General features: G+C 47.2%; 2 protein-coding genes across 3 annotated transcripts; one reads left to right on the top strand and one right to left on the bottom strand.

Annotated features, from left to right (window-relative positions):
- The first annotated feature begins 24,751 nt into the window (after positions 1–24,751).
- On the top strand, positions 24,752–28,136 carry LOC125540569 (cytochrome P450 85A1). Of its 2 annotated transcripts, XM_048704180.2 has the most exons (8): positions 24,755–25,095; positions 25,790–26,114; positions 26,566–26,967; positions 27,062–27,148; positions 27,224–27,302; positions 27,397–27,503; positions 27,582–27,706; positions 27,811–28,136. In XM_048704180.2, the coding sequence occupies exons 1-8, from the start codon at positions 24,893–24,895 to the stop codon at positions 27,896–27,898; spliced, it is 1,416 nt and encodes a 471-aa protein (XP_048560137.2). In that variant the 5' UTR covers positions 24,755–24,892; the 3' UTR covers positions 27,899–28,136. The 2 variants fall into 2 exon arrangements, with proteins under 2 accessions (XP_087398814.1, XP_048560137.2); XM_087542688.1 differs by having other exon boundaries at positions 24,752–25,095; positions 27,397–27,706.
- Positions 28,137–33,144: 5,008 nt separating this feature from the next.
- On the bottom strand, positions 33,145–34,866 carry LOC147982777 (uncharacterized). The gene is made up of 3 exons (XM_087539343.1): positions 34,783–34,866; positions 34,498–34,644; positions 33,145–33,825 (listed from the first exon to the last, which is right to left on the bottom strand). Exons 1-3 carry the CDS (start codon positions 34,864–34,866, stop codon positions 33,145–33,147), a joined length of 912 nt encoding a protein of 303 aa, XP_087395469.1.
- Positions 34,867–72,089: the final 37,223 nt, after the last annotated feature.

Genomic DNA, 72,089 nt, shown 5'->3' with positions numbered 1-72,089 from the left:
TTTAGAGACTGTCGCATTCACTTTAAATAGGGCTCCGTCGAAATCCGTTGAGACGACACCGTATGAATTATGGTTTGGGAAGAAACCTAAGCTGTCGTTTCTAAAATTTTGGGGATGCGATGCTTATGTCAAGAAACTTCAACCTGAAAAGCTCGAACCCAAGTCGGAAAAATGCGTCTTCATAGGATATCCTAAAGAAACTATTGGGTATACCTTCTACCTCAGATCCGAAGGCAAGATCTTTGTTGCCAAGAATGGATCCTTTCTAGAGAAAGAGTTTCTCTCGAAAGAAGTAAGTGGGAGGAAAGTAGAACTTGATGAAGTATTACCTCTTGAACCGGAAAATGGCGCAACTCAAGAAAATGTTCCTGAGGTGCCTGCACCGACTAGAGAGAAAGTTAATGATGATGATCATGAAACTTCAGATCAAGTTGCTACTAAACTTCGTAGGTCCACAAGGACACGTTCCGCACCAGAGTGGTACGACAACCCTGTCTTGGAAATCATGTTGTTAGACAACGGTGAACCTTCGAACTATGAAGAAGCAATGGCGGGCCTGGATTCCGACAAATGGCTGGAAGCCATGAAATCCGAGATAGGATCCATGTATGAAAACAAAGTATGGACTTTGACTGACTTGCCCGATGATCGGCGAGCCATAGAAAATAAATGGATCTTTAAGAAGAAGACATACGCGGATGGTAATGTGACCATCTATAAAGGTAGGCTTGTCGCTAAGGGTTATCGACAAGTTCAAGGGGTTGACTACGATGAGACTTCCTCACCCGTAGCGAAGCTGAAGTCCGTCCGAATCATGTTAGCAATTGCCGCATTCTATGATTATGAGATATGGCAAATGGACGTCAAAACGGCATTCCTTAATGGTTTCCTTAAGGAAGAATTGTATATGATGCAGCCGGAAGGTTTTGTCGATCCTAAGAATGCTGACAAGGTGTGCAAGCTCCAACGCTCGATTTATGGGCTGGTGCAAGCATCTCGGAGTTGGAACATTCGCTTTGATGAGATGATCAAAGCGTTTGGGTTTACGCAGACTTATGGAGAAGTCTGCGTTTACAAGAAAGTGAGTGGGAGCTCTGTAGCATTTCTCATATTATATGTAGATGACATACTTTTGATGGCAAATGATATAGAACTCTTGGACAGCATTAAGGCCTACTTGAATAAGAGTTTTTCAATGAAGGACCTTGGAGAAGCTGCTTATATATTAGGCATCAAGATCTATAGAGATAGATCAAGACGCCTCATAGGTCTTTCACAAAGCACATACCTTGATAAGATATTGAAGAAGTTCAATATGGATCAGTCTAAGAAGGGGTTCTTGCCTGTGTTGCAAGGTGTGAAATTGAGCTCAGCTCAATGTCCGACCACGGCAGAAGATATAGAAGAGATGAGTGTCATCCCCTATGCCTTAGCCATAGGGTCTATTATGTATGCCATGCTGTGTACTAGACCTGATGTAAACCTTGCCGTAAGTTTGGTAGGAAGGTACCAAAGTAATCCCGGCAAGGAACACTGGACAGCGGTCAAGAATATCCTGAAGTACCTGAAAAGGACTAAGGACACGTTTCTCGTTTATGGAGGTGACGAAGAGCTCGTCGTAAAGGATTACGTTGACGCTAGCTTCGACACAGATCTGGATGACTCTAAGTCACAAACTGGATGCGTGTATATTTTGAATGGTGGGGCAGTAAGCTGGTGCAGTTGCAAGCAGAGCGTCGTGGCGGGATCTACATGTGAAGCGGAGTACATGGCAGCCTCGGAGGCAGCACATGAAGCAATTTGGGTGAAGGAGTTCATCACCGACCTAGGAGTCATACCCAATGTTTCGGGGCCGATCAAACTCTTCTGTGACAACACTGGAGCTATTGCACTTGCCAAGGAGCCTAGGTTTCACAAGAAGACCAGGCACATCAAGCGTCGCTTCAACTCCATTCGTGAAAATGTTCAAGATGGGGACATAGATATTTGTAAAGTACATACGGATCTGAATGTAGCAGATCCATTAACTAAACCTGTCCCTAGAGCAAAACATGATCAACACTACAATTCCATGGGTGTTCGATTCATCACAATGTAACTAGATTATTGACTCTAGTGCAAGTGGGAGACTGTTGGAAATATGCCCTAGAGGCAATAATAAAAGGATTATTATTATATTTCCTTGTTCATGATAATTGTCTTTTATTCATGCTATAATTGTGTTATCCGGAAATCGTAATACATGTGTGAATTCATAGACACCAACATGTCCCTAATAAGCCTCTAGTTGACTAGCTAGTTGATCAATGGATAGTCATGGTTTCCTGACTATGGACATTGGATGTCATTGATAACGAGATCACATCATTAGGAGAATGATGTGATGGACAAGACCCAATCCTAAACATAGCACAAGATCGTATAGTTCGTTTGCTAGAGTTTTTTCAATGTCAAGTATCTTTTCCTTAGACCATGAGATCGTGTAACTCCCGGATACCGTAGGAGTGCTTTGGGTGTGCCAAACATCACAATGTAACTGGGTGACTATAAAGGTACATTACAGGTATCTCCAAAAGTGTCTGTTGGGTTGGCACGAATCGAGACTGGGATTTGTCACTCCGTATGACGAAGAGGAAGTGCAGTTTCGGCCATCGGGAGAGTTTCGGGGGTCACCGGTATTGTACCGGGACCACCGGCTGGGTCCCGGGGGTCCACCGGGTGGGGCCACCCATCCCGGAGGGCCCCATGGGCTGAAGTGGGGAGGGGAACCAGCCCATAGTGGGCTGGTGCGCCCCCCTTGGCCCACCCCTGCGCCTAGGGTTGGAAACCCTAGGGTGGGGGGGGGGCGCCCCACTTGCCTTGGGGGCCACTCCACCCTTGGCCGCCCCCCCCTAGGAGATCCCATCTCCTAGGGCCGGCGCCCCCCTTGGGGAGCCTATATAAAGGGGGGGAGGGAGGGGCAGCCGCACCCTTGACTCTTGGCGCCTCCCTCTCCCCTGCTACACCTCTCCTTCTTGCAGTAGAACGGCGAAGCCCTGCTGCGGTGACTCCTGCATCCACCACCATGCCGTCGTGCTGCTGGATCTTCATCAACCTCTCCTTCCCGGATTGCTGGATCAAGGAGGAGGAGACGTCACGCTGACCGTACGTGTCTTGAACGCGGAGGTGCCGTCCGTTCGGCGCTAGGATCTCCGGTGATTTGGATCACGTCGAGTACGACTCCCTCATCCCCGTTCTCTTGAACGCTTCCGCTCACAATGTACATAGGTATGTAGATGCAATCCGATCACTCGTTGCTAGATGAACCCATAGATGGATCTTGGTGAAATCGTAGGAAAATTTTTGTTTTCTGCAACGTTCTCCAACACTACGAACACTAGTAAAATACACATCAATAATCTGTATATCAAATATACCTTTGTTCACTTTGCCATCCTTCTTATCCGCCAAATACTTGGGGCAGTTCCGCTTCCAGTGACCAGTCCCTTTGCAGTAGAAGCACTTAGTCTTAGGCTTAGGACCAGACTTGGGCTTCTTCACTTGAGCAGCAACTTGCTTGCCGTTCTTCTTGAAGTCCCCCTTCTTCCCTTTGCCCTTTTCTTGAAACTAGTGGTCTTGTCTACCATCAACACTTGATATTTTTCTTGATTTCTACCTTCGTCGATTTCAGCATTACGAAGAGCTTGGGGATCGTTTCCGTTTATCCCTTGCATATCATAGTTCATCACGAAGTTCTACTAACTTAGTGATGGTGATTAGAGAATTCTGTCAATCACTATTTTATCTGGAAGATTAACTCCCACTTGATTGAAGCGATTGTAGTACCCAGACAATCTGAGCAAATGCTCACTGCTTGTGCTATTCTCCTCCATCTTTTAGCTATAGAACTTGTTGGAGACTTCATATCTCTCAACTCGGGTATTTGCTTGAAATATTAACTTCAACTCCTGGAACATCTCATATGGTCCATGACGTTCAAAACGTCTTTGAAGTCCCGATTCTAAGCCGTTTAAGCATGGTGCACTAAACTATCAAGTAGTCATCATATTGAGCTAGCCAAATGTTCATAACATCTGCATCTGCTCCTGCAATAGGTTTGTCACCTAGCGGTGCATCAAAGACATAATTTTTCTGTGCAGCAATGAGGACAAACCTCAGATCACGGATCCAATCCGCATCATTTATAATAACATCTTTCAACTTAGTTTTCTCTAGGAACATATCAAAAATAAAACAGGGGAGCTAAACGCGAGCTATTGATTTACAACATAGATATGCTAATACTACCAGGACTAAGTTCATGATAAATTAAAGTTCAATTAATCATATTACTTAAGAACTCACACTTAGATAGACATCCCTCTAATCCTCTAAGTGATCACGTGATCCAAATCAACTAAACCATGTCCGATCATCACGTGAGATGGAGTAGTTTCAATGGTGAACATCACTATGTTGATCATATCTACTATATGATTCACGCTCGACCTTTTGGTCTCCGTGTTCCGAGGCCATATCTGTTATATGCTAGGCTCTTCAAGTTTAAACTGAGTATTCCGCGTGTGCAACTGTTTTGCACCCGTTGTATTTGAACGTAGAGCCTATCACACCCGATCATCACGTGGTGTCTCAGCACGAAGAACTTTCGCAACGGTGCATACTCAGGGAGAACACTTGTACCTTGATAATTAGTGAGAGATCATCTTATAAAGCTACCATCGAACTACGCAAAATAAGATGTATAAAAGATAAACATCACATGCAATCAAAATATGTGACATGATATGGCCATCATCATCGTGTGCCTTTGATCTCCATCTCCAAAGTATCGTCATGATTTCCATCGTCACCGGCATGACACCATGATCTCCATCATCTTGATCTATATCAATGTGTCGTCACATGGTCGTCTTGCCAACTACTGCTCATGCAACTATTGCTATCGCATAGCGATAAAGTAAAGCAATTATTTGGCGCTTGCATCTTATGCAATAAAGAGACAACCACAAGGCTTCTGCCAGTTGCCGATAACTTCAACAAAACATGATCATCTTATACAACAACTTATATCTCATCACGTCTTGACCATATCACATCACAACATGCCCTGCAAAAACAAGTTAGACGTCCTCTACTTTGTTGTTGCAAATTTTACGTGACTGCTACGGGCTTAGCAAGAACCGTTCTTACCTACGCATCGAAAACCACAACGATAGTTTGTCAAGTTAGTGCTGTTTTAACCTTCTCAAGGACCAGGCGTAGCCACACTCGGTTCAACTAAAGTTGGAGAAACTGACACTCGCTAGTCACCTGTGTGCATAGCACGGCGGTAAAACCAGTCTCGCGTAAGCGTACGCGTAATATCGGTCCGGGCCGCTTCATCCAACAATACCGCCGAACCAAAGTGTGACATGCTGGTAAGCAGTATGACTTATATCGCCCACAACTCACTTGTGTTCTACTCATGCATATGACATCTACGCATAAAACCTAGGCTCGGATGCCACTGTTGGGGAATGTAGTAATTTCAAAAATTTCCTACGCACACGCAAGATCATGGTGATGCATAGCAACGAGAGGGGAGAGTGTTGTCTACGTACCCCCGTAGACCGAAAGTGGAAGCGTTAGTACAACGCGGTTGATGTAGTCGTATGTCTTCACGGCCTGACCGATCAAGCACCGAAACTATGGCACCTTCGAGTTCTAGCACACGTTCAGCTCGATGACGATCCCCGGACTCCGATCCAGCAGAATATCGGGGAAGAGTTCCGTCAGCATGACGGTGTGGTGACGATCTTGATGTTCTACCGTCGCAGGGCTTCTCCTAAGCACCGCTACAATATTATCGAGGATTATGGTGGAAGGGGGCACCGCACACGGCTAAGAGATCAATGATCAATTGTTGCGTCTTTGGGGTGCCCCCTTGCACCCGTATATAAAGGAGCAAGGGAGGAGGAGGCCGGCCCTAGGAGGGGGCGCGCCAAATGTGAAGTCCTACTAGGACTCCCTAGTCCTAGTAGGATTCCACCTCCCATATGGAATAGGAAAAGAGGAAGGGAAAATGAGAAGGAAGGAAGGGGGCGCCCCCCTTCCCTAGTCCAATTCGGACCAGACCAAGGGGAGGGGTGCGGCCACCCTTGCCCTTTTCCTTCTTTCCCGTATGGCCCAATAAGGCCCAATACGTATTCCCGTAACTCTTCGGTACTCCGAAAAATACCCGAATCACTCGGAACCTTTCTGATGTCCGAATATAGTCGTCCAATATATCGATCTTTACATCTCGACCATTTCGAGACTCCTCGTCATGTCCCCGATCTCATCCGGGACTCCGAACTCCTTCGGTACATCAAAACTCATAAACTCATAATATAACTGTCATCAAAACCTTAAGCGTGCGGACCCTACGGGTTCGAGAACAATGTAGACATGACCGAGACACGTCTCCGGTCAATAACCAATAGCGGAACCTGGATGCTCATATTGGCTCCCACATATTCTACGAAGATCTTTATCGGTCAAACCGCATAACAACATACGTTGTTCCCTTTGTCATCGGTATGTTACTTGCCCGAGATTCGATCGTCGGTATCTCAATACCTAGTTCAATCTCTTTACCGGTAAGTCTCTTTACTCGTTCCATAATACATCATCTCGCAACTAACTCATTAGTTGCAATGCTTGCAAGGCTTTAAGTGATGTGCATTACCGAGAGGGCCCAGAGATACCTCTCCGACAATCGGAGTGACAAATCCTAATCTCGAAATACGCCAACCCAACAAGTACCTTTGGAGACACCTGTAGAGCACCTTTATAATCACCCAGTTACGTTGTGACGTTTGGTAGCACACAAAGTGTTCCTCCGGTAAATGGGAGTTGCATAATCTCATAGTCATAGGAACATGTATAAGTCATGAAGAAAGCAATAGCAACAAACTAAACGATCAAGTGCTATGCTAACGGAATGGGTCAAGTCAATCACATCATTCTCCTAATGATGTGATCCCGTTAATCAAATGACAACTCATGTCTATGGTTAGGAAACATAACCATCTTTGATCAACGAGCTAGTCAAGTAGAGGCATACTAGTGACACTCTATTTGTCTATGTATTCACACATGTATTATGTTTCCGGTTAATACAATTCTAGCATGAATAATAAACATTTATCATGATATAAGGAAATAAATAATAACTTCATTATTGCCTGTAGGGCATATTTCCTTCAGGTGGGTCCCAACTACCAGTATGTCATCGACATACAGACACAATATAACTCCCTCGCCCCCACCATAGCGATAGTATACACATTTTTCAACTTCATTAACAACAAAGCCAGCTAATGTCAAAGTTGTATTGAACTTCTCATGCCATGGCTAGCTTAGGCGCTTGTTTTAGGCCAGACAAAGATTTCAATAGCTTTCACATCTTTCTTTCCCGATCATTTACTACAAAGCCATCTGGCCGTTGCATGTAAATTTCCTCTTCTAGTTGTCTATTAAAGGAAATCCATTTTAACATCCAATTGATGAGCGAGAATACCATGCGAGGCACCCAACGGGAGTAACACTGGAATGGTTGTCAGTCTAGCCATAGGTGAATAAGTATCAACGAAATCTTCTCCTTCTTTCTGGGTATAATCCTTGACCACAAGCCTAGTCTTGTACTTTTGAATAGTACCATCAGGCCTAAGCTTCTTTTCAAACACCCACTTAAATCCCAATGGTTAGCAACCATAAGGACGATTAGTGATTTCCCATGTCATGTTAGCCAAGATGGAATTCATCTCACTACGGACCACATCCTTCTAATAGTCATCATATGGTGATGCATAGGCTTCTGAAATGAAACTGGGAGTGTCGTCATCCAAAAGGTACATGAGGAACTCATCACCAAAGGACTTCGAGGTCCTTTGTCCCTAGCTCCTAATAGGTGCTTCCTCATCATCCTCCATGGAATTTTCACCACTTTTGTGTTCATAATATTCCATCGAAATGGCAGATTCCGCACTCTTAGGATTCCAATCTAGAAGTGTTTTGCATATCTCTCATGGGGAAAATATCCTCAAAGAATGTAGCAACTTTAGACTCCATGATCGTACCGACCTTCATGTCGTGTACATCAAATTTCACCACTATAAATCTATGCAGCCGACGCTATGCTTGGCATAGCCCAAAAAAAACACGGTCCACAATCCTTGGTCCCAAGTTATACTTTTTGGTTATTGGCACATTGACTTTAGTCAAACATTCCCAAGTGCCCAAGTAAGAGAGTGTATTTCTTTTCTTTTCCTATTGCTCACAGGAAGTAGGAATTTTATTCAGCACATGACATGATGTCAATACAGCCTCCCCCACCATGCCTTGGATAAACCCAATGTATCTAAAATGGGGTTAAACAAATATGTTAGAGTACAGTTTTACCGTCTGGCAACACCATTTGACTGGGGTAAATTGGGAGGCGTCCTCTCATGAATAATAACATGTTCCGCACAGAATAAATCCAACTCATTAGAAAAGTACTCTCCACCATGATCAGACTGAACTCATTTTCTTTTCTTTTCAAGTTGGTTCTCAGCTTCTTCCTTATAGATTTTAAAGTAGTGGGGAGCCCCGTCCTTAGTATTTAACAAATACACACAACAGAATCTAGTGGAATCATCAATCAACCTCATGAAATATTTCTTTCCATCTTTAGTCAACACACCATTCATCTCTCACAGATCTAAATGTATGAGCTCTAGTGATGCGGTATGGTGTGTCTCTCCTTCGCAAGGTTGTGAGACTTACGAGGTTGCTTTGCTTGCATACATGAATGACACTTAGAGCCTTTGGTTAAAGTGAAACTTGGGATTAAATCCATCTTAGCTAGCCGCATCCTTCTTCAGCTTCCAATAATCATTGTTGGACCTGACACTTGCGTAGATGCACATGAACAATGATCGATGCATCTAGAAGTGATGTGGAAAATATCTTTCGAACATCGCGTCGAGCGCAAAGTAGCCATCATATAGATTCAGATGCCCACATGCCATGTTTCAATTCAACACTCGATGTCCCCTTGTTGTAACCTTAAAGTTGAGAATATGCTCCTCTACATGTTCCATTTCATCAAGAATAGCCCTGATCATCGTCATTTCATCCACATCTGGCGTAGCAGTACTCCATATCCAAATCAATCCTGTTTGCTTCAAAGTAAACAACAAAGAATGTCAAATATTTACACCATGGCGCTTGTTCGAACACATGCTGAGCGTGGTGTCTGCCATAGACGTCATCTGCAGGGGGAAGAGTACCTGCATGATGAACGAATTTGAGGGAGGACAGCGTCGGTGCTCGACAAGGCCTAGGCGGTGTCTTGGGGGGCTAGAATGACGACGGTGGTTTCTAGGAGTGGGAAATAGAGAGCGAAGGAGGATGGCAGTATTGCAAAAATGCGCCTACTCCGGGTGGGGTTTTGGGTAGGTCTGGGGTGTCAAAGTCCGACGTGGCGAACGTCTAGACTCTCCCAGAGCTCCTCTTGATTTGGGGCCAGCTTGTGAGATTTCGATGGTCCGGAGCATTCTAGAAATATTTGGTGATCCACGTTTGTCAACCCGCTTTGTATAGTTGAGGGTGCCTTAGTGATCCACATTGGAAATGCCCAAAGAGCATCTACAGCCGCATATGACAAATATGACCCCTCAAACGCCCGCGGATGCGCCTACGCGTGTTCGCGGGCAGTGACCGGGCACTCCTCAAATTAAGACATCTGTATCCGGACATCTCATACCAGATTCTCAAATCTATATAAAAGTATGCAAACTAAAAAACATACGTATTAAGTAGATGATGTAGCTACTCCTCGTCAAAGATGTCGACAATATCTGTGCCCGGCTCTAGGTACATGGGCGGCAGCTACAGCTCTGGCGCCTCCAGCTGATTCACTCCGGCCTCCTTCTCCTCTATCTCCGCATCGAGTTCGACGAAGAGCGCGTCAGACGCCGCCTGCTCTTGCCGGAGGAATTATCGGTTGGCCTCCACATAGGCCTCATCTTGGATGGAATCCTGGATGGCCTGCTGATCCGCCATCTCCACAGCTTGGGAGACAGCGAACTCCGCCTCCGCCATGTTGAACCCCGCAGCAGGCTGCTCCGCCTCCTACTCCTCCGGATCCGCCACCTACATCAGCATAGGTAGCAGCTCTCCCTCCTTCTCCGCCTGCTGCTCCTCCTCCTCCGGAGGCAGCCCGACGCAGCGATGCAAGCGGAGTGCCTCGCCTGGATCTCCTCCGCGATCTGCCCCCGGCGTTCCTGCGTGAGCATAGCATCCGTCTTGATCTTGCACCATACTATTGTGATGCCGGAGAGCGTGGGAGAGCATGGGAGAGGAGGCGAACAGACTCGGGTGGCGGCACAAAGAAGGGGGAAGTGGATGGGCTAGGGTTGGGGGACGCCGGCTGGCTTAAATAGCTGGATTTGGCCTCGGGCGGCGAGCCGGAGCGGCGTCACGCGGCATCACACCACAGCAATGGATGAGGCGTCCCTCGGAACGTCGGGTTTCCGGGTGATTCCGTGTGGGACCCCATCGTAGTCCTACATGGCGGGCGGGCCCGGGCGCCTTCATATTGGCCCCATATTTGGGCTGGGTATGAGGAGTGCCAGTCAGTCTGAGCATTTAAGACGCCTGTCTGGATCAGATTTTCATAATCGATAAGATATCAAGCGCGCCGCCCAGGCGTTTGAGACTAGTCTGGGGCACCGGCTGTAAATGCTCTAAGTCGTCGAAACTTTGGTGAAATCTCGGTCGTGTCCATGTCACATTGGCACATCTTTTTTTAAGACAAACATTGGCACGTCTAGAGGCCACTCTCAGGTTCTCCAGGCCGGAGCCCATCATTACATAGTCATCATGGTTCTTCGTTGTACAAGTTACAGTGTGATGCGAACCTGACTTGAAAGTATACTGAGCACTAGGCATGTTCTTGTTTTTTTTTCTCGCCCGTTTTTGGCCACACTAGTTAGCTAGCTAGTTACTGACCGACTGGCCTATCGTTTTTTTTTTTGACCCAACACCATAGAACAATTGTTCTACGGTAAATATATTAAACTAAATATAATACAAATATATTACAGATCCCAAAGGGAAGAGGTGCAGCTAAGAAGCTCATGATTACAGATTATGAGCTATCCACTGAGACAACCGAGCTTCAAACTTTTGCTTGATCTTGTGTCTGAGGAGTTTAAGGTCTTGCTTAAGGTAAGATCTCCAAGACTGATGACCTGATGATCTCAAGTGCAAACTGCTTTGGCAAGAGTGTTAAGGCCAGTGTGGTATCCTCATAAACTGATGTGCATCTTTTCCTATGTGGAATTAAGGAATTTCAACAATCCTGTGCAAAGTTGCAGTCCCATAATAAGTGCATAGTGATCTCCTCAGCTTGCTGGTTGCAGTTAGGACAATGAATATCGATTAGTGATGGATGGGCCAGCTCACGAGCCTGGGTTAGGGAAACTCAAAACCGTCGGCAGGATTAAACTCAATCGTGCTCCTTTTACCGTCGGCAGGATTTACCTTTCCGCTGTTTTATTTGATTGAGGACAAGTCTTCTGCACTGTGATGTGTGGAGTTTCATAATGTCGCATTGACAGGACTTTGTGGTTTGACTGGTGCTGGCACGAAGACTGACGAGGTGCCTGAAAATTAGCCTGTCGGTTTTGGACAGACCTCCCAGGCTTTAGTTTACTAGAGCACTCGTGCCACACTGATTAGGTTAGTGGCAAACAACGACGATCAGCTGTTGATCACGAGACTTTGCACGCGCTGCCCTAAAAATCCAAGGCTTTGAAAACCACGAAAGGTGTCGCAGACCAATTTGTCGCACTAGTGCCACCAGCCCACCACGTCGGCAAATAGGAAATTCTAAAGCGCAATCTGAGCTGAAATCAAGGAAAGTCACTTTGAAATTTCGAGCTCGTGCGCAACGGCAGACCACTAAGGGATCATCTTTTTACCGTTGAAATCTTGGCGCAACTGCTACTCCCTCCGTTTCAAAATAGATGATTCAACTTTGTACTAACTTTGACTAAATGGTAAGCCGAAGGGAGTAGATGCGTGGAGCCGAATCAGCAGGTCGTGTCGATTTCCCAGTCACACGTGCACCTATCCCTCTCAGGTTGACCAGAGCAGCTAGCACAAACAGATCAGCCTCTCTCACAAAACCCATCATTGCATGATCAGCATGGTTCCTCGTTGTACGAGCTATAGTGTTATGTCTTATGTGACGCTGACATGCAAGTGTCTACGTGGGATACTCAGGTCCTCAACTTTATCAGTTCCGCTAGAGGCAAAATGTCATCATGGTTCATGTATTCCATAGTAGTACTACAGCACGTGTCTTGGCTAAAATCAAGACACAGTTGAACTAACTTACTATCCACCGCAAAAGGTTATCAACCAATTGGTCAATAGTAGGAATTAACCATAAGTTGTGAGGATCATAGATATCTATCAAGACGCTGTCCGTCCACGTCCACACGCCACCGTGCTAGCTAGTGTGCTTTTACAATTTAACAAGCAAAAATATTAATTTTATGTTTAAGCCTAGACGTATGTTCTGGTTTTACGGATCCTATTAAACGACGTCTTTGTCACATATGGGTCTCTGTCACACGAGGGAGAACCCAATCATGACTTGCTCATTAGGAGGCTGACTTGTCACGTAGGAGTAGCTTTCAAAATCAATGTGTTGATGCATACCAGTACTATTACACTTTGTTTGCGATAAGGACAATTTATCTGTTGCTTTATATGCAATCGATTTGGTATTTAAGGACGAAATGCCTATGGGAGTACTTAGATAGGAATGGCGCCTCTACCTTGAACCCAATTATTTCATATGCAGTCTAGGGGTTGTTTGGGTAGATAGAATATATAGAATGCAATCTCTACAAACTAGGAAAACCGTCCAACAGAAAAAAATCTTGTTTGGGTACTCTAACTAATCCGTGGATATAAAGAACGTGTTTCTAGGAAACCCAGAATTTCATGGTTATGGAAAAACGACTACTAGTGGTTTTTCCAAAAACACGTTTCACATATACTGGATCGTAACTGAACTTCTCATGATGCGCTCGTTTCTCACGGCCCGCTCCTACCTATACTCACGGGAGCGATGGTTATCCAAACAAGAAATTAGATAGGCCAGCTTTTAGCCTTTTTGACACCAAACGTGATTCTACATAAACTGATTATTCATAGAAAAACTAGCAAAACCGATTTTACTAAAAATCTGCTATAAACAAGTTTTTGATAAACGCATGGCTAAGTATCACTATCCAAACAAGCACCTAGTGACAAAGCATATGTCGAAACGTCAATTGCTGTGAACAGAAGGAGGTCTTGTTATTTTTCTCCTGTCATCAGATCCTCAAACAGCTTTGCGGTTTGGTGTTTTGCGAGCAGTACTACTTGGTGAGTGGGATGTCCGTTTCATTTCGTTTTTGCCGCCTGTACTCCATACATGCTATTTTTAAAACACACTCTGTTGCGATCGTGCAGTAGTCCATATATGTAGTGCTCTGCGAATGCATGTGTGCTCGTAGTTCTTGATGCGTGCTGCCATAGCTGCACGAGTGGATTTCTTATCTTTGACAATTAGCAGGCCCAACTTTTCCTCATTTCAAGAAAGTTCATTCCATCTTTACTTTTGAAAATTCAAAAGTTGTTGGACAAAAGCAGAACCTTGAGCGGCGCGCACGCACGCACACACACAGACACACACACGCGCGCGCGCACACACACAAAATTATCATATTTTTGTTGCGAAAGGAGAAGTCGATAAATTTCTATGAAGGAAATCACATACGGTCTATTTGGAAGAATATAAGCACAATCACACAGTGTGGAAATCAACTAATCTGCACTGCACATCATGAATCTTTTTTTAGTGCTCCTAGAGAAGAAGAGAGGGGAAGACATCCACGAAGACCAAACTGCACTGGAGTATATCCACGCGCAGAAGAAACAGGAACAAACACATGTGTACGTCGATACGTTGGGCATGGAGTATGAGAGCTTGAGCTCAAATGATCTTGGATAAACAGTAAAATCGTAAAAAAAAATGAAAAAAATCAAAAAATTGTCGATGTTTTCTGTGGTAAACAATGACAAATGTTCAAAGTGGTTCAAAATTTTCATCATGAGGTCATATTCTTGGAAGGTGTGACAGTAAAACAAAATTCATGCTTCTAAAATGCTACTTTCAAAAGTATTTTGGGGCACTGGTGTTTTTTTTAACACGCCTTCCACGAATGCAATCTCATAATGAAAATTTACAACCACTTAGAACATTTGCCAAAGTTATCAGAAAAAAAATCAGAATTGACTGAATTTCTTTAGAACTTTTTTAATTTTACTGTTTATCCGAGCTCATTTGAGCTCGAGGTCAGGGTACTTTTCACGTCGATAGGTATTATCCAAGCAGAGGATAATAAAGGAAAGGTGGGCGGGGCCAAGGAGACACAGGGGTCTATATTCTAGAAGAAGAGGACAAGTGAGAGGCGCTCGTGCAACCTGATTTGATTGATTGGCCAGCCGGCCAGCAGCATGTACCTTCCTGCATGCATGTGCACAACACATCTCAAGACCAAGAACAAAAATCCAATACATCCACTGCACACGTACGTACTATGAAAAGCAACGCGAGCGTTGAAAGTGACCCAAGAAAGAACCACCCGCTCTCTCTCTCTCAAAAGGCTAGTGGTACGTACTAGTTGGAAACAAGATCCATCCTCCGGCCGCCGAGCGTGCGGCTGTCTGTACCGTGTACTCTGCTGGGTGCGCTCCTGTGCTCTGCTCGGCCGCTGTACCCCCATAGTTGGAGGTTTCGGCGGATCCATTCCTCTTGGATAATCCGGCCACGCCTGAGCTTGCCGATGGTCACACAGCTCCGACGGACGCCCAGCTGCATCTTCTCGGCCAAGGAAGATTCATTCTCCTCCCTTGGGAAACAATCGCAGCTCATTGGCGTGCCCTGTGCCTTTCCTCCCGCCGATCAAAACATAGATTGGATGGATGGATCTATGCCCCTCACCAACGCCAGATCTTGGCCGGGAGCGCACGGCCGACACCGACCGGCGGCCGCTCGTGCTGAGCAACGAGTCAAATGTGCATCGCCTCCTACAGTCCTACTGTGGCTGTGCGGCCATGCCAGAGCCCCGCACGCCCACGCGCGCACGCACGCACGGGCGGCAGCAGGCAGAGCCACACCATGCAGCAGACCCAACAGGAGGCCGCAGGCCCATAATAAACTGCTGCCAGTGGGCATACTAGGGACCCGTACCAAATCAACATTAGTGCATCCATATACATATAATAATAAAGTGGCCGTATGCATCGCCCAGATGCAGAGGCCGGGGGTCATCCTCCTTTTCTAAAAAATAATTAAAAAAACCAGGTCTTTAGCCAAGCCACATCACAGTGCGCTTCTATATTGCATTTTGTTTGACATCATTTTTCTGTTGATGAACGATGTTAATAATTTTCCCACCCATAAACCTGATCGAAACTAAAGAATTTTGACTTAGGACCGAAACTAAATATTCACCGAATTATTCCACGGCTGGGTGTAGTATCATTTTTTTAGGCTGGGTGTTGTATCAATAAGTTATAACTTATGCAATGCACCACGGGTACGATAAGTAAAGGCACCCTATTGAGTATTGACGGACATATTTGTCAGTTGTCACACATGGTGTCTTGGTCACACGAGGGAGAGGCCAATCTGGAGATGAGTACATGAACAGCGTGTTGGTCATCGAAAGCTTCATTCCCACCTTTCAAAATCAATGCATCGATGGATACTCCTCGATATGTTGCTTTATCTGCAGTTTATTTGGTATTTAAGGATGAAATACCTGTACTACTTTGATAGGAATGGCGCCCCAACCTTGACCTTGATAGGAAGGAGTACGCTCCTTCTCATACCTTCCATATGTACAAGATCGTTATGCGTGGCACAGTTAACCGATGACGCATGCCACCCATACATCCATCCGTTCAAAAGGTTAGCTACTACCACTAATATAAACTGACAAATTTTGATCTATCAGCACATCATTTTTGTGAACACGGAGGGACTTGTTCTTTCCCCCTGCCAATCGATCTTTGAACAGCTTTGCTTTTTGGTCGTTGTTGCTGGTACTATGTGGCGAGTGGGATGTCCATTTCCATTTTCTCCCTGCGAAAATGGTACATCACCGGAATAAGACGGTGCGTTTACGGGTCCACCCCCCTTGACCCAATCACAACATGCCAAGTAATAATCACCCTGTAAACCCCCCGAAACTTTCCGTTGATGTAGCATTACTGTTCTCCGTGCCACCTCTCAACATCGTGCGGTTAGCTCTGCGAGTGCTTTGCTCATGCATGTGTTCAAAAATCCTTATGGTGCCATAGCTGCACGAACGGAATTGTTAAACAAATTTCCATGCATTAGGCCAACAACTTTTCCTCATTTCAAGAAAGTACAGTCGGGCTTTTTGACAATGGAAGATTTCTACACGGAAGACCTCGAGCGGCACACGCACTATACATCGTCCTTCCTTTCGTTGCAAAAGGAAGAGAGCGCTCTTGTCTTGTGACTCTACTACTAGATGACATGATCCATTCATCACTAGTATTGGAGATAGGACATCTACACATATATACTCCTACAAGCTACTCATATCAAAAAAATTAGACATGCATTAGGAGGAGTACCACGAGACGGTGTTAAGATATTGATGCACTAGCTAGGGTGGCTGGAGCAGTAGTAGTACTAGTATATACTCCATTCGTTCCTAAATATTTGTCTTTGTAGAGATTTCAACAAGTGACTACATGCGAAGTAAAATGAATGAATCTATACTCTAATATATGTCAATATACACCCATATGTAGTAATCATTTAAGGTCTTTAAAAAAACAAATATTTAGAAACGGAGGCAGTATTAGTTCTACCGGAAATTAATTTGTTACTCGCTTTCATTGTAAAACTATCCACCACAGACACACATGTGCAGATCAGTGAGCAGAGGGAAAAGGAGAGGTATCTATCCACCGGTGGGTGGGGCCGCGGGGAAGATGACAAGAGAGTGGCGCTCGTGCAACTGTGATTTGACTGATTGATTGGCCGGCCAGCCACACGTAGGAGTACCTTCTTCATGTACATCCAAAACCAAAAACAAAGATCCAACGCACGCACGCATATGAAAAGGCAGCGAGCAGAAATGTGTACTACCTTCACACAGGAATCACCCCAGAGCGAACGAGTGGTAGAGGGCTCCTTTATTCAGAGGAATTCTATAGAATTTTTGAAGGATTGAAATCCTTAGTAATTTTTCCTACGCCGGTTTTTTGATTCACAGGATTGAATCTCATAATTTTTTTCTATGAAATCTTTCGTACTACATTTCACAGGAAATCTAACATTCACTTCAATCTCTTTTTTTCAATTCCTTTGTTTTTCCTATGGCATCAACCACTCATTGCTAATTCTATAGGATCCAAGTGGGCATGCCACTTCAATCCTATACTTTTTCTATCCATATGTGTTTAAAATCCTGCGAATCAAAGAAGCCCGGAAGTTAGAGGCAAAAACGATAAATTTGACCGATGGACAAAACAATATCACAAAATGAACTGATGGCGAAAACATTTCACCCGGTTGACCCTTTTTGTGTAGCGTGCGGTGCCTATGCGCCACACTACACTGTGCAGCGTCTGCCTCTCAGGCGCTACACGCCTAGCCAGCGTCACACCCCAGTTTGCCTGTAAAATGCTAAGTCAGTGTGTAACGCCTGAGAGCTAGGCGCTACACTGAGTCTAGGCGTTGCACTAGTGGCCACTTCAAGATGTAGTGAAACATAGTGCAGCCACTGGTGCAACGCCTAGCTCTCAGGCGTTACACACTGACATAGCATTTTTCAGATAGTCCGGGATGCGGCGGTGGTCAGGCGTGTAGCATGCCTGGATGTCCGGCGCTACATAAAAGGTGGTCCATGCATGCTGAACGTCAGGTGGTCAGCCGAGGTGAAAAAAATTCGCCAACGGTTCAATTTGTGATATTGTTTGGTTCGCAGGTCAGAACAGTGATTTTTGCCGAAGTTAGAAGTAGATCTCATAGATGGGATGGCCGGCTTTTGGTAGTGCATGGCCATTGGCCAAGCATGCATGTGAGCAAGCAAAACAAGCATGTGGAGGAGAGAGTGTAGGCGCGAAGAAGACAGAGCGAGAGACATTCCCCGCTCGTGTGCACGCGTGCGCATGTGCCTTGCAACACCGGCCGGATCTGGGCGAGCACGGCTGGATATGCATGGGCGGATATGGATCTGCACGCGCACGCGCACGGGCGACGCCGACGCCGACGCCGACGCCTACGGGGGTCCTTGGCTTTGCTTACCTGTGCGCAACAGATGGCATTCAATGTGCCGCACGCGTACGCGCGCACGTCGCCGTCCGTCCATCTCGATGATCGGCAAGGAGGAAGTTTCCTGCGTTGCGTTGCGCCGATCGACCCGTCTGCTCTGCAAGGAAGAGAGGGCCACACACACACACACACGCACACTTGCAGAAATGAATAGACGCAGTAATGAGCGCCCATGCATGGACCATGCATTGCTCCACGCCCATCACGTCGCCTACCTATAGCCAGGTCCATGCATGGCATGCGTGCCTTGGCCCAGCCCTGCACTGCACAGCACACCGAGCTATTGCTAGCTAGCCGGTGCAAATGTCAAACAGTACAGCGCCACGCACACTATGTAGGAGTACATGCTCTGTTCGACTTCTGTTGCGCTTTGAACTAGAAGTCGTACGTGCTATTGCCGCGTGCACCGAACCAGGCCGGCCGATCCATCCATCCATGCATCTCCTCCTTGCATGCCGCCTTCAATGTCCCCAACCACCACACCTTCCTCAGCCGCAGCCGCTGCCGGAGCCAGCCCGGCCAGAGCAGCAACTGCTCGCTCCTAGTCTCCCACCAAGAGTCCCACCTACACAGCTACACAGCTACACCATCTTGTAGAGTATAGTAGAGCGCGTCGTCCCCAACTCTCCATGCATGCATGCTCTCCGGCTTCACGAAAGGCGCGGGTCGCCATCTCCGCCACCCCTGCGTGTACCCGCTCGATCGCCACCACCATGATGATGATGCACGAGCGACACGAATGAGATCCCTCCCTCCCTCCACGTAGTAGGGCACAACTGTGTGTCCGTACGTGTGTCGCCATCGTATCCTCAGGCCCCATGTATTCGGCACATCACTCTCGGGTCAACACAGGCAGATGGACGCATGGCCAGATGACGGGATGCACGCACTGATGACCTCCAACACTGTGCTCCGTACCGTACACATGGTACGTGCCAACCTTCGCAACAGCTAGATTTCAGTCGATTGAATTTTCAAAGTTGGGTCAGTCGATTTTGGTCCAAGGGAGAAACAACCAGAGGGAAGAAAGAAGCTCGTTGAGTAGGCTACCTCAGTATCTATCTTAGATTTTAGGGTGGGGGTGATGGTGGACGGTGATGGTGGGGGTGGTGACGTGGGGATTCGCAGGAGAAAAAACTCGATGTGGGGGGCTTAGAGAGATGGTCGAGGTGGTGGAAGAATGGCGGTGGGGGTGGTTCCGGAGAGGACGGGGCGGTGAGGTGGCGCGAGAGCGTCGCCTGCCGTGGGCAGCGGGGGCCGGCGGTCCGACCGGTGGTCTGTGGTGGCGGCTGGGGAAAGATGGAGCGAGGAAAAAGAGAACGAGATGGAAGATGATGGCTTGGACGCTGGATCTTGATCCGACGGCTGACATGAAATCAACCGACGATCAGTAGCCACTCCCGCCGGCCTTTTTCTCTTTTTTGTTTGAGGGCGCTGTGCCGTATCGACCGTACCAATTAATCCAGCGATCAACTTGAGATCTCGCCAACCTGTTTGACCCACCGGTCCGACAGGATTCATCCATTGTACGTACTACCAGCTTTTTAAGTCGCATCTGGAACCAACCATCCTATTTTTCTAAATTTATTTGAGGGCTTTCGGTGATTCGTGTTCAGTGGAAGAGATATTTTTGTTGATTATGAAGATGTCTGTAACGAATTCGTCAATCTTATAATGATGTGCCAACTCATAAAGATAGAATGTGTGCGTGCTTTAGAGTGATGAGTGTGTGCATATGTCTGAACGTCTTCGTATGTACTACGCTAGAAAAACTTTTAAAGTCGCGTCATAGGTTAAATCGAGAGTAATTAGTAATCAATCATGCCGAAAATGATCTGCACTAGCATGCAGCAGCATATCATGACCGCTCAAAGCTTTTAAGGGTCAGGAACAAGGGAAACAATAATGCTAAACATACAAAGAGTTTCACATAATTACACGCTGACTAGGCTTTTTTCTTTCTAACAAACTATTCCCTCCTGATTTTTATGAGGGTGGACTCCTTCTCCTCCTTAACCTGCAATCACGACCCACCTGTTTGTAAAAATCATGTAAACATATGTAGTGTAGCATTACTCCAAGGAAAAACAAAGAGGAGGTACTAGTAGTAGCACTGGAATAAGACCAACCCTGTAGCTGACGATCATATCAAGATTTACTAGCCGTATATTCACACTCGTAGCATACAGTACTCAAGGGGGTCAATAATTTGAGAGGCACAGAGACAGAGGACAGAGGGCGCACGAGTGGGCAGGCGGGGAGATCTAGCCACTGAAACCAGCCCCGCATGCGGTAGGCCCCAACGTGGTTTATTGACGTCCTGTGTTGCTGCCCACACGGCCACACCCACATGCACCCGGCAGCAACGGGTACCCCCTCTTGCCCTTTGGCCAGCGACTCCATCCATGTACCATCGTCCAGTCCAATAATCCATCCGTCAAAAGGATCTTCATTTAAACCGTGCCTATTTCATTTCATTTCTCCATACTCATTAAATAAAAGTGGACATAATTTTCTTTAACCTCGTCCAAATCTTCGCTGGCCATGGAGCGTCCGTGTTTCACGTCCTATTCTTCCCCACGTCCGACGAGCTTAACGGCAGTGAGCTCCGGGAAGTAAAGCTTCGGGCAGCTGGCCCATTGCCCACATGGGACACGAGACGTGCCAACTTCAGTGCCACACGTCGTACTCTTCCTCTCAAGAGGAGTTTTGAGTGAGACCACTTGTCGGATGTGTAACTAGCGGAGGTACGAACTCTCGCAAAGCCCCCGGTTTACAACTGGTTTGCAGAAAAACGGACGCATGCATGTCTACATACTAATACGTGTTTGCGTTGGATGACAAAATTTGTTCGGACAGTTTGATTCAGACGTTTGCTGGTTATTTGAGGGTCCAGGTTAAAGATGCCCTAAGCAAAGGCACATCATATGGGCCGGTCCCGTGCATTATTGGCTTGTTAAATCACAGATCCAAGTATGATTAACCTCACGACACGAAACAGAGCCCATATGATCACTTGCATGCATGGGAGATGAAGGACCATCCGTTACAGCAAACTACCACTGATCCGCCTCTTTATTTTCATTTCTCTTACAACAACAAACACGCCTTCGATCGCCTTTAATTATGTGCCCACTGTTTGATCCAAGTGCCGGCCGGCAGGAACAATAGAGTAAAAATGGTCCAATGCAAACCACCCCATGTGTTTGACACCACAAAGGCAGCCTCCCTCGCTCTAATTTTATTTGAGCAATTAACTTTAACCTACACTGCCCCGGCCACACACACATACACAAAACCATTGAACATAAATCTCTTTAAGCAGGCTAGCACTGTGCACGAGCAATCAGTAGGCGGACACAAGCATGTATCTTGCACATGGCACCCATGCAACGCAACAACTCCCTTTCAAATCCTCATCATTGATCGGATCAACATCGACCCACTATTCAGAAGCAAATCTCCGATCAAGATCAACAATGCTCGTATTTTGATTTTCGAGGAATGATCACCTACATACACAATCCAGGATAAATCATTGTTTTCGCTAGAGTTTCTCTTATGGAGCTCCTTTAGGTTGACAAGAGGAACGTTCATTCTTAGCCGTCCATTGATCAACAAGGACTTTGGCCATACATATTTGAAGTATAAAGAAAATGCATATTTGAAGTATAAAAAATATTTGAAATAATTAAATTCTAAAGGATATTTCCTTTTTCTTTAGCTCGTTGTGAATTTATCTTATGCAGCTCTTTTAGGTTGACAAGTGGAACGTTCATTCTTAGCCTTCCATTGATCAAGTGGAATTTCAGCCATACATATTTGAAGTATAAAGAAAATGCATATTTGAAGTATAAAAAATAATTAAATTCTAACAGATACTTCCTTTGGGAGTCTTTGATGTAAGCAAATTCTATGATGGTGATTATTTAGCACGTAGTTTACTGCCACGACATGTCAAGATATTTGCACCTTAGCGTTATTCCTGTATCATACATTGTGAATATTTACTCCGTAGTAAGTAGCATATATCATATAATAGTTTCCCGCACACAAAAAATCACAAGATAGTTTTATTGCTTTTGCCTTCTTTTAGTAAATTATCTAACAATCTATCAGAAAAAAACCTAAAATTTATGTCCGCCTCAAAGCAAATTTGTTTCCGTTCCCTGTATGTATTAGGTTAGTAATTAGATATTACAGAAAAAGGCTTTCATCCCGTTTTATATATAAAGCCATACGACCGAAGTAGATCAAAGGATAAAGGATAAATACAAGAACGCCCACACCCTAATAAGAAGCATCCAAAGTTGCGGTCAAGACAATGACCACACCTTCATGAGAGATCACCGGACTTCGATGGTCCGCACACACCAAGATGTCGGCGGAGAGACCCCCCTCTTCTCTCGCTCCGGGCCGTGGAGCGCCAATCCTGCTTGCAAACAACTAAGAACGATGCCACAAAAGTCACGTGTAAACGATAGGAAGTCGATAGATCGCCCCCTACCAGAACCGAGGGAGCCACGAGAAAGGATTTGAGCTTTGCCACCGATGCCGAAAACCGCATACGAGAGGTACCTGAACTTCCTGCGACACCCCCAAGAGAGTGACAATGCACCGTGTCCCTTGAACTTCATCCAACAATGTATAAACGTAAATGACCCAGCTCGGTCTTGTGGTACATCACGGCATCACGTCTGGGACTATACAACATGATGATTATCATTTTGCAACATTGAGTGAATCGATGAATTGATCAACATGTAGAGCAACAACAAGGAAAACTTACGATATCCATGGTTGTCGAGCCCGGTGTCCGCATTGTCTCGAGTCGTGCAAACACAATGCAAAACTTCATGACATAGTTCGAGATGGTGTAGCACCGATGGGCTAGCGACTTCACATTGCAATCATGGATGACGTGCAGGTTTTAGGGTGCAAAGTGCTTTTGCTCAAGAAACGAAGCACACACATATTTGGTGAAACATTGAGCCCCTTGGCTCATCCCTACAAAGTCCACATATTTAACCTTTCATGCATTGCACAAATAACCCATCATCTATCATCGAGTACCCCGTCATCATGTTTACTCTAGGAAAACAACGAGAAGTTCCACAAAGAAGCTCAATGACATTTGACCGAACAACTGCTGGGCAGGGGGTCCGCCATGGATGGCGTCGACAAGAGGCAAAGGATACCTAGTTATGGGCGGATCCAAGGTGGGCGTTGTCATAGTTCAAGGCAGGCAGGCGTGTGAGTGGGGGCTGTGGACGTCTGGCAATTGTTAATGCCTGGGCAGCGGCCAGAGAGATACAACGACGGCGGTAGACGAGGAGTGTGCGGATGCAAATGGTGGAGCATGGACGGAGTGGAAGAAAATTGGCCTGGGTGCGAAATTTAAATGGGCCAGTGGTGTCGGAGCCCTACGGGTCGGCGGCGTGTACTCCTCCAAAGCTCCATCTTTCTGGTGTATGATAGTAACAATGCGGACTCGTGCAGACGCCTCCACGAACAAATAAAATTCGTTCAGTCAATTCGGTCCGGACGTACTTCCTCCGATCCTTTTTAGTTCGTATATAAGATTTGACTGAAGTCAAGCCTCGTAAAGTTTGACCAACTTTACAGAAAAAGTTGTCAACATTCACAACCTGAAATCAATAGCACTAGATGTGTCATGACTTAAAGTTTCATATTATATAACTTTAGCATGGCAAATGTTAATATTTTTTCATATAAATATGGTCAAACTTTGAAGTTTGATTTCAAAAAATTCTAATGTGCAGAGTAAAAAGGACCGGAGGAAGTACCCCAAAAAAAATCGGTCGGACGTATACGGACGTGTCGAGGGTGGACATTGAGATGCGTGAAACCAGAGAAGCACACATGGATACCTTTTGACCAGATGGCCGCAAACCGACACGCACACGCACGGCGCTGATTTCGAGACCAAGCATGCGCCTCCTATCCTATCTACTATCCCTAGCCTAGCCGCAGGCCTCCTCCTACTCATCTCTCTCTCTCTCTCTGTCTCTCTCTGCGCCGCTCTGCTAGCTTGTCCACCTCTATCTCCATCTATCTCTATTTTTGTTGGCTTGTGTACAATTTTTCTCTGGTGCAGTTGTCATGCCATCTGATGATCTGACCATCGTCTCGATCCGCTCCTCCCTCCCTCCATGGTCAAGACCTCGCCTTGGAATGGGGACCCTCGTCGGAAAAGAAATGGACGTCCTCCATTTTTACCAAGGGATGGATGGATAGATAATTAGGCAGAGGAGGAATCTGGAGCGTCCCCTCCCTATATAAAAGGGCATCCTCCTCTCTCTCTCTCTCTCTGCCTACCAAGCAAGAGCAACACTTGTTGCCAACACAGACACCGCTCTGCCTCATCAACCGAAACAGAGCATCCAAGAAACCAGAGGAGGCAGAGAGAGGTAGAAGAAGAAGAGGATGGCGCTCCTCCTTTTGGTGCTGGTCGGTGTTTTCGTCGGCGTGGTGCTGGCGAGCAGCCTGCTGCTGCGCTGGAACGAGGTCAGGTACGGCCGGAGGAAGGAGGGCCGCTTGCCGCCGGGCACAATGGGGTGGCCGCTCTTCGGGGAGACCACCGAGTTCCTCAAGCAGGGCCCGAGCTTCATGAAGCACAGGAGCCTCAGGTACGTAGTCCTTCTGGTCGATGATATGGTTATGCATTCTTGCCTGCGTCTTCTTGCTCGGATTGACAAGCTAGCTAGCTAGCTAGTGTCTTCTGGACATGTCGCTTCGCCGGGATTCGGTGGATTTTGTTGGGGAGTACGCAGTACTACGCTGGTTGGTTGTGGGGAACTCAACCGGAGATGGATGCCGGTTGCTGTTGCCGGGTTGAGATGAATGTTGCCGCCGGCGTAGCCAGCTTTCGGTCCAATAATTGATAACCCCTCTATTTTCACAAGATTTTTTACTACTAGTAGTAGTACTAGTACGTCTGTCTTTACGAGAATAACAAGTGTAACTCACTCACGCGAATCTATCAACGCCTGAAACGTGCCGGTTTGGCAGCAACTTTCCGGCTGTGTAAAGGAGGAGGAGCATCATTTTAGCTGCTTGTCCCCCAAAAGCTCACATAATAACACACGCTCATCACTGCTCCAGCTCCCAAAGTGCCTAACATTTGTAAATTATGTCCCTCCGCTTTCAACTTTTTCTACCAACTAGAACAATTAACATTGCTCAATCTAATCTAATCTAATCTAATCACACGCTCATTGCATGATGACACTGTTTGCTTGCTTGTTATTAAGAAGCATAATCTACTATATAGCATAATCTTTCTTCGAAACGAGGAATTAACATCAGTGTGCTCTGCTGCAGGTACGGGAGGCTGTTCCGGACGCACATCCTGGGGTGCCCCACGGTGGTGTGCATGGACCCGGAGCTCAACCGCCGCATGCTGCTGCAGGGCGAGGCCGGCGGCCTGGTCCCCGGCTACCCGCAGTCCATGCTCGACATCCTCGGCCGCAACAACATCGCCGCCGTCCACGGCCCGCTGCACCGCGTCATGCGCGGCGCCATGCTCGGCCTCGTCCGGCCCGCCGCGCTCCGTACCAGCCTCCTCCCCAAGATCGACGCCTTCATGCGCGACCACCTCCATGGATGGGCAGGCAGTGTCGTCGACGTCCAGGCCAAGACCAAGGAGGTATAGCACACAGGCCACCTGTACATCTAGCGACAGTTTTTTCCCAAGAAAAAAAGTTGACACAGTTGGGTGGAATGTCGGAGTACGTTAATGCCAGCAACTGCCTCCATGTTATTTCTCTGCCCCCCACAGATTAGTTCACTCACTGCTCTGCTCTGAAAATATTTTGCATCCGTTAATGCTACTGAGAATTTTTTGTTCAAATACATTTCGCTTGTTAACTGTTTTGCAAATACTAGCTTGGTGGACGCCAGATGTATCAGTGATAAAAATAGCCTTGTTTTAGTGACAGCATCATTCTACACATTCCAAAGTGGTTGTTGCAGAGTTTCATAGCAGAGTATTATCTTCCTTGCAAAAACAGAGTACATCTTGCATGGGCATGGCAACAGCAGATCCCAGAATCTTATGTCCTCATATCATACTCTATCTAACTGGCTTTCCCTTTCAGATGGCCTTGCTATCCGCACTCAGGCAGATCGCCGGCATCACCGCCGGCCCGCTCTCCGACGCCCTCAAGACGGAGCTGTACACCCTTGTCCTCGGCACAATCTCCTTGCCCATCAACCTCCCAGGGACCAGTTACTACCAAGGTTTTCAGGCAAGGAAGAAGCTCGTGTCCATTCTAGAGCAGATGATCGCGGAACGGCGATCCTCTGGTGATGCTCACGATGACATGCTGGATGCTCTCTTGAGAAGCGGTGATGACGGCACCAGGGAAAAGATTAGCGATGAGCAGATCATTGACTTGCTCATCGCCCTCATCTACTCCGGATACGAAACCATGTCGACCACTTCGATGATGGCCGTCAAGTACCTATCGGAACATCCGCGGGCCCTCGAAGAACTTAGGGTATGTACACATACTCTGCAAATCAATTTTGGTTCCATGGTAAAGATCATGTACTTCTAGAGTTTATTGATGGTCTTGACACTTTTGAATGCAGAGAGAGCATCTTGATATCAGGAAGGGAAAATCTCCGGAGGAAGCCATCAGCTACGATGATTTCAAGTCCATGGCCTTCACTCGAGCTGTAAGTAGGAGATCGGACACAAAAGATGAAGTCAGAGTAGTAGTATAGTATGTACTTATGGACACCTGTATGCAGGTCATTTTTGAGACGCTAAGATTAGCCACAGTTGTGAATGGACTGCTGAGGAGAACTACCCAGGATATAGAAATGAATGGTGAGTTATGGTTGGAAATTACAATGCCACTAAAGCATTTTCTAGGAAAAATAATAGGTCTGTTCTAATGTGGTGTACTATCAATTTTTTCCAGGGTATGTCATTCCAAAAGGCTGGAGAATCTATGTTTACACAAGGGAGATAAACTATGATCCGTTCATGTATCCTGACCCGATGACCTTCAATCCGTGGAGATGGCTGGTAAGTAGAAGAGCGGAAAATATTAATTACCACAGCAGAGGAAGTTCTAACCTTTTTTTGCCTACTAAAAATGTTCAGGAGAAGAACATGGAATCGCACCCGCACTTCATGTTGTTCGGAGGGGGCGGCCGGATGTGCCCCGGGAAGGAGGTGGGAACGGTGGAGATCACGACTTTCCTCCACTATTTCGTGACCCAATACAGGTATGTTCAACCTCTCATTAATCCACGTTGATCCGATTGCTAAGGGCAGCTCCAGCGTTATTTTTTACTAACAACAGATGCTTGCATTTGGTTTGATGTTGCAGATGGGAGGAAGAAGGCAAGAACACAATCTTGAAATTCCCCCGGGTGGAAGCTCCCAACGGGCTGCATATCCGAGTTCAAGATTACTGAACTCTTCCAACAAACATTTTGCAGAGTTAAGATAGATATGACAAAGACAAAGATCGATGAGAGCGTGATTCTGCGCGGATGATTAGATTAGATCTTTGATGCCTGTAAAAACATAGGAACATTGCGATAGTATAGATGTTACAGGTTCACTAGGTAGCCGGGGTAAAAGGCAACAAGATGCTCCTGTGTTATTTTGGTCTACCAATTCCGAAATGGACAAAGGCGTATGATGTGGATAGCTTCAGCTCTCTTTTTCTTGTCGAACCACACATGCAGCAGAGTTGCATGTCAAATGATAGATAGATAAAATGGATGCTAATTAACAATATGAGTGTAAAGAAGAAATATGCAGTAAAATGAAGGAAGTAGAGTCTCGGATACAATTTTTGAACTCATCAGGGAGGCGTTGTCCTTTTGCGGAGGGAGTTGCTCTGCTCCGTTGGCGTAGTCATGGTCACTGACAAGAGAGCATGCTCTCTCTTCACCATACCATCACTACAACGAGGCGTACCGTCATGGGGCGCCGTCTTCCTAAACACATGCGGGACAAGCGAATGTGGTCGTGAGAAGTAAATTGCGCAGAAGTACCACAATTAGGGTATTGGAAGCAGATTGGTACCAAGATTGATAATTTTTACATGTCAGTATCAAGATTGGGACGAGCTGTTGCAAAAAAGACTAAAAGTGTGTTTTATACGTATTGACAGGGAATCTCACCGGTTGGGCCCGCCCGTCAGGCGCCACGCTGGCCAGTGTGCGCGTGCCCGCGTGCTGACTGCGCGCTGACTAGGACGAGGCCGGCTCGCACCATTTTGGTCACGCCTGTATGACCGAGCCAGACCCCGACCCCGCTCTGCCCTCTTCCTTCTCCTCGCACCCTCGCCGGCGGCTGCCTCCCCGCCCGCCCCGCCGCCCGCCACACCACGCCGCCGTAGCCATGGATAGAAGTGCTTAGGCGCTGTCACCTCCCCCGCGGCTGCTCCTCCTTCACGCCCTCCTCTCCCCCGCGGCTGCTGTGCCCTGGCGACGATGGCCTCGGCGACTCCGGCAGGCGGCGATGGCCGGGGCGATGCGAGCGGCGGCGACCTCCCGCGCTTAGGCCTCGATGGCAGTGGCGGCTACTCCAGCTCGGAGTACAGTAGCGAGGACGAAGATTTTGCGGAGCCGGTGTTGTCGATGGAGCAGAGGCTGGGATTGGCGCGAATTTGGGTGGCCAACCCTAGCACCGCCCGTCACTGGACTCATGGCTTCGGTGGTGTTCTGTAAGTGCTCCACTGTTCCATTCTTCCTCACTGAAATTGGGGATTAGTGTTAGGGTTTACTGCCGGCATGTTTAGCGCTCTAATTGCTAGTCCTAACTAGAGCAGAGAAGTATAGTGGATTACATGAGTCCTAACTAGAGCAGAGCAGCATTATGTGTTACCTAACTGGAGCAGAGCAGAGCAGCATTAGTGGATTACATTGTTATTTCTTAGTCCAAATTGTCAGAGCAGCATTAGGTGTTACCTAGCTAGAGCAGAGCAGAGCAGAGAAGCATAGTGGATTAAATGAGTCCTAACTAGAGCAGAGCACCATTAGTGGACAATTCTGTTAACTACTTATCTGAAAATACAAAACATCATTTTGCTGTGAGTTAAGTACCCACTCTGTAATTAGGGTTGCATTGAGATAGTTGTTTATATTGTTTGATTTTGTAGCAATTGTTTAGTTTATTCATATTGTAAGGGTAAATAAAAGCTTTGTTTATATGTTAACTTAAACAAAGCTTTGTTTATATGTTAACTTGTTTATATGTTAACTTAAACAAAGGTTTGTTTATATGTTCGCCTATCTGTTAAGTAAAATTGTTTATTAACCAATTTTGTCTGTTATTTCATTTTGCAGTCTGTATGATGACATTTTGGCTGTTAGGTTCCATTTCGATGCTTCAGAAATGTTTGAGCTGAAGCTCTGCAGTTCAGATGTAACATACCTAAATATGATTGCAGTGATGGAAACCCAAGGATTTAGTGAATATGATCTGCTGTTTCACATTGAGAATCCAGATTTAGGGGAGAAAGGATTGGAGATGGTAGAGAGTAATGCTGAGTTGCAACTAGTAAAGAGGTAGGTTGAGGAGTGTAAGGTTCTAAAATTGCTAGTGAGGGCATGTCCACCTCCTTGCAGCCAGTTTGAGAGGCAAGAATTATCCACTGTTGTGTATGAAGAGCCTGTGTTATATGATCTCAGTGAGCCACCCATCTATGCTGTTGATGAAGGAGTTGCCTTTGAAAGTCAGAGTAGCAGCTGCAGTGTAGCTCATGGTACTGGTGTTTGCACACAAGAGAGCAAGAATGTAAAAGGAAAACTGAAAGTTGTTTTAGAAATAGAAGAAGAGGGATATGATGGCAGTGGTGGTTCTGATTGTGAAGGTGAAGATGACAGTGATGTAAACCCTTTTTATATGGGTGATGCTAATGACATAGAGATGGATGAGGGAAAGAAACAGAGAGAGTATGATGAAATATAAGAGGAAGAAACAGATGATGAAGAATCTGAGGAGGAAGAAGTGGTGCATTATGAGGGTGACACAGAGGTTGAGGAACCTTTTCAAATGGATGAAGATGACAAAGTTGTTTCACAGGATGAAGAAACTGTAATTGTACATGAAGAGAAGAAGAAGAAGAAACAGAAGCTTCCAGTTAGGAAAGGGCCTACAACAAGGACACATTCAAGTGTAGTTCAAGAGGAGGAACCTGATTTCAAACCTTCATCTGATGAAGAAGAGAAAGGATTGTTGAAGGAGGCTGATGATGATGGTTATGAGCCATTGTCATTTGTGCTGCCAAAGAAAAGGAAGAGCAGGGCAAAGCAGAGGCCTCCTAGAAAATGGTACAATGAGAAAATGGAGGCACCACATGAGCAATTATGTCTAAAGATGTGTTTCAAGGATCAACATCAATTCAGAGAGGCTTTGTTGAACTTACACATCACTCAAGGCAGAAACTTCAAATATCATAGGAACTCAGATCAAAGAATAATTGTACAATGCAACCAAAAACATTGCAACTTCTTTATGGTGGCAGCAGTTATAAAAGGTGAAACTACTTTTGTATTTAGGAAGATGAGAATTAAGCACACTTGCCTTATTAGTACAGAGACAACAAGGGTAAGTGCCAAGTGGCTTGCACAGAAGTATGAGTCACTGTTCAGATCTGATCTAACAACTGGCATCCAGACTTTGATTGATGCCTGCATGGAGAAGTATGGTGTGGATGTGCCCAATTCAATGGCATATAGGGCAAAGAACCTAGCTATTGATGCTGTGCTAGGAGACCACAAGAAGCAATACCCTAGGTTGAAAGACTATGCTTAGACAGTGATGGATACAAACCACTAGGAGTAGAGTAGTAGTCACTTTTGGTGGCTCCGGGTCGACGAAACCACCTAAAGCCATCAACTTTGGTCTAGGGTGGCTCGGGGTCGACGGAACCACCTAAACCATCAACTTTGGTCTAGGGTGGCACGGGGTCGACGAAACCACCTAAAGCCATCATTTTGGGTTTTAGTGGCTCGGGATCAACGAAACCACCTAAAGCCATCAACTTTGGTCTAGGGTGGCTCGGGGTCGACGGAGCCACCTAAAGCCATCAACTAGGGTCTAGGGTGGCTCGGGGTCGACGGAACCACCTAAAGCCATCATTTTGGGTTTTGGTGGCTCGGGATCGACGAAACCACCTAAAGCCATCAACTTTGGTCTAGGGTGGCTCGGGGTCGACAGAACCACCTAAAGCCGTCATTTTGGGTTTTGGTGGCTCCGGATCGACGAAACCACCCAAAGCCATCAACTTTGGTCTAGGGTGGCTCGGGGTCGACGGAACCACCTAAAGCCATCATCTAGGGTCTAGGGTGGCTCGGGGTCGACGAAACCACCTAAAGCCATCATTTTGGGTTTTGGTGGCTCGGGATCGACGGAACCACCTAAAGCCATCAACTTTGGTCTAGGGTGGCTCGGGGTCGACGGAACCACCTAAAGCCATCAACTTTGGTCTAGGGTGGCTTGGGGTCGACGAAACCACCTAAAGCCATCATTTTGGGTTTTAGTGGCTCGGGATCGACGGAACCACCTAAAGCCATCAACTTTGGTCTAGGGTGGCTCGGGGTCGACGGAACCACCTAAAGCCATCATTTTGGGTTTTGGTGGCTCGGGGTCGACGGAAGAAAGGGATCAGTTGAACAAAGAGATTAAAAAGCTAGAATGGTAGATCCAGGATTTATTTCATTAAGTTACTGAATACATTGCATACACTGCATCACATAGCATAGAAGAAGGAGGAACTAGGATTTATTACATTGCATGCATCAACTGATCCAAGGGGGAATGCATGTAGATAGCAAGGAGGATCTAGATACTGCATCACATAACAGCTCATTCATCTGGATACAGAATTCTACTCCACCTCATCCTAGTGACCCGAAAGGGATGAAAATTTGCTCTCCTCCTTGCCCAGTGGATGACATCATCATCACTAGGGTTTGAGCCAAGGGGGAATGCCTCCACGAACTGCTCCATGTCCTTGCGGTTGCGTGCTGCAAGGATCCGCTGAGCTAGGTGCCTTCTCTCCCTCCTTCTTGCCTCTCTGTGCCTGGCTACCCTTGGCAACTGTTCTTCTTCATCGACGACCTCTTCAAGATCCATCTCTATCTCTCCTAGGGTTTTCTCTGGCGGCTAGGGGGAGGACAAAGGATATTCGCTATTGTTTGTGCCAATTGGGGGTGCTTTATATAGTAGAAATGGTGGCTAGTAGGTAGGCAGTAGATTTATGGTGGCTGGTAGGTAGGCAGTAGATTTATGGTGGTAGGTAGGCCCAATATTAGAGTCAAATGTTAGTTTCAAAACTAATAAAGAAGCCCATTATTAGGCCCACATTTTGTTCATTGAAATTTAACTGATAATATTAAAATTCAGTTAACAATATGTCATCATTTTCAGTCTAACATTGAAAGCAAACGATACTAACTAGAGTTCAACACATTATAGGAATACACAACCATTGTTCACATTATATAGTGGAGTTCAAATGCACAATCCATCCTTTTCTCACAAAAGGATGAATATAGCATAACTACTAGGTACATAAACAGCCAGAGTTCACGATTAGTACTACAACCATACATTACACAACCATAATTCTAAGTTACTAGGTCATTGTACAACCATCCTTCCCAAAAGGTCTGCAATGCCCACTAATCTCAATTCATCTTGTTCAGTTCTGCAAGATGGCCTGGATCCCCTTGATCTTCTCCTTCAGCTTCTCCTCTGCCTTCATGAGCTCAGTAATCTTAAACTCTTGCATATGCTTCTCTTCATTATGGTTTTCCTTGAGCTTCAGCAGATCAGCAACCTGGAACTTCAACTCTAGCTTCTCTTGGGTGAGCTTCTCCTCAAACTTTGTGAACTCCGCATTCTTCAACTCCAAATTCATCCTAGCCTCACTCATCAATTCCTTCTCTTTCATATTCTTCAACTTCAGGTTTTGGATGACAGTTGCTTGAGCACTTGTCAGGTTGCACAGGAGTTCATACTTCTGTTGAAGCTTCTCTATAGCTGCATCTTTCTTTGCCATTTCTGCATTCATACCAGCCACCAATTCAGCTCTCCATTGGTGCTGATATGTGATAGAAGACTGCAGATAACGGAAATCCACAACCCTATCCTGATGAAAGTCCACAAGTTGATGCACATCTTTCACTAACTTGTAATAGTCTGCATCCAGCTTGTTCTTTTCTTCTGTCAAATGATGAATAGTTAAAGCACTTTCAAGATTATCACTCACCCTAGCAGACTTGCTAACTTCAACCATTAACCAAAGCTTCAGCAATGCATTCTCCATTGTTGGGGCCCACTGCTCATCAACCCACTGAACAAACCCACAATTCTGACCTTCCTGGAAAAATTAGAAGGGCAAAATTTAGTACAATACAACTACTAAGAGTACAAAGCAACAGTTAGTTCATGGCAGTACCTAATGTTGGCACTGACATAAACTGATTTTGCACAGCCATTTGCTAAGAAACAGGAGCACATTGTAAAATAAATTGATGTAATCCTACAATGGATGATCAATATATTTACCAGGTAGCAGAGTAACACTCCATTCAACTTAGAAGTTGCTAAGCAGCCATGTGCTAAGCAACAACACTTGCTAAGAATTGACCATTAATATAATGGAATCCTAACAGTAATAAGCAATACAATGTGAACTACTTTGCCCAGCTAAATACACTAAACTAGCCTGTAGCAACAAACTAGCTAATGAGACTACCTACTGTCAGCAGTAAGCAATAGTTACTAAATGCCTCCACTGAACTTAATATTGAGCAACACTACATTTGGAAAGAAGTGTAAATAAATAGCATGTGCACACAACAGGAGCATATATTTTAGTAGAAATGCATTCCACTGAACTTAATAATGAGCATTCACACAATGAGCACTACAGTAGGGCACATATGACTAACAAATTGAGCATGCACATAACTGAATCACAGGTGACAAACAAGACTCTGCCACTTTCAATGAACACATCCAGTGCTAATCACCAAGGCAAGAAAAATACTAGCTGTGCACATGCTAAGAACCTTCTCCCAGTCATTGTTCCTTCAAACACAACAAGCCTCCTTGATGGCTTCCCATGCTTCTCGCATAACGCCATCAGATCTAGCTCAAGGCCCTTGTAATCCAGGTCCTCAAGTGAGAAAGGCACCTACACAGTCAAAAGCACAGCACGAGGACACAACAAATCAAACGAAATCCTCACAACAAAGACCACCTACACACAAAAATTCCCAAATTTCCTAAACCTAACCCTAACCCTAACCCTAGCTCCAATGGAGTAACTTACCTGGTTCAGCCCATCGGTGGAGGATTCAGAGTGCATGCACGGGAGGCTTGAGTTGTCATCGCTGCTCTCGTCTTCCAAAACCATGGCTGCGGCATCGTCGTGTGGCGGCCAGCGGGGGCGGACGCAGACGGCGGCGAGGCAGAGAGAAGGAAGAAGAGGGCAGAGCAGAGCAGGGGGAATGAGCCGGACTATATCCTTTGGCCGGACTGTTGGACTATGAAGATACGAGATTGAAGACTTCGTCCCGTGTCCGGATGGGACTCTACTTGGCGTGGAAGGCAAGCTAGGCAATACGGATATGGATATCTCCTTCTTTGTAACCGACCTTGTGTAACCCTAGCTGTCGGTGTCAAAACCGGCAGATCTTGGGTAGGGGGTCCCGAACTGTGTGTCTAGGCGGATGGTAACAGGAGGTAAAACCCTACGTCCTGCTTGATTAATATTGATGATATGGGTAGTACAAGAGTAGATCTACCACGAGATCAGAGAGGCTAAGCCCTAGAAGCTAGCCTATGGTATGATTGTATGTTGTCCTACGGACTAAAACCCTCCGGTTTATATAGACACCGAAGGGGCTAGGGTTACACAAGGTCGGTTACAAAGGATGAGATATACATATCCGTATTGCCTAGCTTGCCTTCCACGCCAAGCAGAGTCCCATCCGGACACGAGACGAAGTCTTCAATCTTGTATCTTCATAGTCCAGCAGTCCGGCCAAAGGATATAGTCCGGCTGTCTGATTACCCCCTAATCCAGGACTCCCTCAGTAGCCCCCGAACCAGGCTTCAATGACGATGAGTCTGGCGCGCAATATTGTCTTCGGCATTGCAAGGCGGGTTCTTCTCCATCTTCCGAACGTTTGTAAAGCAGTGTCCGGTCCCATAAATGTTTGGACCTCTTGGCTTCTGTGCCTAATAAGGGCTTTCTCCCACACTTCGAATGAATATGAGGCGCCAGGGCATTTTTACATTCGTCCCCTTAGCCAGATAAATAAATTGTCTATTAAAGGGATGGGGATCCTTAGATCCGATCCATACCATCCTCCCCCAGCGAGAGTCCATCAGAGCGCGTCCCGAAAAGATCCATTCCAGCATGACCGACCTCCGCAGCTCCTCCTCCCGCCCCCGAAGCCCTAAGCCCGGTGATTGGGAGAGGTGTTCAGTCCCACACAGTCGTTTAGTCGAACTGCAGACTAAGGGATTTCTCCCTCCGGCGTGCATGGTGTCCGTTCGAGCCGGGCTCGCCACCTACAATGGCGGGGAACAAGCGGAGAGCTTTCCCTGTCCCACTATGGGGGAACGGGTCTGCCTTGTTCCTTATTTACTAAGGGGACTCGGATTTCCAATTCATCCGTTCCTCTGCGGGCTCCTGGAGTTCTACGGCCTCCAATTACACAATTTCACCCCTGCCTCCCTTCTACACATCGCCGGCTATGTTGCTCTCTGCGAGTTGTTCCTGGGCTGCGAGGCTCACTTCGAGCTGTGGAAAAGGCTATTTTGCCTCACCCCTCGCACACAGAGGGGGTCACTTTATCAAGTGGGCGGAGCCAAAATATGGCGCATCGCCGATACCGGATACCTGTCCGGTACCCCGAAGAAGTCGTCCGAAGACTGGCCTTCAGAATGGTTTTATATGGAGGACGTCCCCCTTCCGGACCCTGTTCGGCGGGGTCTTCCTGAGTTCAACACTGCTCCTCTGAAGAAACGCCGAAGTTGGCGCCGACGGAGCCCCCAGTGGAAGACAATGGAGAAGTCCTCTATCTGATGAACCGGATTAAAGCACTGGCTCGATGAGGACTGACAATAATCGAAGTTATGTTGATTTGCATAATGCGGGGAGTGCAGCCACTTCAATATCGTGGGCACCCCTTGTGGTGTTATAACGGGGCGGATGACGCCACCCGCTGCGGGCGTAAGGGTCCAGACAATGCTGCCCCTCTAGCGAAAATTCTGTCCAAACTATTCAAGGGTGAGGAAGAGGAGTTCACCCGCATCAAGCCACGGGATGGATTCTCCATGTACAATCCTCCAAGCTGGGTAAGTTATATCTCCCTGCTCCCATTTTTCCCGCATTCTTTGTTCTAAGTATTCACCTTGCCACTTTGCGACAGGAACTGCGAAAAGTCATAAAGGAGGTCAGCAGCCCTTCTCCACAACTAGAGGACCCCGACCGGGCCCTCGACTTCGGACTTGAAGAAGATTCGGTTATATTCATGGAGCTGATAGACCGGCAGTTCTATCAGTTAAGCTGCGACGATGCCATGGTGGCCATTACGGCCGATTATCCCAGACTGCTCCCTGCATCGCAAGTAAGAAAAACCAAAAATCCCAACTCCAAAACTAGGATCCCCTTCTATGCACTTCACCCACCATATACACATGGCGTTTTTATAGGGAAGGCATTCGGGACGCCCTGCCGAACCCGCAGCAACGCGCCAACAGGAGGCACCGAGGTCGGGTAGGCCAAAAAGGAAGGCGGTCAGGATGGAGACGCCGGCACAAAGGTATAACAAACCCCGCTCCGTGGTTGTCGTCTTTCTCGAAATGTAATGACGCCCGTGTTCCTTTAACAGAAAAAACGCTCGCCGGAATATGTCCGGCGATGTTGCCAATCACGCTTCCACCAGTCGGGCGCCAGGACCGGACATGGAGGCAGAAGCCAATATGGGGCAGGCACCGGATAATCCCCCTACAGAGGATGCGGATAGATTATCCGCTACAAACTCAGAAGTGGAAAGATCCATGAATCATAGGCGCCGCCGGGTCGTACTCCGTGACGCTTGTTTCTCACCAGAGGCGCTTGATGCCTTCAATTCCGGAGAGGCGTACCTCCGTGCTGCTCAAGATGGTCTAGCGAGAGCCACAGATCAGTATGTAAAGGATGTACGTGTGAGTAAATCTGGTGATTTATATGTATCAGAAGCCCCTGAGACTTGAAACAGTTAGCAGAACTGATTTAAGGATCATCTGTTGGGGAACGTAGTAATTTCAAAATTTTCCTACGCACACGCAAGATCATGGTGATGCATAGCAACGAGGGGAGAGTGTGATCTACGTACCCTTGTAGATCGACAACGGAAGCGTTTGGTTGATGTAGTCGTACGTCTTCACGGCCCGACCGATCAAGCACCGAAACTACGGCACCTCCGAGTTTTAGCACACGTTCAGCTCGATGACGATCCCCGGACTCCGATCCAGCAAAGTGTCGGGGAAGAGTTCCATTAGCACGACGGCGTGGTGACGATCTTGATGTACAACTGTCGCAGGGCTTCGCCTAAGCACCGCTACAATATTATCGAGGACTATGGTGGCAGGGGGCGCCGCACACGGCTAAGAATAAGATCACGTGGATCAACTTGTGTGTCTCTGGGGTTCCCCTGCCTCCGTATATAAAGGATCAAGGGGGGGGGGTGCGGCCGGCCTAGGAGAGGCGCGCTAGGAGGAGTCCTACTCCCTCTGGGAGTAGGATTCCCCCCCCCCAATCCTAGTTGGAATAGGATTCGCGGAGGGGGGAAAAGAGAGAGGGGGGCCGGCCCCCTCTCCTTGACCTATTCGGACCAAGGGAGGGGAGGGGAGCGCATCCCATCTTGGGCTGCCCCTTCTCTTTTCCACTAAGGCCCACTAAGGCCCATATAGCTCCCGGGAGGTTCCGGTAACCTCCCGGTACTCCGGTAAAATCCCGATTTCACCCGGAACACTTCCAATATCCAAACATAGGCTTCCAATATATCAATCTTTATGTCTCGACCATTTCGAGACTCCTCGTCATGTCCGTGATCACATCCGGGACTCCGAACAACCTTCGGTACATCAAAACGTATAAACTCATAATATAACTGTCATCGAAACCTTAGGCGTGCGGACCCTACGGGTTCGAGAACAATGTAGACATGACCGAGACACGTCTCCGGTCAATAACCAATAGCGGGACCTGGATGCCCATATTGGCTCCTACATATTCTACGAAGATCTTTATCGGTCAGACCGCATAACAACATACGTTGTTCCCTTTGTCATCGGTATGTTACTTGCCCAAGATTCGATCGTCGGTATCCAATACCTAGTTCAATCTCATTACCGGCAAGTCTCTTTACTCGTTCCGTAATACATCATCTCGCAACTAACTCATTAGTTGCATTGCTTGCAATGCTTAAGTGATGTGCATTACCGAGAGGAACCAGAGATACCTCTCCGACAATTGGAGTGACAAATCCTAATCTCGAAATACGTCAACCCAACATGTACCTTTGGAGACACCTATAGAGCACCTTTATAATCACCCAGTTACGTTGTGACGTTTGGTAGCACACAAAGTGTTCCTCCGGCACACGGGAGTTACATAATCTCATAGTCATAGGAACATGTATAAGTCATGAAGAAAGCAATAGCAACATACTAAACGATCGGGTGCTAAGCTAATGGAATGGGTCATGTCAATCAGATCATTCAACTAATGATGTGATCCCGTTAATCAAATGACAACTCTTTGTCCATGGTTAGGAAACATAACCATCTTTGATTAATGAGCTAGTCAAGTAGAGGCATACTAGTGACACTCTGTTTGTCTATGTATTCACACATGTATTATGTTTTCGGTTAATACAATTCTAGCATGAATAATAAACCTTTATCATGATATAAGGAAATAAATAATAACTTTATTATTGCCTCTAGGGCATATTTCCTTCAGTCTCCCACTTGCACTAGAGTCAATAATCTAGATTACACAGTAATGATTCTAACACCCATGGAGCTTTGGTGCTGATCATGTTTTGCTCGTGGAAGAGGCTTACTCAACGGGTCTGCTACATTCAGCTCCGTATGTATCTTGCAAATCTCTATGTCTCCCACCCGGACTAGATCCCGGATGGAATTGAAGCGTCTCTTGATGTGTTTGGCCCTCTTGTGAAATCTGGATTTCTTTGCCAAGGCAATTGCACCAGTATTGTCACAAAAGATTTTCATTGGACCCGATGCACTAGGTATGACACCTAGATCGGATATGAACTCCTTCATCCAGACTCCTTTGTTTGCTGCTTCCGAAGCAGCTATGTACTCCGCTTCACATGTAGATCCCGCCACGACGCTTTGTTTAGAACTGTACCAACTGACAGCTCCACCATTTAATGTAAACACGTATCCGGTTTGCGATTTAGAATCGTCCGGATCAGTGTCAAAGCTTGCATCAACGTAACCTTTTACGATGAGCTCTTTGTCACCTCCATATATGAGAAACATATCCTTAGTCCTTTTCAGGTATTTCATGATGTTCTTGACCGCTGTCCAGTGATCCACTCCTGGATTACTTTGGTACCTCCCTGCTAAACTTATGGCAAGGCACCCATCAGGTCTGGTACACAGCATTGCATACATGATAGAGCCTATGGCTGAAGCATAGGGAACATCTTTCATTTTCTCTCTATCTTCTGCAGTGGTCGGGCATTGAGTCTGACTCAACTTCACACCTTGTAATACAGGCAAGAACCCTTTCTTTGCTTGATCCATTTTGAACTTTTTCAAAATCTTGTCAAGGTATGTGCTTTGTGAAAGTCCAATTAAGCGTTTTGATCTATCTCTATAGATCTTTATGCCTAATATGTAAGCAGCTTCACCGAGGTCTTTCATTGAAAAACTTTTATTCAAGTATCCCTTTATGCTATCCAGAAATTCTATATCATTTCCAATTAGTAATATGTCATCCACATATAATATCAGAAATGCTACAGAGCTCCCACTCACTTTCTTGTAAATACAGGCTTCTCCGAAAGTCTGTATAAAACCAAATGCTTTGATCACACTATCAAAGCGTTTATTCCATCTCCGAGAGGCTTGCACCAGTCCATAAATGGATCGCTGGAGCTTGCACACTTTATTAGCTCCCTTTGGATCGACAAAACCTTTCGGTTGCATCATATACAACTCTTCTTCCAGAAATCCATTCAGGAATGCAGTTTTGACATCCATCTGCCAAATTTCATAATCATAAAATGCGGCAATTGCTAACATGATTCGGACATACTTAAGCATTGCTACGGGTGAGAAGGTCTCATCGTAGTCAACTCCTTGAACTTGTCGAAAACCTTTTGCGACAAGTCGAGCTTTGTAGACAGTAATATTACCGTCAGCGTCAGTCTTCTTCTTAAAGATCCATTTATTCTCAATTGCTTGCCGATCATCGGGCAAGTCAACCAAAGTCCATACTATGTTCTCATACATGGATCCCATCTCAGATTTCATGGCTTCAAGCCATTTTGCGGAATCTGGGCTCACCATCGCTTCTTCATAGTTCGTAGGTTCATCATGATCTAGCAGCATGATTTCCAGAACAGGATTACCGTACCACTCTGGCGCGGATCTCACTCTGGTTGATCTACGAGGTTCAGTAGTATCTTGTCCTGAAGTTTCATGATCAGTATCATTAGCTTCCTCACTAATTGGGGTAGGTGTCGCAGAAACAGTTTTCTGTGATGTACTACTTTCCAATAAGGGAGTAGGTACAGTTACCTCATCAAGTTCTACTTTCCTCCCACTCACATCTTTCGAGAGAAACTCCTTTTCCAAAAAGTTTCCGAATTTAGCAACAAAAGTCTTGCCTTCGGATCTGTGATAGAAGGTGTATCCAATAGTTTCCTTTGGATATCCTATGAAGACACATTTCTCCGATTTGGGTTCGAGCTTCTCAGGTTGTAGCTTTTTCACATAAGCATCGCAGCCCCAAACTTTCAGAAACGACAACTTTGGTTTCTTGCCAAACCATAGTTCATAAGGCGTCGTCTCAACGGATTTTGATGGTGCCCTATTTAACGTGAATGCGGCCGTCTCTAAAGAATAACCCCAAAATGATAGCAGTAAATCAGTAAGAGACATCATAGATCGCACCATATCTAGTAAAGTACGATTACGACGTTCGGACACACCATTACGCTGTGGTGTTCCGGGTGGCGTGAGTTGCGAAACTATTCCGCATTGTTTCAAATGTACACCAAACTCGTAACTCAAATATTCTCCTCCACGATCAGATCGTAGAAACTTTATTTTCTTGTTACGATGATTTTCAACTTCACTCTGAAATTCTTTGAACTTTTCAAATGTTTCAGACTTATGTTTCATTAAGTAGATATACCCATATCTGCTTAAGTCATCTGTGAAGGTGAGAAAATAACGATATCTGCCACGAGCCTCAATATTCATTGGACCACATACATCTGTATGTATGATTTCCAACAAATCTGTTGCTCTCTCCATAGTACCGGAGAACGGTGTTTTAGTCATCTTGCCCATGAGGCACGGTTCGCAAGTACCAAGTCATTCATAATCAAGTGGTTCCAAAAGTCCATCAGTATGGAGTTTCTTCATGCGCTTTACACCGATATGACCTAAACGGCAGTGCCACAAATAAGTTGCACCATCATTATCAACTCTGCATCTTTTGGCTTCAACATTATGAATATGTGTGTCACTACTATCGAGATTCAATAAAAATAGACCACTCTTCAAGGGTGCATGACCATAAAAGATATTACTCATATAAATAGAACAACCATTATTCTCTGATTTAAATGAATAATCGTCTCGCATCAAACAAGATCCAGATATAATGTTCATGCTCAACGCTGGCACCAAATAACAATTATTTAGGTCTAATACTAATCCCGAAGGTAGATGTAGAGGTAGCGTGCCGACCGCGATCACATCGACTTTGGAACCGTTTCCCACGCGCATCGTCACCTCGTCCTTAGCCAATCTTCGCTTAATCCGTAGTCCCTATTTCGAGTTGCAAATATTAGCAACAGAACCAGTATCAAATACCCAGGTGCTACTGCGAGCATTAGTAAGCTACACATCAATAACATGTATATCACATATACCTTTGTTCACCTTGCCATCCTTCTTATCCGCCAAATACTTGGGGCAGTTCCGCTTCCAGTGACCAGTCTGCTTGTAGTAGAAGCACTCAGTTTCAGGCTTAGGTCTAGACTTGGGTTTCTTCTCTTGAGCAGCAACTTGCTTGCTGTTCTTCTTGAGTTCCCGTTCTTCTTCCCTTTGCCCTTTTTCTTGAAACTAGTGGTCTTGTTGACCATCAACACTTGATGCTCCTTTTTGATTTCTACCTCCGCAGCTTTCAGCATTGCGAAGAGCTCGGGAATAGTCTTGTTCATCCCTTGCATATTATAGTTCATCACGAAGCTCTTGTAGCTTGGCGGCAGTGATTGGAGAATTCTGTCAATGAAGCAATCATCTGGAAGATTAACTCCCATCTGAATCAAGTGATTATTATACCCAGACATTTTGAGTATATGCTCACTGACAGAACTGTTCTCCTCCATCTTGCAGCTATAGAACTTATTGGAGACTTCATATCTCTCAATCCGGGCATTTTCTTGAAATATTAACTTCAACTCCTGGAACATCTCATATGCTCCATGACGTTCAAAACGTTGTTGAAGTCCCGATTCTAAGCCGTAAAGCATGGCACACTGAACTATCAAGTAGTCATCAGCTTTGCTCTGCCAGACGTTCATAACATCTGGTGTTGCTCCAGCAGCAGGCCTGGCACCCAGCGGTGCTTCCAGGACGTAATTCTTCTGTGCAGCAATGAGGATAATACTCAAGTTATGGACCCAGTCCGTGTAATTGCTACCATCATCTTTCAACTTTGCTTTCTCAAGGAACACATTAAAATTCAACGGAACAACAACACGGGCCATCTATCTACAATCAAACATACATGAGCAAGATACTATCAGGTACTAAGTTCATGATAAATTTAAGTTCAATTAGTCAAATTACTTAAAGGACTCCCGCTTAGATAGACATCCCTCTAATCCTCTAAGTGATCACGTGATCCAAATCAACTAAACCATGTCCGATCATCACGTGAGATGGAGTAGTTTCATTGGTGAACATCACTATGTTGATCATATCTACTAGATGATTCACGCTCGACCTTTCGGTCTCCGTGTTCCGAGGCCATATCTGTATATGCTTGGCTCGTCAAGTATAACCTGAGTATTCCGCGCGTGCAACTGTTTTGCACCCGTTGTATTTGAACGTAGAGCCTATCACACCCGATCATCACGTGGTGTCTCAGCACGAAGAACTTTCGCAACGGTGCATACTCAGGGAGAACACTTCTTGATAATTTAGTGAGAGATCATCTTATAATGCTACCGTCAATCAAAGCAAGATAAGATGCATAAAAGATAAACATCACATGCAATCAATATAAGTGATATGATATGGCCATCATCATCTTGTGCCTGTGATCTCCATCTCTAAAGCACCGTCATGATCACCATCGTCACCGGCGCGACACCTTGATCTCCATCGCAGCATCGTTGTCGTCTCGCCAATTTTATGCTTCCACGACTATAGCTACCGCTTAGTGATAAAGTAAAGCATTACAGCGCAATTGCATTGCATACAATAAAGCGACAACTATATGGCTCCTGCCAGTTGCTGATAACTCGGTTACAAAACATGATCATCTCATACAATAAAATTTAGCATCATGTCTTGACCATATCACATCACAACATGCCCTGCAAAAACAAGTTAGACGTCCTCTACTTTGTTTGTTGCAAGTTTTACGTGGCTGCTACGGGCTTAAGCAAGAACCAATCTTACCTATGCATCAAAACCACAACGATAGTTTGTCAAGTTGATGCCGTTTTAACCTTCGCAAGGACCGGGCATAGCCACACTCGGTTCAACTAAAGTTGGAGAAACAGTCACCCGCAAGCCACCTATGTGCAAAGCACATTGGGAGAACCGGTCTCGCGTAAGCGTACGCGTAATGTCGGTCCGAGCCGCTTCATCCAACAATACCGCCGAACCAAAGTATGACATGTTGGTAGGCAGTATGACTTATATCGCCCACAACTCACTTGTGTTCTACTCGTGCACGTAACATCAAACCATAAAACCAGGCTCGGATGCCACTGTTGGGGAACGTAGTGATTTCAAAATTTTCCTACGCACACGCAAGATCATGGTGATGCATAGCAATGAGGGGAGAGTGTGATCTACGTACCCTTGTAGATCGACAACGGAAGCATTTGGTTGATGTAGTCGTACGTCTTCACGGCCCGACCGATCAAGCACCGAAACTACGACACCTTCGAGTTTTAGCACACGTTCAGCTCGATGACGATCCCCGGACTCCGATCCAGCAAAGTGTCAGGGAAGAGTTCCGTCAGCACGACGTCGTGGTGACGATCTTGATGTACTACTGTCGCAGGGCTTCGCCTAAGCACCGCTACAATATTATCGAGGACTATGGTGGTAGGGGGTGCCGCACACGGCTAAGAATAAGATCACGTGGATCAACTTGTGTGTCTCTGGGGTTCCCCTGCCTCCGTATATAAAGGATCAAGGGGGGGGGGGGGTGCGGCCGGCCTAGGAGAGGCGCGCCAGGAGGAGTCCTACTCCCTCTGGGAGTAGGATTCCCCCCCAATCCTAGTTGGAATAGGATTCGCGGAGGGGGGAAAAGAGAGAGGGGGGCCGGCCCCCTCTCCTTGTCCTATTCGGACCAAGGGAGGGGAGGGGCGCGCGGCCCATCTTGGGCTGCCCCTTCTCTTTTCCACTAAGGCCCACTAAGGCCCATATAGCTCCCGGGGGGTTCCGGTAACCTCCCGGTACTCTGGTAAAATCCCGATTTCACCCGGAACACTTCCGATATCCAAACATAGGCTTCCAATATATCAATCTTTATGTCTCGACCATTTCGAGACTCCTCGTCATGTCCGTGATCACATCTGGGACTCCGAACAACCTTCGGTACATCAAAACGTATAAACTCATAATATAACTGTCATCGAAACCTTAAGCGTGCGGACCCTACGGGTTCGAGAACAATGTAGACATGACCGAGACACGTCTCCGGTCAATAACCAATAGCGGGACCTGGATGCCCATATTGGCTCCTACATATTCTACGAAGATCTTTATCGGTCACACCGCATAATACGTTGTTCCCTTTGTCATCGGTATGTTACTTGCCCGAGATTCGATCGTCGGTATCCAATACCTAGTTCAATCTCGTTACCGGCAAGTCTCTTTACTCGTTCCGTAATACATCATCTCGCAACTAACTCATTAGTTGCATTGCTTGCAATGCTTAAGTGATGTGCATTACCGAGAGGGCCCAGAGATACCTCTCCGACAATTGGAGTGACAAATCCTAATCTCGAAATACGTCAACCCAACATGTACCTTTGGAGACACCTGTAGAGCACCTTTATAATCACCCAGTTACATTGTGATGTTTGGTAGCACACAAAGTGTTCCTCCGGCACACGGGAGTTACATAATCTCATAGTCATAGGAACATGTATAAGTCATGAAGAAAGCAATAGCAACATACTAAACGATCGGGTGCTAAGCTAATGGAATGGGTCATGTCAATCAGATCATTCAACTAATGATGTGATCCCGTTAATCAAATGACAACTCTTTGTCCATGGTTAGGAAACATAACCATCTTTGATTAACGAGCTAGTCAAGTAGAGGCATACTAGTGACACTCTGTTTGTCTATGTATTCACACATGTATTATGTTTCCGGTTAATACAATTCTAGCATGAATAATAAACCTTTATCATGATATAAGAAAATAAATAATAACTTTAGTATTGCCTCTAGGGCATATTTCCTTCATCATCTTTATTGTGCAGGTTCTTACAGAGAAGAATACTAGACTGTGACAGGAGCTGGAGGAATGCAAGACCCAACTGCGGGCTGTTGTGGCCGCATTGTAGGAACCGAGAAAGTCGCTTGCTGGTAACATTTACTTTAAAGAATGATGATTACCATATAACATGCGGCATGGTTGCAGATCTAACAACAAATGTTGCAGATGAATCTGGAGAGAATCCGGAGGACCAACATGTTATGCGACAGCTAGAGGCTGGCAAACGCGTGCTGACTGAGGTTAGGCGGGAGAAAAACAATCTCCAAGATGCCAATATTAAGCTGAGCGTGGAACTAAAAGATGTTCGGGGCCAGCTTGCAGACTCCGAGAAGGAGAATAAGCGGCTTCGGCGCGGCATTTTCAGTAAGTGCTTGAACGAATCCTTTTAAAGGAGTTCGGCAAGCCGACTAATAGCGTTATGTCTGTAGGTATGCTGACGGGTCATCCCATGGAGGAGATGCCCGGGTCTGCGGGTGATCTTATGTCCGAGCTATCACATCTGCACCAACAAGTTCGGCAGGTGATGCAGGGTGTTGCCCAGGCCTTGTGGCCATCCGTCTCCCTGCCATAGGGCGTTGCCGAGCTTGCGGAGAAGCTCAAGGGAGCACGGCGGCGCTTCCGATTATGGAAGATATCAGCCTATCGACAGGGTGCCAGAGAAGCCTGGGCTGTGGTGAAGACGCGGTATACCAAGGCAGACCCAAATCACATGGCCGAGGTCGGACCTGTGGGGCCCGACGGAAAAGAGATCCCCGTTAGCTTAGTTTATGGGCAAGTAGAATTAGCCGTAAAGTATTCCCAACAGGATTGTAAGCTAGACCGCCTGTTGGATGGTATAGAAGAGGAATTTAGTCAATCTGCATGACTATGTAATTAAAGTGACATGTATAATGCCTTCTAGCCGGATTGTAGATCATTTGTCGTTGCGGACCTTTTCGCTTCAACCTCCGGGCCCAATAGTCCGGAGTGTATCCGAATACCCGCTCAGTTATATAAGAACCGGGGTATGCATGGAGACCAGGCGTAGGGGTCATTAGTGCTTTATCAGACAAGTGCCCAACTAGTTATGTTATATTACATGGGTAGTAAGAAACATCTTCCAGGGAGAATAGTTCCGTTAAGGGTTCCTTTCCCTGGGTAAGCATGCCCTAAAATGCATGTCCGGACTGTGATAGGAAACACGGGAAAAACATCTGGGGGCAGATATGGAATATAAATAAAAATCATCTTTTGTTCACCGACCGAATATTCCCCTAAGAATGCTAGCTTTTGGCTTCACCCAGTCCGAGGTACACATCCGGCTGACCCGGCAGTAACAATCGTAGAGGTGCTCCCCTTATGCCCTAGCCGAATTAACAGGAACGTAAGGCATAAATACAAGAGCCAGGCAACCCAGCTTGGCCAAAACTTAAGTCATATCGATGCATATAATGGTGAAAAAAGGTACATGTGGAAGTATAACACATGTGTTGGGCATGAGGCCTAGATAAATAATTTAAGCTTCTGTGAAAGAAGCCCCCAGGTATGAAGAATGCAGCTAGTGCATCTGTAATGTGCAAGCAAGGCACAAGGTGACCCTTGAAGGCCTAGAGAAATAATAAAAGAAATAAAGAAAGAAAAACAAGACAGATAATGTATATGCAAAAAATGGACAGAGGGAGGGGACTAACATAGAGTCCGGTGCTAGGCGTAGAACCTTCGGAGCCTGGTTGCGTTCCATGGGTTCGGCTCGAGTCGACTAGTCGATACATCCCGCAGTCGGTACGCTCCATCGGTCAGAACTTGGTCAATAATGAAGGGACCTTCCCATTTGGGCTCGAGCTTGTTCTTTTTCTTATCCGGCAGGCGTAGAACTAGTTCGCCAACGTTATAAGTTTTGGCCCGTACTTCTCTGCTTTGGTATCTGCGAGCCTGTTGCTGATAAAATGCGGAATGGGCCTTGGCTACGTCGCGCTCCTCCTCCAGGGTGTCCAGACTGTCCTGCCGATCGAGCTCAGCTTCTCTTTCTTCGTATATGCCCACTCGAGGTGAGTCATGAATTATGTCACAGGGCAAGACTGCCTCTGCGCCGTACACCATAAAGAAGGGTGTATATCCGGTACTACGATTCAGCGTGGTCTGCAGCCCCCAAAGTATGGAGTCGAGCTCCTCTACCTAGTGCGTGTTAGATTCCGTTAAGGAACTCACTAATCTGGGTTTAATGCCGCTCATTATAAGACCGTTTGCTCGCTCGACTTGACCGTTGGTTTTGTTGGGGAACGCAGTAATTTCAAAATTTTTCCTACGCACACGCAAGATCATGGTGATGCATAGCAACGAGAGGGGAGAGTGTTGTCTACGTACCCACGCAGACCGACTGCGGAAGCGTTGACGCAACGTAGAGGAAGTAGTCGTACGTCTTCCCGATCCGACCGATCCAAGCACCGTTACTCCGGCACCTCCGAGTTCTTAACACACGTACAGCTCGATGACGATCCCCGGGCTCCGATCCAGCAAAGCGTCGGGGAGGAGTTCCGTCAGCACGACGGCGTGCTGACGATCTTGATGTTCTACTATCGCAGGGCTTCGCCTAAGCACTGCTACAATATAATCGAGGTGGAATATGGTGGCAGGGGGCACCGCACACGGCTAAGGAACGATCTCAATGATCAACTTGTGTGTCTAGAGGTGCCCTCTGCCTCCGTATATAAAGGAGCCAAGGGGGAGGGGGCCGCCGGCCAGGAGGAGGGCGCAGGAGGAGTCCTACTCCTACCGGGAGTAGGACTCCCCCCCAATCCTAGTTGGACTAGGATTCCCCGAGGGGGAAAGAGAGAGAGGGGGGCCGGCCACCTCTCCTAGTCCTAATAGGACTAGGGGAGGGGGAGGCGCGCGGCCACCTTGGGCTGCTCCTTTCTCCTTTCCACTAAAGCCCATTAAGGCCCATATGGCTCCCGGGGGGTTCCGGTAACCTCCTGGTACTCCGATAAAATCCCGATTTCACCCGGAACACTTCCGATATCCAAATATAGGTTTCCAATATATCAATCTTTATGTCTCGACCATTTCGAGACTCCTCGTCATGTCCATGATCACATCCGGGACTCCGAACAATCTTCGTACATCAAAATGCATAAACTCATAATAACTGTCATCGTAACGTTAAGCGTGCGGACCCTACGGTTCGAGAACAATGTAGACATGACCGAGACACGTCTCCGGTCAATAACCAATAGCGGGACCTGGATGCCCATATTGGCTCCCACATATTCTACGAAGATCTTTATCGGTCAGACCGCATAACAACATACGTTGTTCCTTTTGTCATCGGTATCTTACTTGCTCGAGATTCGATCGTCGGTATCCAATACCTAGTTCAATCTCGTTACCGGCAAGTCTCTTTACTCATTCCATAATACATCATCCTGCAAATAACTCATTAGTTGCAATGCTTGCAAGGCTTATGTGATGTGCATTACCGAGAGGGCCCAGAGATACCTCTCCGACAATCGGAGTGACAAATCCTAATCTCGAAATACGCCAACCCAACATGTACCTTTGGAGACACCTGTAATGCTCCTTTATAATCACCCAGTTACGTTGTGACGTTTGGTAGCACCCAAAGTGTTCCTCCGGCAAACGGGAGTTGCATAATCTCATAGTCATAGGAACATGTATAACTCATGAAGGAAGCAATAGCAACATACTAAACGATCGGATGCTAAGCTAATGGAATGGGTCATGTCAATCAGATCATTCAACTAATGATGTGACCTCATTAATCAAATAACAACTCTTTGTTCATGGTCAGGAAATATAACCATCTTTGATTAACGAGCTAGTCAAGTAGAGGCATACTAGTGACACTCTGTTTGTCTATGTATTCACACATGTATTATGTTTCCGATTAATACAATTCTAGCATGAATAATAAACATTTATCATGATATAAGGAAATAAATAATAACTTTATTATTGCCTCTAGGGCATATTTCCTTCAGTCTCCCACTTGCACTAGAGTCAATAATCTAGATTACACAGTAATGATTCTAACACCCATGGAGTCTTGGTGCTGATCATGTTTTGCTCGTGGAAGAGGCTTAGTCAACGGGTCTGCCACATTCAGATCCGTATGTATCTTGCAAATCTCTATGTCTCCCACCTGGACTAGATCCCGGATGGAATTGAAGCGTCTTTTGATGTGCTTGGTTCTCTTGTGAAATCTGGATTCCTTTGCCAAGGCAATTGCACCAGTATTGTCACAAAAGATTTTCATTGGACCCGATGCACTAGGTATGACACCTAGATCGGATATGAACTCCTTCATCCAGACTCCTTCATTTGCTGCTTCCGAAGCAGCTATGTACTCCGCTTCACATGTAGATCACGCTACGACGCTTTGTTTAGAACTGCACCAACTGACAGCTCCACCATTTAATGTAAACACGTATCCGGTTTGCGATTTAGAATCGTCCGGATCAGTGTCAAAGCTTGCATCAATGTAACCTTTTACGATGAGCTCTTTGTCACCTCCATATATGAGAAACATATCCTTAGTCCTTTTTAGGTATTTCATGATGTTCTTGACCGCTGTCCAGTGATCCACTCCTGGATTACTTTGGTACCTCCCTGCTAAACTTATGGCAAGGCACCCATCAGGTCTGGTACACAACATTGCATACATGATAGAGCCTATGGCTGAAGCATAGGGAACATCTTTCATTTTCTCTCTATCTTCTGCAGTGGTCGGGCATTGAGTCTGACTCAACTTCACACCTTGTAATACAGGCAAGAACCCTTTCTTTGCTTGATCCATTTTGAACTTTTTCAAAATCTTGTCAAGGTATGTGCTTTGTGAAAGTCCAATTAAGCGTTTTGATCTATCTCTATAGATCTTTATGCCTAATATGTAAGCAGCTTCACCGAGGTCTTTCATTGAAAAACTTTTATTCAAGTATCCCTTTATGCTATCCAGAAATTCTATATCATTTCCAATTAGTAATATGTCATCCACATATAATATCAGAAATGCTACAGAGCTCCCACTCACTTTCTTGTAAATACAGGCTTCTCCAAAAGTCTGTATAAAACCAAATGCTTTGATCACACTATCAAAGCGTTTATTCCCACTCCGAGAGGCTTGCACCAGTCCATAAATGGATCGCTGGAGCTTGCACACTTTATTAGCTCCCTTTGGATCGACAAAACCTTATGGTTGCATCATATACAACTCTTCTTCCAGAAATCCATTCAGGAATGCAGTTTTGACATCCATCTGCCAAATTTCATAATCATAAAATGCGGCAATTGCTAACATGATTCGGACAGACTTAAGCATCGCTACGGGTGACAAGGTCTCATCGTAGTCAATCCCTTGAACTTTGCCGAAAACCTTTTGCGACAAGTCGAGCTTTGTAGAAAGTAATATTACCGTCAGCGTCAGTCTTCTTCTTGAAGATCCATTTATTCTCAATTGCTTGCCGATCAGCGGGCAAGTCAACCAAAGTCCATACTTTGTTCTCATACATGGATCCCATCTCAGATTTCATGGCTTCAAGCCATTTTGCGGAATCTGGGCTCACCATCGCTTCTTCATAGTTCGTAGGTTCATCATGATCTAGTAGCATGACTTCCAGAACAGGATTACCGTACCACTCTGGTGCGGATCTTACTCTGGTTGATCTACGAGGTTCAGTAGTATCTTGATCTAAAGTTTCATGATCATCATCATTAGCTTCCTCTCTAATTGGTGTAGGTGTCACTGAAACAGTTTTCTATGATGCACTACTTTCCAATAAGGGAGTAGGTACAGTTACCTCGTCAAGTTCTACTTTCCTCCCACTCACTTCTTTCGAGAGAAACTCCTTCTCCAGAAAGTTTCCGAATTTAGCAACAAAAGTCCTGCCTTCGGATCTGTGATAGAAGGTGTACCCAACAGTCTCCTTTGGGTATCCTATGAAGACACATTTCTCCGATTTGGGCTCGAGCTTATCAGGTTGAAGCTTTTTCACATAAGCATCGCAGCCCCAAACTTTAAGAAACGACAACTTTGGTTTCTTGCCAAACCATAGTTCATAAGGTGTCGTCTCAACGGATTTTGATGGTGCCCTATTTAACGTGAATGCGGCCGTCTCTAAAGCATAACCCCAAAACGATAGTGGTAAATCTGTAAGAGACATCATAGATCGCACCATATCTAGTAAAGTGCGATTACGACGTTTGGACACACCATTACGCTGTGGTGTTCCGGGTGGCGTGAGCTGCGAAACTATTCCGCATTGTTTCAAATGTACACCAAACTCGTAACTCAAATATTCTCCTCCACAATCAGATCGTAGAAACTTTATTTTCTTGTTACGATGATTTTCCACTTCACTCTGAAATTCTTTGAACTTTTCAAATGTTTCAGACTAATGTTTCATTAAGTAGATATACCCGTATCTGCTTAAATCATCTATGAAGGTGAGAAAATAACGATATCCGCCACGAGCTTCAATGTTCATCGGACCACATACATCTGTATGTATGATTTCCAACAAATCTGTTGCTCTCTCCATAGTACCGGAGAACGGTGTTTTAGTCATCTTGCCCATGAGGCACGGTTCGCAAGTACCAAGCGATTCATAATCAAGTGGTTCCAAAAGCCCATTAGTATGGAGTTTCTTCATGCGCTTTACACCGATATGACCTAAACGGCAGTGCCACAAATAAGTTGCACTATCATTATCAACTCTGCATCTTTTGGCTTCAACATTATGAATATGTGTATCACTACTCTCGAGATTCAATAAGAATAGACCACTCTTCAAGGGTGCATGACCATAAAAGATATTACTCATATAAATAGAACAACCATTATTCTCTGATTTAAATGAATAACCGTCTCGCATTAAACAAGATCCAGATATAATGTTCATGCTCAACGCTGGCACCAAATAACAATTATTTAGGTCTAATACTAATCCCGAAGGTAGATGTAGAGGTAGCGTGCCGACCGCGATCACATCGACTTTGGAACCGTTTCCCACGCGCATCGTCACCTCGTCCTTAGCCAATCTTCGCTTAATCCGTAGTCCCTGTTTCGAGTTGCAAATATTAGCAACAGAACCAGTATCAAATACCCAGGTGCTACTGCGAGCATTGGTAAGGTATCACATATACCTTTGTTCACCTTGCCATCCTTCTTATCCGCCAAATACTTGGGGCAGTTCCGCTTCCAGTGACCAGTCTGCTTGCAGTAGAAGCACTCAGTTTCAGGCTTAGGTCCAGACTTGGGTTTCTTCTCTTGAGCAGCAACTTGCTTGCCGTTCTTCTTGAAGTTCCCCTTCTTCTTCCCTTTGCCCTTTTTCTTGAAACTAGTGGTCTTATTGACCATCAACACTTGATGCTCCTTCTTGATTTCTACCTCCGCAGCTTTCAGCATTGCGAAGAGCTCGGGAATAGTCTTGTTCATCCCTTGCATATTATAGTTCATCACGAAGCTCTTGTAGCTTGGTGGCAGTGATTGGAGAATTCTGTCAATGACGCAGTCATCTGGAAGATTAACTCCCAATTGAATCAAGTGATTATTATACCCAGACATTTTGAGTATATGCTCACTGACAGAACTGTTCTCCTCCATCTTGCAGCTATAGAACTTATTGGAGACTCCATATCTCTCAATCCGGGCATTTGCTTGAAATATTAACTTCAACTCCTGGAACATCTCATATGCTCCATGACGTTCAAAACGTCGTTGAAGTCCCGATTCTAAGCCGTAAAGCATGGCACACTGAACTATCGAGTAGTCATCAGCTTTGCTCTGCCAGACGTTCATAACATCTGGTGTTGCTCCAGCAGCAGGCCTGGCACCCAGCGGTGCTTCCAGGACGTAATTCTTCTGTGCAGCAATGAGGATAATCCTCAAGTTACGAACCCAGTCCATGTAATTGCTACCATCATCTTTCAACTTTGCTTTCTCAAGGAACGCATTAAAATTCAACGGAACAACAGCACGAGCCATCTATCTACAATCAACATAAATAAGCAAGATACTATCAGGGACTAAGTTCATGATAAATTTAAGTTCAATTAATCATATTATTTAAGAACTCCCACTTAGATAGACATCCTCTAATCCTCTAAGTGATCACGTGATCCAAATCAACTAAACCATGTCCGATCATCACGTGAGATGGAGTAGTTTCATTGGTGAACATCACTATGTTGATCATATCTACTATATGATTCACGCTCGACCTTTCGGTCTCCGTGTTCCGAGGCCATATCTGTATATGCTTGGCTCGTCAAGTATAACTTGAGTATTCCGCGTGTGCAACTGTTTTGCACCCGTTGTATTTGAACATAGAGCCTATCACACCCGATCATCACGTGGTGTCTCAGCACGAAGAACTTTCGCAACGGTGCATACTCAGGGAGAACACTTCTTGATAATTTAGTGAGAGATCATCTTATAATGCTACCGTCAATCAAAGCAAGATAAGATGCATAAAAGATAAACATCACATGCAATCAATATAAGTGATATGATATGGCCATCATCATCTTGTGCCTGTGATCTCCATCTCCGAAGCACCGTCATGATCACCATCGTCACCGGCGCGACACTTTGATCTCCATCGTAGCATCGTTGTCGTCTCGCCAATCTTATGCTTCTACGACTATCACTACCGTTTAGTAATAAAGTAAAGCATTACATCGCGATTGCATTGCATACAATAAAGCGACAACCATATGGCTCCTGCCAGTTGCCGATAACTCGGTTACAAAACATGATCATCTCATACAATAAAATTCAGCATCATGTCTTGGCCATATCACATCACAACATGTCCTGCAAAAACAAGTTAGACGTCCTCTACTTTGTTGTTGCAAGTTTTACGTGGCTGCTACTGGCTTAAGCAAGAACCAATCTCACCTACGCATCAAAACCACAACGATAGTTTGTCAAATAGACTCCGTTTTAAACTTCGCAAGGACCGGGCGTAGCCACACTCGGTTCAACTAAAGTTGGAGAGACTGTCGCCCGCAAGCCACCTATGTGCAAAGCACGTCGGGAGAACCGGTCTCGCGTAAGCGTACGCGTAATGTCGGTCCGAGTCGTCTCGTCCAACAATACCGCCGAACCAAAGTATGACATGCTGGTAGGCAGTATGACTTATATCGCCCACAACTCACTTGTGTTCTACTTGTGCATATAACATCAAACCATAAAACCTAGGCTCGGATGCCACTGTTGGGGAACACAATAATTTCAAAAAATTTCCTACGCACACGCAAGATCATGGTGATGCATAGCAACGAGAGGGGAGAGTGTTGTCTACGTACCCACGCAGACCGACCGCGGAAGCGTTGACGCAACGTAGAGGAAGTAGTCGTACGTCTTCCCGATCCGACCGATCCAAGCACCGTTACTCCGGCACCTCCAAGTTCTTAACACACGTACAGCTCGATGACGATCCCCGGGCTCCGATCCAGCAAAGCGTCGGGGAGGAGATCCGTCAGCACGACGGCGTGGTGACGATCTTGATGTTCTACTATCGCAGGGCTTCGCCTAAGCACTGCTACAATATAATCGCGGTGGAATATGGTGGCAGGGGGCACCGCACACGGCTAAGGAACGATCTCAATGATCAACTTGCGTGTCTAGAGGTGCCCTCTGCCTCCGTATATAAAGGAGCCAAGGGGGAGGGGGCCGCCGGCCAGGAGGAGGGCGCAGGAGGAGTCCTACTCCTACCGGGAGTAGGACTCCCCCCCCAATCCTAGTTGGACTAGGATTCCCCGAGGGAGAAAGAGAGAGAGGGGGGCCGGCCACCTCTCCTAGTCCTAATAGGACTAGGGGAGGGGGGAGGCGCGCGGCCACATTGGGCTGCTCCTTTCTCCTTTCCACTAAAGCCCATTAAGGCCCATATGGCTCCCGGGGGGTTCCGGTAACCTCCCGGTACTCCGCTAAAATCCCGATTTCACCCGGAACACTTCTGATATCCAAATATAGGTTTCCAATATATCAATCTTTATGTCTCGACCATTTTGAGACTCCTCGTCATGTCCATGATCACATCCGGGACTCCGAACAATCTTTGGTACATCAAAATGCATAAACTCATAATAACTGTCATCGTAACGTTAAGCGTGCGGACCCTACGGTTCGAGAACAATGTAGACATGACCGAGACACGTCTCCGGTCAATAACCAATAGCGGGACCTGGATGCCCATATTGGCTCCCACATATTCTACGAAGATCTTTATCGGTCAGACCGCATAACAACATACGTTGTTCCTTTTGTCATCGGTATGTTACTAGCCCGAGATTCGATCGTCGGTATCCAATACCTAGTTCAATCTCGTTACCGGCAAGTCTCTTTACTCGTTCCGTAATACATCATCCCGCAACTAACTCATTAGTTGCAATGCTTGCAATGCTTATGTGATGTGCATTACCGAGAGGGCCCAGAGATACCTCTCCGACAATCGGAGTGACAAATCCTAATCTCGAAATACGCCAACCCAACATGTACCTTTGGAGACACCTGTAATGCTCCTTTATAATCACCCAGTTACGTTGTGACGTTTGGTAGCACCCAAAGTGTTCCTCAGGCAAACGGGAGTTGCATAATCTCATAGTCATAGGAACATGTATAAGTCATGAAGAAAGCAATAGCAACATACTAAACGATCGGATGCTAAGCTAATGGAATGGGTCATGTCAATCAGATCATTCAACTAATGATGTGACCTCGTTAATCAAATAACAACTCTTTGTTCATGGTCAGGAAACATAACCATCTTTGATTAACGAGCTAGTCAAGTAGAGGCATACTAGTGACACTCTGTTTGTCTATGTATTCACACATGTATTATGTTTCCGATGAATACAATTCTAGCATGAATAATAAACATTTATGATGATATAAGGAAATAAATAATAACTTTATTATTGCCTCTAGGTCATATTTCCTTCAGGTTTGTGGGTGATAGACTGAAGCATAATCGAGCTTGATGCCCATTTTGCTGCACCAGAGTTTTACGTCGTCGGCCGTGAAGTTCGTGCCATTGTCAGTGATGATGCTGTGGGGGACGCCATAACGGTGTACAACCCCGAATATGAAGTCTATCACCGGTCCGGATTCGGCCGTTTTAACATGTTTGGCCTCTATCCATTTGGTGAATTTATCCACCATGACCAATAAGTATTTTTTTCTTGTGGGTTCCCCTTTTAAGGGGTCCAACCATGTCAAGCCCCCAGACCGCAAAGGGCCATGTAATGGGGATTGTTTGGAGGGCGGTGGGTGGCATGTGGCTTTGATTTGCGAAGAGCTGGTAGCCGGCGCAACGTTGGACCAAGTCCTGTGCGTCTGCCCGGGCCGTTCGCCAATAGAATCCTGTAAGGAAGGCCTTGCTTACAAGGGCCCAGGCTGCGGCGTGATTTCCGCCGAGTCCGGTGTGAATTTCTGCCAAAAGATTCCACCCTTCCTCTTCGGAGATGCACCTTTGAAGGACTACGGTAGTGCTTTTTTTGTACAATTCTCCCTCGTGGACCCTGTAGGCCTTGGATCGCCGCACTATGCAGCGTGCCTCATTTTGGTCCTCCGGAAGTTCCTGTCTAGTTAGGTAGGCCAGGAATGGTTCTGTCCACGGGGCAATAATGGCCATTAATACGTGGGCTGAAGGTGTTATTTCGGTGGCAGAGCCTCCGATTGTGTCAGAGTATTCGGTATCAGGCATTTTGGCCGGGTCCGGACTATTGTTACCGGCGTCCCCTTCCCATACTACGGATGGCTTGAATAGCCTTTCCAGAAATATGTTGGGGGGACCGCATCACGTTTTGCGCTGATGCGGGCGAGGATATCTGCCGCCTGATTTTTTTCCCGAGCCACATGGTGAAATTCGAGCCCCTCGAACCGAGCTGACATTTTTAGGATGGTGTTTTGATAGGCCGCCATTTTCGGATCCTTGGCGTCAATGTCTCCATTTATTTGGGATATTGCGAGGTTTGAATCCCCACGCACCTCCAGGCGTTGAATGCCCATGGAGACTATCATCCGAAGACCATGCAACAGAGCTTCGTATTCGGCTGCATTGCTGGAGTCTGTATACAATATTTGCAGTATGTACTGAACGATATCTCCGGTTGGGGACGTTAGGACGACGCCAGCCCCTAGACCGGCCAGCATTTTAGAACCGTCGAAGTGCATGATCCGGTTGGAGTATGCGCCATACTCTTTAGGGAGTTCGGCCTCCGTCCATTCGGCGACGAAGTTGGCCAATACTTGCGACTTAATGGCTCGTCGAGGTTTGTATGTTATGTCGAACGGGAGGAGCTCAATGGCCCATTTGGCAATCCGGCCCGTAGCGTCGCGGTTGTTTATAATATCATTAAGTGGCACTTCCGAGGCTACTGTAATCGAACACTCTTGAACGCAGTGTCGTAGCTTCCGGGACACCATGAATACCGCATAGGCTATCTTTTGATAATGTGGGTACCGTGATTTGCATGGAGTGAGGATAGTGGATACATAGTATACCGGCTTTTGAAGAGGGAATTTATGTCTGTCTGCTTCCCGTTCGACAACGAGCACCGCGCTTACAACTTGATGAGTTGCCGTAATGTACAACAGCATTGGTTCGCCGATGTTTGGCGCGGCCAGGATTGGGTTGGTTGCCAAAATGACCTTTATTTCTTCCAATCTGGCTGTGGCCACGTCCGTCCACTCGAAGTGTTCGGTGCGCCGAAGGAGGCGATAAAGGGGTAAAGCCTTTTCTCCTAAGCGGGAGATAAAGTGGCTTAGAGCCGCCACGCATCCAGTTAACTTCTGGATTTGTTTGAGGTCTGTTGGGGTAGCCAACTGTGACAAAGCTCGGATTTTGGCCGGATTAGCTTCAATACCTCTACTGGAGACAATGAAACCCAGGAGCTTTCCGGCTGGTACGCCGAAAACGCATTTTTCCGGATTGAGCTTGATGTCGTATGTTTGAAGGTTGTCGAATGTGAGCCTCAAGTCGTCTATCAAAGAGTCGACGTGTTTGGTTTTGATGACCACATCGTCTACGTATGCCTCTACTGTTTTGCCGATTTGTTTCTCCAGACATGTCTGAATCATGCGCTGATATGTTGCGCCGGCGTTCTTGAGCCCAAAAGGCATTGTGTTAAAACAGAAGGGACTGTATGGTGTGATGAATGCCGTTGCGGCTTGGTCGGACTCCGCCATCTTGATTTGGTGGTAGCCGGAGTATGCGTCGAGGAAACTCAATGACTCGTGTCCTGCGGTAGCATCAATGATTTGATCGATGCGTGGGAGGAGGAAGGGATCCTTTGGGCAAGCCTTATTGAGGTCTTTGAAATCGACACAAAGGCACCAGGATTTGTCCTTCTTTGGTACCATCACTAGGTTTGCTAGCTAGTCCGGGTGTTTTATTTCTCTGATGAATCCAGCCTCCAATAACTTGGCTAGTTCCTCTCCCATGGCCTGTCTCTTAGGTTCGGAGAAATGCCGAAGAGCTTGCTTGACCGGCTTGAATCCTTTTAGGATATTGAGGCTATGCTCGGTCAGCCTGCGTGGGATTCCTGGCATGTCTGAGGGATGCCAAGCGAATATGTCCCAGTTCTCGCGCAGGAACTTTCGCAGTGCGGCGTCCACAGCGGGGTTTAACTGTGCCCCGATGGAGGCTATTTTTGTAGGGTCCGTTGGGTGGACTTGGAATTTGACTATTTCATCCGTTGGTTTAAAAGAGGTGGACTTGGATCTCTGGTCGAGTATCACGTCGTCCCTGTCCACTGTGGAGCGTAGCGTGGTTAATTCCTTGGCCGAGAGGGCTTCGGATAATGCCTCGAGGGATAATGTGGCTGTTTTGTTTTCAGCGCGGAGTCCTGTGTCTGGATCGCTGGCGAGAGTGATGATTCCATTGGTCCCGGGCATTTTGAGCTTCATGTACCCGTAATGGGGTACAGCTTGGAAGATTGTGAACGCCTCCCGTCCTAAAAGAGCGTGATAACCACTGCTGAACGGGGCCACTTGGAATGTAATTTCTTCAGACCTGTAATTATCCGGCGTGCCGAATACCACATCTAGTGTGATTTTCCCAGCACAGCGTGCTTCCCGACTGGGGATGATTCCTCTAAAGGTTGTGCTACTTTGCTCAATGCGGTTCCAGTCTATTTCCATCTTTTGAAGAGTTTCCTCATAGATGAGGTTTAATCCACTGCCGCCGTCCATGAGTACTTTGGTGAGTCGAAAGCCGTCCACAATTGGACGGAGGACCAGTGCATCTGGTGCTCGGGCTGTTCGGAATTTAGGTTCGTCACTGGCATTGAAGGTAATAGCCGTGTCACTCCATGGATTTATTGCTGCGACGTAGCAGATTTCGGCCATGCTGCGGAGTGTTCGCTTGCGCCTATTATTTGACGCGAAGGTCTCGAAGACCGTTAACACCGTATTGTTATTCACGGGATGGTGCTCTGTGGCATTTGGGAGGAGAAGATCCTCACCACTTTTGGCCACCTGCCGGAGTATCCAACATGCTCTAAGGCTGTGCGTCGGTATTGTATCCGCTGTACTATGAATTTTGTAGGGTCCGCTGAGCCGTCCCTCCAGTACGGTTCCATGCACTGTAGAGGGTTTTTGCTTTTTGGTAGTTGACCCGGGTGTATTGTGATAATGCGCCCTTTTATTTCGGACTGGGTTTGTATTCAGGGCCGGATTATCCCAAAAGTTTGTTTCGGTTTTCCAGGCACTTTCCATCACACAGTACTTTCGTACTATGGATGCCAAGTCGGCGAAGCGTGTTATCTCACGGTGATTTATGGCGTTAAGGATTTCCTTGTCCATGCAATTATTGCAGAAAAATAGGGTTGCGTCTTCCTCGCGACAGTCCTTAACCTTGTTCATCGCAAGGAGGAATCTGGCCCAATAGTGATGTATTGTTTCCTGGGGCTCTTGCCTGATGTGGGAAAGATCGCTTATGTTTGGGTGGGTGGGTGGAATTGAATCCGAACCCTTACCCGATCTGGGATCCAGGGGCCGAGGATTTTCCAATTTTGGAAGTTCCGGTTCCGGGGTGCTACCCGATAATCCTGGCCCGCTGCCTGACTCTAAGTTCAGGGATTGGATGACCGGCTCGGAGAGCTCGGGAATCCGGACATAGTTGGTCCTCAAGATAGAGGAAAGGTCACCGCCTTGTTCCTCCACCACTGCAATATGATGGGTGACCGGTGGAGAGTTAATCTCCCTTTGATCGGGTTTAAGCCAATCCGATCATAGCCTGTAGCGACTCCCAAGGCGGTGATGCGATCCAAGAGCTCGTTTAAGGAGGCGAGCTCCATTGGATCCATCTATTCGGCGAGTGCCGATTTGACGTGGAGGCTGTTTTCGATGACCCGAGCAGTCATCGTCGGCGCGGCGGCCGAACAGGCGGTCATGATGAAACCGCCTAACCGGAGAGTTTGGCCGACAGCCAAAGCTCCCTCGACAGTAGTACTGTCTTTAAAGACGAGACGAGACATCCTTCCTTCTGGCGAGGACACAGAGGAACTCTCAATGAAAGCACCAATGTCGGTGTCAAAACCGGCGGATCTCGGGTAGGGGGTCCCGAACTGTGCGTCTAGGCAGATGGTAACATGAGGCAGGGGACACAAAGTTTTACCCAGGTTCGGGCCCTCTTGATGGAGGTAAAACGCTACGTCCTGCTTGATTAATATTGATGATATGGGTAGTACAAGAGTAGATCTACCACAAGATCAGAGAGGCTAAACCCTAGAAGCTAGCCTATGGTATGATTGTATGTTGTCCTACGGACTAAAATCCTCCAGTTTATATATACACCGGAGGGGCTAGGGTTATACAAGGTCGGTTACAAAGGAGGAGATATACATATCCGTATTGCCTAGCTTGCCTTCCACGCCAAGCAGAGTCCCATCCGGACACGAGACGAAGTCTTCAATCTTGTATCTTCATAGTCCAACAGTCCGGCCAAAGGATATAGTCCGTCTGTCCGGATACCCCCTAATCCAGGACTCCCTCACTAGCCTCCTCCGGTGTCTATATAAACCGGAGGGTTTCAGTCTGTAGGACAACATATAATCATACCATAGGCTAGCTTCTAGGGTTTAGCCTTTCTGATCTCGTGGTAGATCAACGCTTGTACTACTCATATTATCAGGAATAATCAAGCAGGACGTAGGGTTTTACCTCCATCAAGAGGGCCCGAACCTGGGTTAAACATCGTGTCCCCTGCCTCCTGTTACCATCCGCCTTAGACGCACAGTTCGGGACCCCCTACCCGAGATCCGCCGGTTTTGACACCGACATTGGTGCTTTCATTGAGAGTTCCTTTGTGTCGTCACCGTTAGGCTTGATGGCTCCTTCGATCATCGATAGCGATGAAGTCCAGGGTGAGACTTTTATCCCCGGACAGATCTTTGTATTCGGCGGCTTCGCACTGCGGGCCAACTCACTTGGCCATCTGGAGCAGATCGAGAATTACGCCCCTGGCCATCAGGTCAGGTTTGGAAGCTTAAACTACACTGCCGACATCCGCGGAGACTTGATCTTCGACGGATTCGAGCCCCTGCCGAGTGCGCCGCATGGTCACGATGATCATGATTTCGCTCTACCATCGGACAGTGTTCAGGAGACCGCACCGGCAACCGCTCCGACCCTCAATTCGGAGCCAATTGCGCCATCCATGGACGGGTGGATAGAACCCCCCACGGAGGCCGTATTCTCAGCAGCGATCGAGCCGAGTATCAACCTTACCCTTCACGGGAGCCCTGACGCCGAACTGCCGGATTCTTCCCCGGCCACGGACTCCGCACCGCCTGCGCCCGTGCCTATGGAATCCGACTGGGCGCCGATCATGGAGTTCACCTCCGCGGATATCTTTTAGCACTCGCCCTTCGGCGACATACTGAACTCATTAAGGTCTCTCTCCTTATCAGGAGAGTCCTGGCCGAACTATGTTCGGCAGGATTGGGATGCGGACGACGAAGATATTCGCCGCCCACCCACCACCCACTTAGTAGCCACTGTCGATAATTTGACCGACATGCTCGACTTCGACTCTGAAGACATCGACGGTATGGACGACGATGCGGGAGACGAAGAGGAACCACTGCCCACAGGGCACTGGACAACCACCTCATCATATGATATATACATAGTGGACACACCCAAAGAAGGCAATGTTGACGAGACAGCGGAGGATGACCCCTCCAAGAAGCAACCCAAGCGCCGACGTCAGCGGCACCGCTCTAAGTCTCGCCAAAGCAAAAGCGGTGACACCGGCACAGGAGATAATAGCACTCCGGACAGTGCCGAAGACGACAACAATCCCCTCCAGCAAGATTTAGAGCAGGAGGATGGAGAAGCCAGCCCTCCCGAGAGAGCGGCAGATGTTGAGGCGGAGGATGATAATTACATGCCTCCCTCCGAAGATGAGGCAAGCCTCGACGATGACGAATTTGTCGTGCCCGAGGATCCCGTCGAGCAAGAGTGCTTCAAGCGCCGGCTTATAGCCACGGCAAATAGCCTTAAGAAAAAGCAACAACAGCTTTAAGCTGATCAAGATTTGCTAGCTGACAGATGGACTGAAGTCCTCGCGGCCGAGGAATATGAACTCAAACGCCCCTCCAAGAGTTACCCAAAGCGCAGGTTGCAACCCCGACTAGAGGAGGAAGCATTAAAACCTACATCTCCAGCGTATGACGCCGCTGATCGGCCACCTCGTGGCCGCGACAGAGAGGCATTTCAGCCAAAAGCTTAGCCCGCACCGCGACGCCACTCAAATAAAAATTGTAAAGGCACAGGGAAACACGCTAGACCTGCGAGACGTATTGGAGGACAAAGCAAAACACGCAAGATCAATCTACGGACCACGAGGGCGCGCCACTACGCGGGACGATAATCATCACGCCGGACATAGTAAAAGTAAATCCGGCCAGGCCGAACACAGCGGACAAGACTCATTTGAGCTACGTCGCGACATAGCCTAGTACAGAGGCGCCGCACACTCCCTATGCTTCACAGACGAAGTAATGGATCACCAAATCCCAGAGGGTTTCAAACCCGTAAATATCGAATCATACGACGGCACAACAGATCCTGCGGTATGGATCGAGGACTTCCTCCTGCACATCCACATGGCCCGTGGTGACGATCTACACGCCATCGAATACCTCCCACTTAAACTCAAAGGACCAGATCGGCATTGGCTCAACAGCCTGCCAGTAGAATCCATTGGCTGTTGGGAAGATCTGGAAGCCGCATTCCTCGACAACTTCCAGGGCACTTATGTGCAACCACCAGATGCCGATGACTTGAGCCACATAATTCAGCAGTCAGAGGAATCGGCCAGGCAATTCTGGACACGGTTCCTGACAAAGAAAAATCAAATCGTCGACTCTCCGGATGCAGAGGACCTAGCAGCTTTTAAGCACAACATCCGCGACGAGTGGCTCGCCCGGCACCTTGGCCAGGAAAAGCCGAAATCTATGGCATCCCTCATGACACTCATGACCCGCTTTTGCGTGGGAGAAGACAGCTGGCTGGCTCGCATCAATAAATATCAAAGAACCATGGCACTTCGGATACCAAGGATGGCAATGGCAGGTCACGTCGCAACAAACACAAGCGCCACATCAACAATGACAATACCGAGGATACGATCGTTAATGCCGGATTCAGAGGCTCTAAACCCGGTCAGCGGAAAAAGCCATTCAAAAGAAGCACTCCGGGCCCGTCCAGTTTGGACCGAATACTCGATCGGTCGTGCCAAATACATGGCACCCCCAACAAGCCAGCCAACCACAGCAACAGGGAATGTTGGGTGTTCAAGCAGGCCGGCAAGTTAAATGCCGAGAACAAAGATAAGGGGTCACATAGCGATGACGAGGAGGAGCCCCAACAGCCGAACACCGGAGGACAGAAGAGGTTCCCCCCACAAGTGCGGGCGGTGAACATGATATACGCAACCCACATCCCCAAGAGGGAGCAGAAGCGTGCGTTAAGGGATGTATATGCGTTGGAGTCAGTCGCTCCAAAGTTCAACCCATGGTCCTCCTGTCCGATCACCTTCGATCGCAGGGACCATCCCACTAGTATCCGTCATGGCGGATTCGCCGCACTGGTCCTAGACCCAATCATCGACAGATTTCACCTCACTCGAGTCCTTATGGACGGCGGCAGCAACCTGAACCTGCTTTATCAAGACACAATGCGCAAAATGGGTATAGACCCTTGAAGGATCAAACCCACAAAAACGACCTTGAAAGGCATCATACCAGGTGTAGAGGCCCATTGCATAGGCTCAGTCACACTGGAAGTGGTCTTCGGATACCCGGATAACTTCCGGAGCGAGGAGTTAATCTTCGATATAGTCCCGTTCCGTAGTGGCTATCATGCATTGCTCGGGTGAACCACATTTGCGAGATTCAACGCGGTACCGCACTATGCATATCTCAAGCTCAAGATGCCAGGACCTCGGGGGGTTATCACAGTAAATGGAAACACAGAGCGCTCTCTCCGCACGGAGGAGCACACTGCGGCCCTCGCAGCAGAAGCGCAAAGCAGCCTCTTAAGGAAAACCACCAGTTCGGTGATTAAAGACCCGAACACCTTCAAGCGCGCCCGGAGTAATCGACAACAAGACCGTCTGGCACGCTCCGAGGTCGCATAGCAATGCGCCCCCCACCCCAGTCCCAGCCAAACGGCGAAATCCGTGCCACGCGTACATAATTACGCATTGAAAATACCATGGGCATAGATGGGGGGGCACGACTACGACACGTCCCAAAACGCAGCTCAACCGCACTAGGGGCTTCCCGCCTTATTATTTTTTCTCTCTTTCAGGACTTTACTCTCTGGAAACCCCGTCCGGCAGTACGATTGCCGGACACACGATACAACAACCAAGGAGGCAGAAAGCTACGTTGCATCATGGAATTCCCAGGTGGTCTCTGATAACGAGCGAAATACCTGCTTTAAATACCATTTCTCAGCTAGCCCTTGGAGGGGACATGTCAAATAGTTCTACTTTTTGCTTATCGCACTACTTGTATCATTCTGCTTCGACGCACCTTTTTGAATAAACAATGCATATCACTAGACTATTACCGCATTCTCTATTCTTTATATATATATATATATATATATATATATATATATATATGCTCATTCATGACATTCAGCACCCGTACACTCTGGTACGGCCAATACGCCAGGGGCTTAAGCGTACCCCATAATACGACGTGAGAAGTCCGAACACTTTCAACAGTGCGGCACCCCGAACTTATAGCATTATATGCATCAACTCTGAATCATGTCTTGGGTCAATAGTTGGGTTTGCCCGGCTCCCATGTTTTGGTACCTTACGTTCCGCTATATCGGCTAAGGTAGCACTGGGAGAACTACTGCGATTGTGCCCCGGTTCATCTGGGCTAAGCACCTCAGTAGAGAAAGCTAAAACTGACTGTCATGATAAGGCGAGAGCTGGTCGCTGTTCGAGAGGTCTCGAGTCCCTAAAGACTTATGCCGCTTAGAGCGAGGAGTCGGCTTTGTCCGGCTTAAGGCGTGTATAGCGCCCCGAATTCGGCCTTCCGAATACTAGGGGCTTTGCCAAAATTTAAAATTATAGACTTCTATGGCTAAGTGAGAGTGATAAAGCATTATAGTCCGATTGCCTTGTTCGTTGTGCTGAGCACCTCCCTCGAAGGACCCAACAATGGGAAAAAGAGTGCTCAGATTTATCCCGAACACCCCAGCACTCGTGGCATGGGGGCAGAAGCCGACGACTGGCCATCTCTCAGATTTAATAAACGGCCGCACAAAAGGTAATACTTTAAATTCAAACAAGTGTTGCATAGCGCATATGAACAAGTTTTCATAGTACAGGATCACACGAGCAAGTTCATTCAAACATTAAATCCTTCGCACACTCGTCCGCCACAAGAAGAGCGCCCTTCAGGACAGCCTCATAATACATTTCGGGGTGGCGATGCTCCTTGCCCTGCGGCGGCCCCTCCTTCACCAGCTTCTCGGCGTCCATCTTGGCCCAGTGCACCTTCGCACGGGCAAAAGCCCGGCGTGCACCTTCGATGCAGACGGACCGCTTTATGACATCCAGCCGTGGGCAGGCATCCACAAGCCGCCTCACCAGGCCGAAGTAGCTGTTGGGAAGGGAGTCGCCAGGCCACATCCGGACTATAAGGCCCCTCATGGCCTGCTCGACCACCTTGTGCAGCTCGACCAGTTGCTTCAGCTGGTCGCTCACAGGCATCGGGTGTTCGGTCCCAGTATACTGAGACCAGAACAACTTCTCCGTTGAGCTTCCCTCCTCGGCCTGGTAATATTTCACGGCATCCGACACACTGCGGGGCAAATCTACGAATGCTCCTGGAGAGCTCCAGACTCGGGTAAGTAACAAGTAATTTACTTTCACATGCTTGCTTTGCATATTGAATGCCTTACTCGCCGCTATCTTCCTCATCGCCTCAATGTCCTGGAGGACCTTTTGGGCTTCAGCCTTGGCATGCTTTGTGCTCTCGAGGGCCGCGTCAAGCTCGGACTCTCGCGTCTTCGAGTCAAGCTCCAAAGCCTCGTGCTTCTTCACGAGAGCCTGGAGCTCCTGCTGCACCTCGCCCACCCGTGCCTCTTGTTTTTCCCGCTCGGTGCGCTCCTTGGCCGCTTTGTTTTCGGCCTTAGACAGTGCTTGCTTCAGGGTCGCCACTTCGGTTGTGGCCCCTGGCAAATCCATGATGATCCTATCATTTCGCAACCACATTTTCTTCTTTATATAGACAAGGTATTACTTACCTTTGTTCTCCTCGAGCTGCCTCTTGGTAAGGCCGAGCTCTTTCTCAGACCGCTCGAGGTCCTGCTTCAATGCGGCGACCTCCGCAGTCAGTGCGGCAGAGGTCAGCAACGAAGCCTGCATACGCATACAGACATACTTATATTAGACTCCTGCAGATATTATTTGATCCTCTATTCGGCTTTTCTTTGTGAACACCAAACAGAGCATCAGGGGCTACTGTCTATGCGGTAATATTTTTCCTATATTTTAAATACTTACCTCAAAGCCTGTTAGAAGGCTGGCACAAATTTCAGTCAGTCCGCTCTTGGGGGACTGAACCTTCTTGATCACCGCACTCATAATAGTGCGGTGCTCTTCGTTGATGGAAGCGTCGAGAAGCGCTCCCAACAATTCGTCCGGTGCCTCTGGATGGACAGAGGTCACCGGCACGGACGGCTTGCCCCTCTTGGAAGAGGGCCGCCTGCTCGAGTCCGGAACCACTAAAGGTTCCGGCGCGGTGTACGGCTGAGGGCCGAACTTGGAGCCCCTGGGAGCCTTGCTCCCTTTGCTCCTGGAGTCCGGAAGGTCGCCTTGAGGCGCCTCCGGGACTGCCTCCCCCCGGCTCGGTGCCCTTGAGACAATACCTCGGCATTGTACATAGGGCAAGGGGAGGAGGCAGTTGGAAGTGTCTCACTATTCATGTCCGACAAGTCCAAGGAACCGTCCGACGATGATACATCGATACGGGCTTGGGGCAGACTGCATAATCATATTCGATGTTAGGAGAAGCAGTGCAACAAAAGTATGCTATGAGTTACTCTGGTATACGGGCTTGGCCCTGAGCAGCCACTCGTCTTCGCCTTCGGCGGTGGTGGTGGAATAGTTCGGAAGGAGAGTCCTTCCCTTCTTGGACCCTTCGGCCTCCCCGGTTGGGGCGGCCTTCCTTTTCTTGTCTCCCCCGGCTGGTGGGGGAGAATCTTCATCTTCCTCCTCGTTTTCACGGGAGGAGTGCGCCTCGGAGTTATCAGACGATGGGTCAGATACCACCTGGCGCCGAAAAATCTTTCGGGTTCCCATGGCCTTCTTCTTGGTCTTCTCCGGCACCTCATAAGGAGCCGGAGTCCGCATCTTCGTCAGGAGAGCGTCCGCAGGGTCTTCGGGCAGAGGGGCCGGATAGTTAATCTGTTCCGATGTCTCCACCCAGTCCTGTCAAAGGCATGGGAGCTCAGACCCCGCACATGGTTAAGATATGGGAAATAAATACCCTACCGGATGTACAAAACTTACCGGATCCGCAGGGCGCTTCACGCTTAGCCCGCGGTCCTCGGTAAGAGAAGGAGGGACCTCGGCGCCATTGAACAACACCTTCCAGACTTCCTTATGCGACGTGTCGAAGAGCTCGCGTAGAGTCTGGTGCTGGGCCGGGTCGAACTCCCATGAGTTGAAATCCCGTTGTTGACACGGGAGGATCCGGCGGAAGAGCATGACCTGGACTATGTTGACAAGTTTAAGTTTCTTGCTTATCATGTTCCGGATACACTTCTAGAGTCCGTCCAGCTCCACCGATGAACCCTAGGGCATGCCCTTCTCCTTCCAGGAAGTGAGCCGCGTGGGGATTCCGGATCGAAACTTGGGGGCCGCCACCCAGTTGGTGTCACGCGGCTCGGTGATGTAGAACCACCCCGATTGCCACGCCTTTATGGTCTCCACAAAGGAGCCCTCGAGCCATGTAATGTTGGGCATTTTGCCCACCATGGCTCCGCCGCATTCCGCTTGTTGGCCGCGTACTACCTTCGGCTTGATATTGAAGGTCTTCAGCCACAGGACGAAGTGGGGCCGGATGCGGAGGAAAGCCTCGCACACGACGATGAACGCCGAGATGTTGAGGATGAAATTCGGGGCCAGATCATGAAAGTCCAGCCCATAATAGAACATGAGGCCGCGGACGAATGGATGGAGGGGAAACCCCAGTCTGCGGACGAAGTGGGGGAGGAATACCACCCTTTCGTGAGGTTCTGGGGTAGGGACGATCTGCCCCGCGGCTGGCAGCCAGTGCGCGATATCCGCGGCTAAATATCCGGCTCCACGTAGCTTTTTGATGTGTCCCTCCGTGACGGAGGAGTCCATCCACTTGCCTCCCGCTCCAGACATGTTTGGAGAGAGTTGAGGAGAAGGATGTGGACTTGGGCGCTGGAGCTCAAGTGCGTGAGAATGGATGAGCAAGGAGGAAGAAGGCGTGGGTAGAAAAAGGTGAAACATTATCCCTTTATAAGGGCGGACAAAACTATGCGTCCCCACAAGCCTGGTAAAACTCGCTTATCCCCCCAGGCGCCGTAATTGATGGCGCGGTTGGGTTACCCACGTCCGTATTGATAAAAATCCCGTGATAAGGGGAACACGTTCTCTGCTTTGACAAGACGTGTCAAGAAACTGCCCCGCGTTATGTGCGGGGCTGGTTAAAGAAAAACGGTTCAAATAATTACTGGACCGTGGCGTGATGTCATGCCACCAAAACGTGTCAGCAGATTAGATTTGTGAAAATATTATTCTCTCTACGGTGGCATTTGGAACTTATTTTGCAGGATCGGACAGTATCTTTGTATTCAAACTCTTCCGTGGTGTATTCGGAGAAGGAACCCGCCTTGCAATGCCGAAAACAACATTGCGTGCCGGACTCATCGTCATTGAAGTCTGGTTCAGGGGCTACTGAGGGAGTCCTGGGTTAGGGGGTCTCCGGACAGCCGGACTATATCCTTTAGCCGGACTGTTGGACTATGAAGATACGAGATTGAAGACTTCGTCCCGTGTCCGGATGGGACTCTACTTGGCGTGGAAGGCAAGCTAGGCAATACGGATATGGATATCTCCTCCTTTGTAGCCGACCTTGTGTAACCCTAGCCTCCTCTGGTGTCTATATAAACCGGAGGGTTTCAGTCTGTAGGACAATATATAATCATACCATAGACTAGCTTCTAGGGTTTAGCCTCTCTGATCTTGTGATAGATCAACTCTTGTACTACTCATATTATCAAGAATAATCAAGCAGGACGTAGGGTTTTACCTCCATCAAGAGGGCCCGAACCTGGATAAAACATCATGTCCCCTGCCTCCTGTTACCATCCGCCTTAGACACACAGTTCGGGACCCCTTACCCGAGATCTGCCGGTTTTGACACCGACAGTGTGGCTCGACCGCACCAGCCGCGCCCTAAACGGTTGGACTTGGCCTCGTCCGAGTCAGCGCGCAGGCACGCGCTCACTGGCCAGCGTGGCGCCTGACGGGCGGGCCCAACTGGTCAGATTCCCTATCAATACGTATAGAACACACTTTTAGTCTTTTTTGCAACGGCTCGCCTCAAACTTGGTACTGACACGTAAATATTATCAATCTTGGTATCAATCTGTTTCCAATGCCCCAATTATGGTACTCCTGTGCACTTTACTCGGTCGTGAGGGAGCAGGGCGGTGCGGGAATGCTACGGTCGTGATCACATGATGGTGGGAGGACCGTGTGTAGGCGAACATGTTACACAAAAAAAAATATGGTACATGATCACACCTAGGAACATTATGAAGGTGCCGGTAAGATCAATCTCATCGACGGGCAAAGTAGCAGAAGTAGTTTATTTGTCGGTGAAGCGCGACAATTTCCGTAGGTAGGTTTATACCCCCTAGCCATGAGAATTTCTTCGAGACGATCAGCAGGTCAAGAGTCGAAGTAAACGAAACCTTCGAGACATTCACGCGTTGCGAAGTAATAACCCGACAACGCTTCCACATCCAGGAACAAGAGTTCAGAGAAAACTATAGAGAATCCTAGCAGCATTTCCGTTTAATTAGGAGTCCCAACTGTTAG

This window comes from Triticum urartu, chromosome 2A (genome assembly GCF_056163025.1).
Source record: "Triticum urartu cultivar PI428250 chromosome 2A, HENAU_Tu73, whole genome shotgun sequence".
NCBI lineage: Eukaryota > Viridiplantae > Streptophyta > Magnoliopsida > Poales > Poaceae > Triticum > Triticum urartu.
This window is presented reverse-complemented; position numbering and strand designations above follow the sequence as displayed.

Bases quoted from the DNA above. Each gene is read 5' to 3' on its own strand.
- LOC147982777 (XM_087539343.1), bottom strand. From the start codon at position 34,866: ATGGTTTTGGAAGACGAGAGCAGCGATGACAACTCAAGCCTCCCGTGC. The intron at 34,645-34,782 runs GTAAGTTACTCC...TTGACTGTGTAG, and splicing joins CCACCGATGGGCTGAACCAG to GTGCCTTTCTCACTTGAGGA. The intron at 33,826-34,497 runs GTATTTTTCTTG...TAATTTTTCCAG, and splicing joins TCTTAGCATGTGCACAGCTA to GAAGGTCAGAATTGTGGGTT.
- LOC125540569 (XM_087542688.1), top strand. From the start codon at position 24,893: ATGGCGCTCCTCCTTTTGGTGCTGGTCGGTGTTTTCGTCGGCGTGGTG. The intron at 27,149-27,223 runs GTAAGTAGGAGA...ACCTGTATGCAG, and splicing joins CCATGGCCTTCACTCGAGCT to GTCATTTTTGAGACGCTAAG. The intron at 27,303-27,396 runs GTGAGTTATGGT...AATTTTTTCCAG, and splicing joins CCAGGATATAGAAATGAATG to GGTATGTCATTCCAAAAGGC.